The sequence below is a fragment of the Haemaphysalis longicornis genome, unplaced genomic scaffold (genome assembly GCF_048455015.1).
Source record: "Haemaphysalis longicornis isolate Haplotype H1 unplaced genomic scaffold, Haemaphysalis longicornis Haplotype H1 scaffold_1, whole genome shotgun sequence".
In the NCBI taxonomy this organism is placed as follows: Eukaryota; Metazoa; Arthropoda; class Arachnida; order Ixodida; family Ixodidae; genus Haemaphysalis; species Haemaphysalis longicornis.
Window position 1 is genome coordinate 161,120,785 of NW_027526203.1, and position 72,089 is coordinate 161,192,873.

Here is a 72,089-nt window from a genome sequence, read left to right on the forward strand (position 1 = left end):
TCTCAAGATCGCAGACTTTTACCACTCAGCAGTGTCATAAGCTATGGGTTACCGCTACGTGATATAGAGATTTATTGCTCCCCAATGTGGTCGATTTAAGGCTTAGAAGCATGCTAAAATCTCCATTGTCCGTTAAATGTGTATCAAATACTCCCCCAGTTCACTTCGATCGTTGCAAATGTGTGACGTCGTTCAGGGAAGTTCAAACATCTGGTGGCATATTGCAATTCATGTGAACAGAAAAGCCTTGCGCTGCGTACAAACTGCGCTGCCTCGTCTACGTCACTGTTCTAGTATTTGCTTAATGCGGAAAATAAGCAAGGATCAATTGGCGACTTTGCTTGCTATTGTATTTTGCGTATCATCACATATCGCAGCGAAATTAGTACTTTTCGTGTTTTCTTCAGCAAGTCTGTTGCTAGCTTTCGTCGACGGGGGGTCATGGTTGTCAATGTCCGTATGTGTATAGTTTCACCAAAAGGTTTTTCGATAATACAATCAACCTCCAGAGAGCTCTAAAGTGTTTTTTGTAAACTTGGTGTTCATCAGTCTGAAGGTGACGTTAAAATGCCAGACTTATAGTCAAGTTGTCATTCAGCAGTGGTATTAAAGCGAAGCTTTAGTGTTTTCACTTGTGCGTCTGTAACACGAAAACGCCATGCAGAAAAGCGAACTTTCTCTGACGACGTGGATGAATGATCGTGGGTGAAGTGAAAGAACAAAACGCTTGCAGCGGCTGCAATCGCACCTGGGTCCCTTGCGTTGCCAACAAATGTTTATACAGGGTGATCAGTTAAGTCGACAGGTGTTTTTAAAATTAGACGCTTAGATGTACGTGAAGACCACCGCTACAGTGAGGTTATGCGCCAGGGGGAACACACAGTGAGGTGGTAACTATTGATGTCGGTGGCTTAATTGACTAAAATTGATGAGTTAACTTTTTAGCGGCTGCAGTAAGCAGGCATGTTTGTATTGAAAAGTTAGAGGCAATCGTGTTTCCACGCAGTTCCATTTGGCCGAATTCTTCTTGCGCATTTGACTCCAAGATATCTAAGTGCGAAGTTTAATTGTCGTTCGCATGATTGCGCATGCAAGACAATGAAGACCGGAGCAAAGCTCCTCCCTTTTGTGACGCGCCTGCTGTCTACGTTGTTTAGTACGACAACGAGGTGGAGGCATAAGAAAAAGTGATAACTGGCACCCTTTCAGTCTTGGCTGGCGTCATCACAATCTGCAGTACTCAGAACCGCAACTGTCTAGCATGCGTGATCATGCGAATGGCAATTAAACTTCGCAGTTCGATATCTCGGAGTACGGATGCGCTAGAAGAATTATGTCAAATGAAACTGCATGGAAAAACGATTGCCTCTAACTTCTTAATACAAACATGCCAGCTTACTGCAGCCACAAAAAAAATTAATTATTCAATTTTAGTTAATTAAAAATTATACTGCGAATGTCACGGACGTCGCCGTAAAATGAGTCCGCAATAGGACGTGTAGAAACCATCAACCTGCACTGAGCTGATTGGAGATGCCACGTGCAACGATCTTTGGAGACAGAAAAAGACGGATAAGGTTAGTTTTCCTGAAGAAAAACGGGTATGCCAGGATCACCAGAAAATGAACCGAACAACTCACTCAAAACGACGCACACAGTTAGTCGTGCCAACTAAAAGTTGAATATATTTCTTGAAGGGCTTGCCCAACTGCGCTACGAGGCGCTCAGAGCGTAGGGCTCCAGATTGATTTCGACAACAAGGGCGGCGTTTCTCTACCACGACCGCTGGATGAGAGCAGTGCGCCTTTTATCCAGCGGCCGTGTCTCGACACACAGGAGTTGCAGTTTTCTCCTTCCGTCAGAAAAATGCCGCATCAGCCAGGAATCCAACCGCGTCCTTGGGCTCCGCAGTGCAACGCCTTACCCACTGAGCCACCACGGCGCGTTTACATTACGCGCCTAGCCAAGGGTAGAGCAGGGACGAGACAAGAAACCGTATGACTCGTGCAGTCACTGATCATGAGCCGAATATTTCGGACCGACGACCGCACGCCTTAATACAAACTTACACGCACGGAAGAAAATAAATTGAAGGCCATCATCAGGACAGCATATAAGGCAGCCCTCAACGTCGCAATTTTCACCGCGAGAAGAAGCGAAAACCGGTGGGCCACCAGGGTAATCGAATGGACAGACGCGTCGAGGAGAAAGGGAAGGCATTTCCCTCAAGGAGAAAGAAAATAAGAAAATCTGCCGGCAAAAAATGCACTCGGGAAGCGCAGCCCCGGGGCGGATGAAGGTCAGTAAGAAATTTCGTCCTGCAGTGGACCTAACTTGGTTTTGGATGACGGTGATCCCGAATAGGTCCTCCAATTGTGTTTTAAAACGCTTTGGAAGAAATCAGAAAAACTGCTCTCCTGGCACCAAGGGTGTGGCTCAGAAAACAAAATGGGGATGGGTCATTGTACCAAAGACCCCCCCCCCCCCCCCCCCCCCCCCAGAAAAGTATCGATTGCACGCCATCACGGACATGTCTCAGATACAGAGACTCCGCGCGAAAACTCTCTACCAGAAACATGCATCCAAACCTACACAAGGACAGGCGATATTGCAGGATCAAATTCATTCGAGGAAAATTCCAGTACCATGAGGACACAGTATACACAACGTACGAAAGTAGGTAGCTGGAAGTGTCGTAGATGGCCACTATGGCAATCTCAGTGACTACACGACCCTCTACACGACATGACAGGAACGAAGAACCGGGAATTGTAGCCACCCTTTTAGTAATCCAATTAGCGGGAGTATCGAATAGAAGCTTAAACACCATACAGACTCTGAATGTGGGTTAGACTGTTAGCTGCAGGGGAATACTTAAACGCTTCGGTAAGACACTCCCATCCACAATGAAGAAAGTTAACAGCGTCACCTGGACACCCTTGCATAAGCGTATGGACGAGAACAAGACACCGACCAAGAGGGACTTTAAATCACGTGCCGTGCGCATTGCCTCCATGACCACTGCACTCTCCTCGAAAAACGTTAAGAACGTCTCCTCATCCGACGCCTAGGAACGCGATCATTCCCCGTGCTAAATGTCGAAGAATTGCAACCTCTAGGGAGGATAAACCAACAGAAGTATCTGCAAATAAATGGGGGTGAAGATTTTTTTTTATTGCGGTAGTATACCCGATCACATAAACACTACATTACAGAGATAACTCCAGTTTCGCGAAGAAACGCAAGGAGGGAGCGGTGGTGTGGCCCCCGTATACACCTACGGTGATCAGGTGGTCTGCCAGGGTGGAGGCCTATGCCTCGAAGGTGTCGTGTTTTGTCCGCTTCCAATGACGAACACGTCCACAGCAGGTGTTCTGTGCCCGTATCTTCGGTAGGAGCAGTGCAGAAGGGGCAGTTCTGTGCGAACGGGACATGGTAGCGTGGTGGCCACTCTTGGGTCACAGCGGTAGAGCGGGGTACACCAGCACGAAGTCTTCGCAGCACGACCTCCTCCCAGCGAGCTAGTACTCGGGAGATCCGTTGCACACGGTGGAATCAGAGCTCGTGTGGCGTGCCGAAGATCTTCTTTCTGTTGGCGAAATCGTCCTGGTGCATCTATTGTCAGTAATGGCAATGGTCGTTGAACGAATGCAGGGTGGCAGGCATCATCCGCCGCAATGTGAGCGGGGAGCGTATTTCGCCGGACCCACGAGAGCCGAAGAGGGCAGGGGTACGTTTCCAGTATATCATGAACGTCCCTAGGGATAGCTGAGTTGTTATTTACTCTACGTAAATTACGTATGGCCGCCGTGGAGTCTGTATAGATTTGTAGAGTAGTACCTCCAAGGGCTTGAAGAAGAGCAAAAGGTAGTGCTTGTAAGCCGTCCCGGATGGCGAAGATGGTCGGTGGGAACAGCATACATCATCATACATCCGCTCTCTTCCACGCAACTGGGCCATGTTCAAGGGTATGCTGTGGGGACCGCAATTCAAACATTACATATTACGCTTCTATAGAAATACGAAAGGGAGCGTTGACCAGCTCATTATCTCAAGATCAGCACGATCTGATTGAGAGGGCAAGGAAAGAAGCTGCTGCATCTGGGGCCCTAGATTTCAGGTTCCACCCTTGAGCTCTCTACAACCTATTTACCCCCTTTTCCTTAACTCCAATTTCCTCTCTCTCTCTCTCTCTCTTGGCAAAAAGACAAAAACAGTCAGTCCGGCATAGACCTTACATAAGGAACACTTTGAAGCACTTATACCCGTGTGCACGTACACGAAAAATGACATCAGTGCTTGATGCATTAACTTTTAATGCCATTAATTCGCTGCTACATGCAAAAATCTAATGCCATTCTCTCAAATGTAATTTCAGTTTAAGGAGTTCAGCACAAGTCATTCGCCTTAAGGTACGCCTTAAATCTGCCTACTCTCGAACGCGATGAGCACCAAATGAAACCAACGAAACTCTTTGCACCAGAGTGTTGAGGCAGAAACGTAGCTGAACTTCGAAATCAGACGATTTTTTGTGCACTCTTGGTGGCGAAGTTATGAAGAAGACGAATCTCGCTAAAACAGTGGCAAAAGGTAAAACACCGTGTTACTCATCGCTAGGGATTTTTCGGATTTGGCTACCACTGGCAGGCGCCGGCAGCTGCTGAATCCACTTTTAGAAACGGCTCGCGCCATTTTTTAAAAAGCACTGTTTCTCATAACGTTTTCTTTCCCAACAAACATTTTTAGCCCTTGTAAGACGTTTTTCTTTACGTTAAAAGCTTCGACAATATTAGAGTATTTCTCTTTTTGCTCATGATCACCATCATGCCTAACACATTTATAGCCTTTCCGTTTTCGGTTGCAGCACGGCCCGCCCAACTAATGTCATTCGGTATCTTAAGGGCTCAAACACTTAATGTCATTTTTCGTGTACGTGTGGCACGGATATTACACTGTAACATTCTCGCTCGAACTGACCAATACCCGCAGCCGCAACCTTTCACGCTCACTTCTAAAGCCCCAAAAGCACAGAGAGCCTCTGTCTCTTCTGGCACGCGGCGATTAAACACATATGGTGCTAGTCTTCCTCTCTTCGCTTACCTTCAGTCCTCATGAAACATAGATCATAAATGCAGCAATTCCTTTGGCCAACGCTCCCTGAGAGTTGATGGAACGCCATCGCGTCGTGCACCTTAAGTTAAGACCTCAACTTAGATGTCACCTGCAAGTTTTCTTTTTTTATTTCGTTGTTTTCGCCACAACAATTAAGGACGCTCACACTAACGCGTAAGACTTGAAGGTAGCAAAGCTGTATGCAACCTTCACGACGATCACGAAGGTTAATTCAAGTCGACGATTGGAGCCGATTTGCTTCTTCGCTGCTGCAGCGACCGTTAATTCATCATTGTTGCTAAAAGGGCGAGCGCACTTCATTTTTTTTTTTTTGAAGTGATAATCGACATCACCTTGGAGGGGCTTAACGCGATTACAATAAATGTTTTTTCCAATCCAATCCAATCTCGTTCCGAGCAAGTTTTGCCACGATTATGGCAAACGCTGCAATTTTTTTTTTTTTGGTCAATCTCCCGAAGTGGGTATGCTTGTCTTGGCAAAGTACGTCCGCAGGGGACGCTGGGCGGTCGTCGCGAGGCTCGCGCTCACGTGCGCGCGCTCGGCAATTGCTTGGTATTTTTAACAGCGTACACAAAAAATTACGATTTGCTAAACAGCTTTGCTGCTAACGAAAAATTACGATTTGCTGAACAGCTTTGATGTTCATAAACTATCCTTCTTACCTCATTATGTTAACCACACCACTACGGCATGGTGCGAGCTTGTTAAGGGGCTTAGTGGTAGACGTTTAACCCCCTTTAATACTTCAATATACTGTTACAAGTTTATATAGTTCAATCATCTTAAGGCAACCCATCCCACACGTTTTAACAGAAGCGCAACAAGATTTCATGTGGATCAGACACTTTTTAAGACGGCTATTGGAAACAACAATCTTGCTTGCTTCATGCCTTGCTTATTTATCTAGAAAACAGCAAAGTAAAGCGGGCCAGCCGCTCATTCCACTTATCCCTTTTATATTATTTCATTTAGACTGAGCTAACCGAACATTTTACCGCTCCCTCGTTCCACTTACGAAAGCTGTCTTCGCACCACCGACTGCAGCGTCATCGAGGCGTGAAGCAAACTCGCAGCGGAGCGATTGCGACCATAGGAGGCAAAGCGCGCGCAGTCTGCGAAAAAAAAAAAAAAAAAAACTTTTGTGTATGCTGCTGACGCGCTCCTAAATAACTATATTGTTCGTTGTGCAAGTGCTACCTATGCACCTTGCGACGTCAGCATGTTTCGTCCTTCTATGGAGCGCAAACGTTGCTGTTCTCTCTTTTATAACCGTGACGGCAGTTTCCTCTGTTTACGAATAAATTCGTAATGGATGAAACACCTTTTCGCGCTGTTTACGCCGTGTTCTTTACTTCACGCTAGCTCGGCCCGCTTTTCGTTAGTGCACGCTTGCAGGTGGCATGCTTGTTTAGTAATAAGCAATGTACCGACATGCCGGATTCCACGTTTTGTTCTGCCCCGGTGCGTGTTGCGTTTGCGCACATTTGTGCGTGGCAGGGTTTTTGAGGAATGAGGGGTGTAAGGAGCGTTCACAGCCGATTTTTTTGCCTGTTGGCGTCAAATAAGTAAGATAACGTTATGTGTTACTGCAAGCATGTCATATGAAACATTCCGGGCTCTTCCTCGGGGCAAGGCTTTTAAAAGGGAGCGCGCAACTTCGTTCTTTTCGCATGACTTTCCGACCTGTGCAGTGATGGCAGAAAATATTAGCTGCAGTTTGTCGCAAATGCATATAACATCTTTCTCTCGTACGAGTGAGTGAGTAAATAAACTTTATTTTTCTCACTCACTCCTACGAGAGAAAGTGGTTATATGCATTTGCGACACACTGCAGCTAGTATATTTTATAGCATAAATAACTTACTTGAAGCATTTTAGCTACACGCTATGAAATCGTCGCAGGTGAGCTTCACCGCAATGCTCCAGAACGACCAATCTGCGGGACCAAATGTGCGAACTTGGCAAATGGCGAGGCCGAGCATGCGATTAAAGTGAAAATAAAATCTGGGTCTATGTGCAGCTGGGTCTAGTGCAGCTGCTATTGCTGCGTCCGGGTGTGTTTCAGATAAAGCGAGAAAGAGAGAGACAGAGAGAGAGAGAGAGAGAGAAAGAGAGATAGAGAGTGTGTGGCGTGTGTGTGTGTGTGTGTGTGTGTGTGTGTGTGTGTGTGTGTGTGTGTGTGTGTGTGTGTGTGTGTGTGTGTGTGTGTGTGTGTGTGTGTGTGTGTGTGTGTGTGTGTGTGTGTGTGTGTGTGTGTGTGCGCGCGTGCGTGTGCGTGTGCGTGTGTGTGTGTTGGTGCGCGCCTATAAACCGCTAGTATTGCGGTTGGCGCCGGCAGCTGGTATTGCTACAAGTGAGTCGTAGGAGCTCTGCCTGCTTGTCGCTAACGCAGCTTTGCCGAGTAACACTCCCAAGCAAAGAAAACTCGAATGGGTATTTCGATGTCAACACCGTATTATGTCAGACGAGCTGCTGACAAGCAGGCTTTCCCGCCAGTACAAGAGTTAGCGGGAATCCGCCGCTCCGTCCCTAGAGAATCGGGATCGGTTGCATCGGATGGTAACAGCGCAACCCTCCGCACCCGGACGGCCGGTTGCCAGTCGCCGCCGCCATGGACAGCGAGAACGGACCAGCTGAACCGCCCGGTGGGGCCTGCAATCAAGGTAGCACCAGGCGCAGTGTGCTCAGCTGCAGCCAGTTGCTGCCCCGGCCCTCACGGCCCACCGCCCTTCGGGGCAACCCACTCAGCCGTACGGGAGGACCAGCCGCCAAAGCATCCACGGATCCCAGGCGGCGGAGGGAACCGCCCTTCGAGAGAAAGCGGCGTCGCATCAGCAAGTGATCTCCGCATTCTTCGGCTGCGGCTGCCGGCTACTCCTGGACTTGCCAACCTGCTGTGCTTCGCAACCGTGAGAGACTCGAACCAGTGCAACGCGTGTATGGGCTTATCAGGCGAGCTTCGCGGGTATACGGCAACATATGGCGAACATTTGGGGTGAACTGGAATGGGGGTGACGTTTGTTGGCCTGTTTCGTAACTGTTTCGTGTTGGCCGGTTTCGGAACGACTCTGGTACAGCGCGGCGCCGTTTGATTCGAGTGACGTGCAGTATTTAGGGAAGAGAAGTGTGGGAATTGTAGAAACCCGATATCCTGACTGGGTACGCGGTTAGCAGACGATGCGCGTGAGGCACTCCGTGACGGCGCCAGCCTTGGCTGCAATTAGAGTGGCAATTACGGCGAGCTCGCTTGCGCCCTGAAAGATGACGCCACCGCTTCGGCGCGAGCACGGTGATCGATGGATGCGCCGACGGGAGAAGAGACTTCCGTAGAGGTGCACGGCGCCGGCGCGTGGTTGCCCTGAGCGGGGACATAACGGCGTGCGGCAGCGGAGCGACCCCGCTCTTCCTTTCCAGCCTGGATAGACCATCCTCCACCTGTAGCGCCGGAGTCGAACGTGAAGAAGGTGCATATGCGCAGCGTGCATTGTTTATTCACATGCAAATACAATGAGAAGGCTTGTGCTACGCCACCGCGATCGCGCCCCAGACAACGTTGTCCAGAGGACTTGAAGGTGGCTTTTGTACTCCGAATTTCTATCGTAACCATGGTTATCATAACGAACTGAATCTCAACCCGAACAATTATGACATGATTACGGTGTTGAAGGCTTGATATACTCGCTAACGAACGCAATAAATGGTATTCGTGCATGTATTACAAGAATAGAAACCGATGAATATTTCCGAGCAGCTCTATTGTTTTCCGGCCGTTCCAGGCGTAAAAAACTATATCTTTGTCTACTTGGGATGGCGTCCTATGGATTGAACAAAATTACTCTTACCAGCCCACTAATCTACTTGACTTTAATGTTAAATAAAGTTTTCTCCTCCTCTTGAGTGCAGTTTTCCTATAACGCATATCTGAATATTGGGAAGATATGGCTGTGGGAAATGCACCGAAATATATATCCCCCCAGGTCTGAACGAACATGGTATTACTGCATTTTTACCGTAGACTTGGCTCGTTTTGCTTAATAAACCTCCATACTGGTTAGAAGCCCGGTATAAAACCAGCACGTGCCTGTACATGCAGCAGGTTATTTGGAACTCAAACTAATTTTTTGTGGCCCATAGTGTATGCTGGCATACTTTTATGCCATGACAACTTAAAGTGATGTGATACAATACTTTCGCACGTTCGGCAAGGTTACAAAACCTGTCTTACCATCTCCTTATATACTATTACCTGGAATCGTAATGCCTTCTGCCAAAGCCAACAGACAGCCCCAAAGGCCTGGGCCCGTTTGCTCGAACGCGATAAGTGTGGGAATAAGTTCTCAACTACGACTTTAGCGATGTCTAGGTAATAAGTCGTTTGCCCGAAATTGATATAAACGCTCGGCTAAGGTAGCGTTTCCGTCGGGTTTTTTTCCAACCGGCTTATTTGCCAGGGCCGACTTTAACTTATTGGCGTCTTATTCGTAAGCGGGAACTTAATCGAGAACTTATGCGTACGGGCAAACGGGCCCTGGAATTGGTTTTGTCTTGTATTTTCGCTGTTGTCGGTTACTAGCAGCTGGCTGTTCCCTTTGTTCGAAAGATTGCTTAATACAGAAGCTGACGCCTAGCTCCGACTCTTGGCGCTCCGCACAGGACCGGCTTCGCAAGGAATTGGGCAACGCCGTCAATGTTTCTTCTGTAACGGTATCCAAAACTATACTTTATCTCCCGCCTTGCGCTAGTGTATGTGATTTTAGGTCTATTATTATGATAAAAAGTTACGCACACGCAAAATCTGGCGCCGACAAGCATCAGACGCCAACGGAGCGCGAAGAAACAGCAGGGAGAACGAGCCCGAGTGAAGCAGACGACAAATGCGAGAATCCCTATCCCGGCGTCACGGAGGCGCGCTTCGCAGCGCCGCCCGTGGTCGCGCTCACCGCCAATAGTGCTTCATACACTCAGCAGTGCGGAGTAAACTTTAGACTGCTGGAGGATTTACCTAAACATACACCCAATGAAACTCCCCATCCGGATTGTTTTCCATTATTGCATGTACATCGTCACGCTGACCTCCTTCACCGCCCATTGGCTGTTTATCCAGAGAAGACGCTCACCTTTGCCCATCAGCATTGCTTTTTTATTAAAACAGCAGAAGAGTGGAATAATCTTCTCGCCGGCGCCGTGGTCCACTCCATCTCCAAATATTTCCATCGAACAAAATCTGTACTGACATTCAGCCACTGTGTTATCGGTGAGTGCCCACCCTCATGTAAAACGGCTGAGCAGTCGTTCGAGGTGTAATAAACAAATAAATAAATAAATAAATACATACATAAATAAGGAAAAAAATAAATAAATAAATAAATAAATAAATAAATAATCAGGGCGTCGGCTTTCATATCTAGCAATCTTTCAAAGAAAGAGAACAAACAATCTTCTAATAACCGAGAACGGAGAAAGTGCAAAAGCAAAAAATTGCAGCCCTTTTTTTCCCGGATTGGGGGCTTTGCCGGCACGTATTACGATCCTCGGTATCCGTTTCAAAGCAGAGTGTATAAGAGTTTTTTGTAACCTCGCAGAGTTCTCGAAAGTACGCATTGCAGCCCTCATGTGACTTTACACTGCCATGGCATGCACTGCATAGGTGGAGTCTCAAAAATGTAGGTTGAGTTCAATATAGCTTTCCCTTTCTATAGGCGCCTGCAGATTTTACACCAGGCTTCTAACCGGCATGGATGTTTATTCAGGCAAAGGTTAGCGCTTGAGCACGATTCCAATAGCGTGGGCGGTTGAAACTCCGAGGCTGTGCGCGTATGGGTAACGGACGTCATACCCTCCTCGTTTACAAAACAATTGTGGTTTCAACCTCGTCCAATATTTCTACGTCTAAAGGCCAGAATACATGGAGCGAATATGCGACGGAAACACGACGAACACCGCCCGGCGGCGCGCGCCCGACGCGCGGCGGCGGCATAAACGTCGTCCGCCGCCGATCTACCAGTATGGTGGCTACCATACTACCAGGGACCGAAAAGCTCGTCGGCGGCGGGGCGGCGGTGAGCGGCAAACCGAAGGAACCAATCAGGTCTTCCGATTTCCCCTCCATGGCGTATGGCGTGTACAGGCCGCTGCAGACGGCCGCTTTGGAAGAGATTGATAGACGTGCGCTTGTCCCGCGCCTACACGAGCTAAAAAAACGGATGGTAAATCTGAGATCGATTCGCAAAATGGTGTTGCAAGAAGTGTACTCCGCGCTTTTCTGATGGCTCAAGCCGCCAGCGCAACACGGTCCCGACCCAACTACAGTGGCTTGTGTCGTCGAGATAGGCATGTAAGATAGCTTTTATTAGGTTAAATAAAGGCGATCCGGCTAATAACTTGTATTACCAGCAACATGGGGCCTGTCTGCAAGATCGGCGTGTGGGGAACAGGCGATATCACTGCGAGGGCCTCTCAAATACAACAAAATACTAGGAGCAGGCAGCCGTATGGATTCAGAGCCTGGCTTGACTAGCACAATGATGATGATTAGAGGCCCTTCATTGGTATCGGGACACGTAGGTTGTTGCCAACCGCCTTTCCTGTGTTGTTCTACTTATTTGCCCTACCCTTAACTAACCTATTGAGTTAGCCCCCCCCCCCCCCCCCCCCCCTGTTTTAAACTCCCACCGCTTCCCCCCTTCCTGCCCTTGCACACCGGTTTACCCCCCCGCCACCAACACACACACCACTCTTCTAAATTCTAATTCGGTATATTACTCTTCCTACGTCCCACTCTCTTCCCTACTTTTCTTCCACCACCACTCCAGCCGCCTCTTCGTCCCCTCTATGGCCCTGAAGTTGAGGCTCCCCCTCCCACCAAATCCCAAAGCCTCCGTTGCTCGATGATGATGATGCTTAGCGGCTTCCCCTTTGCAGCGGGGTGGTGTTGCACAGCGACCTTAGTCGTAACGCCACTGTACAATCACGTCGCCAAAAAAAGACATTTATGAAATTTTTGGTCTAGTCTGACTTCTTTGTTCGCCTGTCTTCCCAGATTGTTCTCTGCTCCTTTCCCACCAACATTCTAACCTCCTTTTACTAACCTCTACTGCTGTCCAATTCACTTTTCCGTTAACCTTAAAGCAAAAGGGTTCCGGCAGTTGGGTGGCTCCCTCACTGAGGACTGGACGGATACCTTTGCACTACGTTACAATATGTCGGATGGTTTCTGGCTCCCTGCCGCAGCCTGCTCACAGTTCTTCCTGTACCGGCTCGCGGATAAGCGTTTTTGCCCGCAAGCAACCCGCCCGAGCTTTGAAAAGCAATGCACTCCCTTTGGTATTATCGAAGACTTTTTCTCTTTTGATCTGCTGTTTCCCGATCCTGTACATCTACGGACGTTTTCGCGTCCATCCTATTTTTCCACGTCGTTGTCCCCGCTCCTTTCACTTCATTTTTTAAAGCATTGGTCGTTTCCCCTGCAGTTCCAGGTTTCATATACACTGTCCTGAGCCTTCTGGTTCTTTTCCTCCACTGTGTGTCCACACTTTTCATGTAAAGATACCGTAGCACTTTGGCCGCCAATCTCTGGTCATCAATATTTCGAAGTCGTTCTTCAAAACATATTTTGCTTTGTACTTCTCTCACTTCAAAGGAGGCCCATCCCATGTCTCCCTGCACTGCCTCATTTGTTGTTTTACTGTGTGCTCCTAATGCCAATCGACCTACCGCTATCTGATTTACTTCTAGCCCTGATGGAATCTCTGGTTTGACACACACTACTGCGTTTGAAAATGTGAGTGGTAGTACCATTACACCCTTCCAGATTCATCTCACTACTTCATATCTGTTATATCTCCACAGTGCTCTGTGCTTTATGATAGAGGCGTTTCTTTTGCATTTCATTCTTAAATGCTCCTCATGAGTTTTTATATACGCCTGACCTTCGTTTATCCATATGCCCAGATATTTGTATTTCGTTAACCACGGTATTGTTGCTTGTTGAACGAATGCCGATTCGTTACTGGCGTCGTCATTAAAAATTACTCCCACCTCCCCTCGCGGGAACCCCTGTGTAGATGCGACGCATAGGGGGTTCCGTTGTTGTTTCCGTTAGGTTGATTCTCCCATCGCGTGAAACGTGCCGTGAACCCCCTGCCGCGGCTATGACGCAACGTGGTGCGGCTATGAGGCAACACAATCCAACACAATCCACTTTAATCCAATCGAATCCAAATCCAATCCAATCCCATCCAAGCCAATCCAATCCAATCCATCCAAGCCAAGCCAAGCCAAGCCAAGCCAATCCAATCTAATCCAATCCAATGTCCCTCGCGAGAGAGTGTTCGCTATCGGAGAGGAGAGGGGGTGAGCGGCGGAGAGCGCAGCTCGCGCGGCGAGGAGAATGGGGGAGGGGCGTGTACGGACAACGACAACGCGGTATGGAGGGACAAGGCGAGTGAATGAGATGCCGTCGCATCTAAAACCAGAACTATCGACTTTGCTGTCCAGAACCAGAACTACCGACTCTAACCCCAGCTCAGTGGCTTCCTCCCCGCATATATCTGTGAGCTGTTGAAGACACTGTTCGCTAACTGCTAGTAGTACTATGTCATCTCTATACATATATCAGTCCCTAGATATGTTGTTCGACTTCCTGTCCTTTGCGGCTATAACATAGCATGCGGCTATAACATAGCATGCGGCTATGACATGCGGCTATTTTACTGCCTTCAAGCTTTCTTTCTAGTCTTGCCATGTACAGCATGAACAGCAATGGCGACAGAGGACAACCCTGCTTTAAACCTCTACTTGTGACTGGCCGGTTCCGTGCACTTTAGCTCCTCCCAGGTACTTTGCACCTCTCTCTCATTGTAAATTCCCTGCAACAGCTGTATAAACTCCCGGCCTAATCCATCCCGCTCAAGTATGCTCCATAGAAGTTCTCTATCTACATTGTCATAGGCTCCCTTTATTTCGAGATATGTTATCCCTAGTGGTCGCTTCTGAGCCATTGACACATGTATGCATTGGGTTAGGACAAATAAATTGTCCTCTAAGCGCCTTTCTCGTCTGAACCCATTTTGTAGTTCTCCCAATATGCCGTTCCCCTTTATGCCACTGAGGCAAGGCATATGGCTTGCATTGCCAGCCTGTATGCCACTGAGGTAACTGTATACTAGGCCTGTACAAATTGGCATCAGCCCTTTGAACTTTACTTCTATATATCATCTTCATCCTCATCTAACGCCAATTGTCCGGTACTTGCTTAGTTTTTATCACTTTTCGATTGCTCTAATCAGTTGCGCCTTGCTTTTTAGGCCTAGTAGGTTGACCAGCCGTATAGGAATTTCATCTGTCCCTGTTGCCGTATTAGCTGGAACATTTTCTTCGGCTTTTTTCCAGTTTAGATTCTCCAACTTTACCTTTCTATCTGTACGCACCTCAGTTGCCCCACTCTCTAAAGGCTGTAGTCCTCTCTCCGTTCTTTTGAACTTCTCTTGTGTCATTGAGCGTATGGGAAATGCCGCCTCTTCCCCTTTTAGTACCTGGCCTTCACCGTTTATGACTCGACGTTGTACTTCTTCTGTCTTTTTCCTTAGTTCCTTTACATGGTTCCAAGACTTTCTAGGCGGGCCTGCATCCCTTGACCGTATATTCGATATCCATCGCTCACTTTCTCGTTTAAGTTTTTGCTGTACAGGTTTTTGTACTTCTAGCTTCTTTAGGCGGTACCAATGCCACTTCAAAGTTATTTCCTCTGCTTGCGTTCCCACTCACTTGGCCTCCCTGTGCTCTCTCGATGCTTACTGTCTTTGTGTTATAGCTTCCTTGATTTTCTTGTTCCATCAGCTTCTAGGCTTTCTTTTTCCTTTCCAGTAGTTGCGTTCTTTAGCGTTCCTTATCTTTCCTTGAACGAAACCAATCAGATCGCTGTATTCCCAATCTTTTATAGGTTGTCTCTCGATTTCCGTCTCCAGGCTTTGGGAAATATTAGCCATTTGCTGATCGTTTAATTTCAAGTCGTGAACCGCCGTTTTCGGGTTTTGACCTTCAGTTTTTGCAAAAGTCAAAGTTATACGTTTATTGTCACTTCCTAAGCTGCGGGCTCCTATATCACCTCTTTCCATTTGAGTCAACCTTTCATAAACTCCTTCTGAAAGGAGGCTGTAGTCTATACTGGACTGCGTTTCCCCTCGTTCCCGAATAATTTGCCCCTCACATTTATTGTCTCTGTTTACTACAATGAGATTGTGTTCTTCACACATATCTAGTACGAGTTTGCCATTGCGGTCTGTGTATCCGTCCAAGTCCTCAATATGGGTCTTCTTGTCTCCCACTAGAATCACCTCTCCCGATTGTCTTAACTGATCAAGGTCCCGCTTAATGCAGCCTACCAGTTTATCATTCTTTTTGCACCAAAGCTCCATCTGTTGAGATGAAGTGGAGGTGGAGCGCCAGTTCCATGTTCTGGGAGTCGCTAGTTCAAGTCTACCCGGGGACGTGTTTTTTTTTCTGCTGCCTTTAGCGCTTTTGAGAACTGAAAACGCATATTGCAGCAGAAGAAACGGCCCCGAGCCGCGCAGAATCGTCAAACGACGTACAACCCAAGCGGGACGCTCCGTCATTATGGTCTGTTTACTGAACGCCGCCGTGGATTCTGGGCATGGAGGTTTAGTTAGCCACACAGAGAGCAACCCAGCGGCGGCGGGGCGGCGGACGCCGTGTATTCGCTCCATGTATAGTTCAGCCCGACGAACATACAGCGTCCTGCCGCGGCAGATTTTCCGCCGCGCAAACTTCGTAACGAAAATTCGCTCCATGTATTCTGGCCTTAAAACAACCGAAGGAAATAGACTGAGGAATTACCCACCCCCTTCTCATTATTGTTTCGTGTCTTTATAAAATGTCAGTATGGAACAGCTAGCCCTAGTCCTATTCCACCATTTCTGCCAGTGCGCCGACATAATGTATTTCCACAATGTTTCCCTGTTTTTCTTTTTATTTAACGGTGATCTTGTACGATGCAATATACGCACGCAGGCACAGATAAATTAATCACGTAAAAAGTGAGAAATACCATAAAACACCATATGTGTTCAAACCTGGAGGACTTACCGTGCATCTACAACACGCATTTATATCTGCCACATGTTTAGACAAGCGCTAAAATAAAACTCCACCTATGGGAGCAACACTAATATATTTTTCTATTCAATGGGCGTAATCTCGAGTTTGGCCACGGATTGCTATTTACTCTTGAAGAGTATGGATCGCCAGAATGGGCTCCAATAAAGCGCTTGGGCATATTCATTCATCGCTTTCATTTCCAATTATTCTGGCAACCGGCAGGTACACTGTTTCTGGAATGGTTAGCAAGTATTTCAACAACCGTTTTATTTTAAATAGCCGTTTAGTTTTGTTAACGATGACAACAGTAGACATTGGGGGCACGAAAGTCGCCTCCGAGGGCTATGGACAACGTTGTGTGCGTCGTTTCGCGGTGACGTAGTACAAACCCTCTCAATGTATTTGCACATGATTAAAGAACGCACGTTGCGAGTGACGTACCCACCCAAACATTTCTAAACCTGCCTATTTGCATGTTTGGGGACGTTTATGCTAAGAAAAGTTCATGTCTATGCAGAAAAATAAGAGTGTTGTGCTCAGAAATAACATTCACCTGATGCAAGTCAACATCAATACGAAAGATGGCCGTTTCATTTCCTGCATGCTATGCGATGCTCTTGTTGGTGACAGCATTAAAGACTGCTGAGTCCTCTGGACAGCATCTCAAAAACATTTCATGCTTATCGGGGAGAACCTCCGAGCATTGGACCTTGCAAATAAGCTAGCAAAGGCGAGTTAGTATGACGTTATGCTAATTATTTGCTGCGGTACACACCTAGACGGTATTTAGAGGCGTCAGAAGTGCAAAATAAAATGGAAGTAAGGCAAGGACGCTCTTCAATGCACTCAGGCATAGAACGGGCGAGTTTGAGCACAGAAATGTGCTGCCCCGTACAAATCGGTGTAGCAGACTACGGCGCGAGTCCCAAAGATAACGTCAGTGGCCACGGGGCGCCACTCAAACATATCACCACTAGTTGAATGCGCAGTGGTTTCTAATGTCCTGCTTACTGACTATGCAGAATGACGAAATAAGATTGGATGTTGAGAATGAGAAAAAAAATTTCTTACCGCGAATATTGCTCCATCAATGTTCACAACAACGAACGCTTACAATCACTGCCAGTGGGCCAGAAAATGCAAGTTAAATACTTTTGTGGATAATTTTATTCACACGAGGTGACAACGACATGTCATGTACAAGTTTCATTTATTATTTAGTATTCTGTATACAAGTGCCACATGAACAAATAGGTTCACCAGATGGCGCCAGTAGCCGGAGTACAGTGGCCATAAACTATACGACGTTCACAAGGTGTTCAATTCCTTCTAAATATTTTCGTGCAGATTATTTGCGAAGCAGCCGTGCAAAATAAGTCTGTTTGATTCCAAATAATCACTACTGCAGTAGTATTGCAGCGTTTCTGCAGTACCGCTTTTGCAGCACTTTTTTTCAAACAATTCATAGAACACCTACTGCTTGGTTCATGTCTAGTCTAGTGGGTGTGGATGAACGTTAAGCCCCTATTGCGTAAAGAAAACGATATCGTCATATACAGCAACAATTCACGGATAACTTAAACGAGACGCATACACACTGTGGACTAAATACTTCACATAACAAAAGACTGAACTTCGACCTATCTAACAGTCGTAAAAATATTTTTTGCGGCAGGGAATAGTTATTGCAAAGGCCGCCTTACTATCACAATACAGCTGCGTCCAGAAATCGAGCACGTATAAGAAGGATGTCTTTAGAATTCACTAGAGCGAGTGATTTAAAGGGATTCATGAATGTAGACAGGTTGTCTATGTTGAGTATTCCTGTATTTGCCGCTTAAAATCTCTGCGAACGCCATGACTACTGGCCCGGCTAAGTAAAAGCAGCACAAGAAGAGTATCAAACAGAAGCTAAAGAGCATTGCGGCCCAATTAAGCAATTAATAGTCAAGGAGCAAAAAACCAGGTGTGATTCGAATTGTCTTTTTTTTATTTTGACCGAGAACTGCATTTTATTGGAGCGAAAAAAGCGGACGCTACTTGCCTGATAACAATTTAAACTTGGTTGATTATGAGGGTTAACGCGTCCACGCTAGAGGGGGGGGGGGGGGGGGGGGGCGATGAGCCGTGCCGTAGGGGAGCGCTCCGGATTAATTCTGACCGCCTGGGGATCTTTAACGTGCGCCGAAATCTCTAACACACGGGCGTTTTCGCTTTTCGCCTCCATCAGAAAAGCGGCCGCAACGGCCGGGAACCGAACCTGCGTCCTTGGGCTCGGCAGCACGACGCCTTAGCCACTGAGTCGCCGCGGCGGGCTACAAAAATTTAAATTGTCGCGCGAGACACGCTGACGGAGAAGAGGTGAACTACAATCCTTTTTCGGATGTCCGCTGTATACAATCGATGCAGCTAATATAAATTTTAGTTTCTCCACTTGAATTTTCCGAATAATTTTTGGTGGTTCTTGATTATATTCCCGGAACTCTCTGTAACGAACCCAGATATATTCATATCCGTGTATGACCAGCTATTTATATCACCACTGAATCTATGCCTCTCCGAATTCTCTCTGTGTTATTTGATTTAACTTCTTTTGTAAATAGTAATCAAGCGAAATATGTTAGTGACACTTAGTTTATCCAGATGACTTTCCCGCAACGCCCACATACTACTGTAACAGTAAACACACGAATAAACCTAGCACTAACATTAACTAAACGCGCCTTTTACACTCTTTCATAGACCTTAATTCTAAATTCGGCGTATTTTGTCTTCTGGTAGACTCCAAACTTCACCTTTTTATCAGGCGAAACTGACAGAAACTTGGGTTATTACTTACTAGGCAATGGATGGAACGAACAGGCGGTGTTTCGACAGTGTGAGGTGACAATTTGTGCAAGCAAGCAAGCTAGCTGTGGGCCACATCAAATCATTGAAACAGTGATTAAGGTACAAGCATCGTTATGCTGTTCGCGGTGGAGACAAGACAAGGACAGCGGGCGCTCAGGTTGGCACAAAGGCTTTCAGGAAATGCTGCTTCTCGTCTCCGGTCCTTTCGATACGCTTCTGGATGAGGTGCTTAGGCGTTGTCTTGAGGTCGTACGCTTGCCCAATATAGGCCATCAGGTCGATGAAGATGGTAGCCGGGTTGAGCAGGGGCCCGAACTCGCTGCTCTTGTAGTCCTGCGCCAAATTCGCAAAGGATCAAAATTAGCCCACCTACACTGAATTCAATTCGCAAACGCTGATGTTAACAGCAAAGCTGCCTGCAGTTCCCGAAACGCACGGCTAGTCTTCATAGAACTTCTCAAGCCAGCACACCGATTCCCGTTCGCGCCAATTAATTTTTGCCGTGTCCCACTGCTCGCGCCATCTACTGGAACCTTTTGTTACTTTTGAACTTGCAACACTGCCCCGATGGGCTGCAGTGAGCGCTTTTTTTTTTTTTTTCACGGCGTATTTTTTTATTTGCTGTCGCAAAATTCAAGCCTCGTTGTATTTTTAGTTCACTTATTTAACTTTGCCTTTACTTTCGTTCGCTTTTACTTTCACTTTAGTTCACTTTAGTTCACTTTTAGTTCTTATCACTTCTGAATTGACGTCTTGCCTCAAACGTGCTTAATGTTTTCTTCAACAATGTTGACAAGCATTAACATTGCGACCAGATTTAGTAGTTCCAAAAAAAGTTTGCCCCAAATAAGCGTCTCATTCAAACATTCCTTTAACTTGCTGCATGTGTGCTTGGCGCTTGCTCCAGGCTATGCCCTCTCCACATCGCTGCGACTGCGGTACCATATTTCGCCCGATGAAAACCTCGAGCAGGTACACCTTCGCTGTTAATAAACCCAAAGCGTGGTGACACCATGAATGAATGGCACTGCTAGCTTGACGAGCAATCCCGTTTTCCGGAACTACCCACCCATTCATACAAAGAACAATCATCAATTCCACTCTCTGAAGGAGGACGACCGGCGGAGCTTTCTAACGACGTAGAGGCGGCACAGAAGTATCGATGTCATTGATATGCCGACTGTTGGCGCACAATCTAACTGTCGATAAGGAGACAACACTCTATAGTACACTGCAATGAAACTCTCGCTATAAAACTATTGATAGGCGCACCCTTTTCAGCGTATTAATATTGTGTTAATCCTTTATGACTGTGGCAAAATATTAAAAAAATCGCCGCACGTGGCTTCACCGCAACGCTTCAGAATGACCAATCGGTGTGACAAAGTAAGCGAATTCGGCGAATGACGAGGCCCAGCATGCCAGTAGAGAATCTGCGCGTGAACAAAATCACAAGGCGTGAATTAGCGCTATTGTCCCTGCGCATATTATATATTGTTTTTCTTTCTTACTTAAAAACCATCTTGAGGTATTTACCGCCCTGCCAAGTGTGGCCAAATGTGATTGGTTACAAATCGGCGGCTTTAACTCAATTACAATTTTGTATCCCGTGGTTTAGCGACGTGTGTTAAATGGCGCATTAATAGGTTATTGTTCGAAAAATTGGACCTGCATGCAAACTCTCCCTGTAGCCTCAGATTTGAGACATTGCTTCACCTTCGGCTCAAATCAGTTGTTTGATGATAGAAGAGAGGTGCAGGTGGTCTCGAGGCTTTACTACGTTCAACAAACCTTAATCCACGTCTACAGCCGGACACTGTTATGTGCGAACTGCAATTTGTAGCCCCGCAGGCATGGCGCCTTGCCCCCTCTCCTGATATGCTGCCTGGTTGGAACCGCTAGCAATATTGCTCCAAGGGTTGACACAATTCGCAATTCTCGAAACACAATCATTTGCATTTGTGTGGTGTTACTTTTTTTTTTGTCTTTTTTATGTCTTTTTATGTCTTTTTTATGTTTTTTTAGGTCTTTTATGTCTTACTTTGTGCAAAACTTCGAGGAGAGAGAGAGAGAGAGAGAGAGAGAGAGAGAGAGAGAGAGAGAGAGAGAGAGAGAGAGAGAGAGAGAGAGATTTTGAATGACAGTCGACTACCCGAGTATAAACGATTGCAGGCCACCCCTGCTAGAGGGGACGTGGAGTAGGAGGCCGGCCAGTGCCTTTGGAAAAGGCGGGCCTACAAATTACAGACACATAGTGATGGAGAGATAAGGGGATGCGAAAGCAAAAAAAGAAATAGAAGGGACTTTGCTACAGCCGATGTATCGCTTAACGTTTTCCTGGGGCACCAATGTCAATCAAATCAGACAACATTGCTGCTCGTCTCCACAGTTTAGTACTTGTCGCAATAAGGGCCGGAGGTGAGGTCAGTATGGAAGGGATGCCCGAACGCGAGTGCGGTGTTGACGGGAATGCGATTTCAATTTAGGGAATGGGGTGCACCACTTTCTGGTGTTTTGGCACCATCATAACCAATAAAGTTTAAAAAGAGATATCTACTCTCTGGATGGCTCCTGAGTCGTTACTGTTAACATGTTACGAAGTCCTTCACTAAAGTCGAAGCATCGCGTTTTAAGAAACACTTTCGCGTCATTCTGATGCCAATGCCTATTACGCACCACCTCATCCGCTTGCTCATTTCTCCAAATGCAGCAGTGCTGGCGAAGCCACTGAGAAGTCATCCGATGTCCTACGGCATAAGTCAAATGATTGATGGATGTAAACAACAACGTAGAGGGCAGCATGTTGGCGAATGGGGGGCTACGGGCTGGCATTTTTTTTTTTTGTCCTGAAGGGCAACTCATCCGAGAGTTACCCGTTGAGCTTGTGGCTGGCGGTTAGCACATTTCGGATGGCTGCTTTGATCACATACAGCTCGGCTGTCGCTGAAGCGGCTGCCCACCCTTGACGAAACGAGTACGCTTGCCCCGTGGACGCCACAGACATACCGGCAGCAGTACTTTGGGAGGAAACGGAGCCGTCATTAAATCTTACTATTTTTTGTGTGTCATATTGGGAACTTTGCAGCGCTCTTTTATAAGCAGATGGCAGTATTATCTTGTCACCCTTTTAAAGGTGTTGCGCGTTTTCTGTTTATGTCGCGGTCTGATGCTCTGTTAGGGCATTACGTTCCAGATAATTACTTACCCACTCCCACGGAAAAAAAAAATTATAACCACTCCTCTCCACAAACAGGTGAGCACGCGAAGCTTGACCTCAGTGAAAACGAAAACGACCAAAATCGAAAGGCAATGACCGCAAAACGAAAATGAAAACCCTTCTGCCAAAATCAAAACCAAATGGCCGAAATGAAAAAGCAAAACCATCGATGGACAAAAACGAAACCCTTTCATTTCACTGAGCTTTACGCGAACTCAAATGTTTGATATACGGGGTTGCAGATTGTTCTTCTACGATCATCGGAAACGTCTGCGTTCTTCAATGGCTTCCCGCTGTTCCGGGGACCGAACACGTGCGGCCTACCCATGCCGCGCTAGAAGGTGAACTGCCCGACGAGAGCGAGCGACCGCACCTGCGATGTGGCGGGATGCGAACAACGACGCTGATTGGCTCCCATTGTGGCGTGATATAATACTTGTGCGCTAGCCTGCGCCGCTGCGAACGGAGAGCGAGAGCTGCGCCCGGGAAGGGGAATCCCGGGAGGGTTTCAATCTATAATGCAATCTAATAGCTCCAACAGGCAGAGTCAACACTTCATCCCTGTCCAATCCCCTCGAGTGGGTTCTCGCGCAATACTTCATGGGCATCACAAACATCGTCATCATTTGAGCACATGGATAAAGTTGGCTTTGACGCAAGGCGGTTCGGCGCACGCCACCACCGACGGCCGAAGTCAGCCAATACAAGCTTCTCCTAAAAAAAACTGATTTGAGAATCCCTGCTCAGGTCTGAAACCTGGTGCTAGGCGTCAATTTCAACTACAATGTCCCTAACAGTTTCCAAAATATTACGCGGGCGTATATCCGCATCTACCCCCTACGCTGATTCTTCTGTCTTCATAGCAGGCTTTATTTACGTCTTAGGATTACCAAGCTGGGCATTATTCCGGTAAAACTGCCCGGGTTGGTTTCCCTTACTTTTGCAACCCTTACTATGAGTTCTCGAAGTGAACCAAAAAAAACCTCGCGCTCTTTTGCGTAAGCAGCTCCATTCCCGTCCCACATTCAAGAACAGCCACGCTCCCCGTGAAAAGAGCCGCGGGCGGCTCAGCAGCGAGATTCAGCAGCGCGGTGTACGTGGTGCCATCTAGATTTCCGGACAAGAATTCTTCCTTGCTGAGGCCTCCCGCGGCGCCGTAACAATTTATCCGCACCCGCAAGGTTGGCTCGCGGCCGGGACTTGCGAAGCTGGGCCGGGAGACCTCAGCGGCGCTTCAGTAATCACCGGCAGGATTCCCATTTGACGCCTGTATTGCAATGTAGTTTGGCTGAGTTATGCTTGTTTGTGGCTTATAAAAATTATGAAGCCTCTTTTGAGAGCCAAATTACGCAGAACATGAGCAATATTTTCTCCCGTCCTTTACCCCCGCCCTTTCTCTGTCCTGTTTTCCAGAAGGTGTTACGGACGGTGTGTTGTACTTTAAAATAAGTTTGGTCGGCCAACGCTACCGTATGGTCCTTGCTAAGCATAGCCCACAGTCTTCGAGGTTACAGGCAGTGTGCCGAATTCACTTTTTGTATAACTTGTATTGGACACCGCAAGGCCGTTTCTACTGGATGAGCAGAGCAAGCCAGGAGGTTTTGCCCGCCGCGAATGGTTGAGCATTTTCGATATCCGAATCCTCTATTGATTCTTACGGGACATTTCATCGTATTTAAAAACTCAGCATGATGTAGCTCAGACCTCGCACACGTGTTTACTATGATGTCCATTTAATCGAATCGCCCATTTAATCGGCGACCTTGCGCCAAGAGCGATGCTGACTACCCATCTCCGAAAGGGCACATCTCCCCGAGTGTCCTCTTGCGCCGCCATTTTTAGGGCGATTTCTAGAGGACGTAACATAGCTTGCGAGACTGCGGGCTTCAAACTTGTTATCCAGTGCACGGACAAATAGGTGCAAGGCTACGGTATAACCAGTGCTCGGGCTACACCTTGCAAAATAACGCGTCAAGTGGAAAAAATTCATGGACCAAACTACCCACTTTCTTTTTCGTCAATCTTCGTTAACCTGCACGAATCTCATTTCTTGAGAAGAAATGTCAGCGAAAAATTTCTATTTTTAATGAATGGAAAAGTGTGAGCATAACTTGTTTTTTAGTCTTTACAAATTGATCTCAAGGCGCATTCGACTGATTACCAGCATAATTGTAGTACGAGGATGGTGTCTTTACTTAGGAAAAAGTGGACAGGGGAGTTTTATTAAAATATTTACACGAGTATTTATTACCCAAGGGAGCAAACTATGGCGATTTTGTCTGGTGCGATTTTCGTACACTTCACAAATTTTTATTTCTCGGGTTGTGCTAGCGGCGCTATCGGTTGGCTCGGTAAGAGGGTTGAGTGTGATATTTAGACAACGTTCTTTTGCCTCATATTACAGTGGCGAACCTCCACTGAAACATAGTGGCGGAAAAACCCCAAATACTGATACATATATGAGAATCAGGAATTGTGCAATTTAATCAACTCGGTTCATATTTTCTTGATCATCATTTATTATTGCAGTAGCCGTCGCTGCGTTATCCACAGTGGCCCCGTTTACTTTAACAGCGGAGCTGTTTAGGCCGAGCACTTTCCGTCCGTCGCCCCGAAATTCTTCGAGGTGTGATGGAAAGTGGCGAGAAGGCAAGGAGCCCTCGAGCAAGTGTTGGGAGCGCGCGCCGCATGAAAAAAAAAAAAAAAAACATGTGGTTTGGGAGGTCCCTGGCATCGAACCCGGGACCTTTACGCCATGCAACCGGCCACCTAACCACTGGGACACCCCAAAGCCCCGAGGGGCATGGGGTTAGCAGCGGCGGGGAACAGTAACAATTCAAAAAAAAAAAAAAAAAAAGAAAAGAAACGCTTCCCGTGGTCGGAATCGAACGCGGGTCCCTCGCCTTATGAAACCGGAGACTATCGAATTGAGCTATCATCTTTTTTTTTCCTTTATTTAATTGAGCCATTATCGCATTCCGTCAGTCGTGGAGAACTTTCAGCGGAAAGTTCGGAAATGATTGTGAGGTGCGGCCCCTCTCCGACGAAGGGAGAGGGGCCGCCAGCTTCCCAGCCTTGTACCACTAGTGCTAGCTGCGCCAATGTTTTAAATCTTTGTTTTTACCCACGAGGGGGTTTAAGATAATCCGTAGCCCTCCACCCAGCATATTTCATCGTCCAGGTGTAGCTTGGATGCGTGAAACTCGAATTTAAACTTTTATTTGCTTCATAATACCTGTTAGGTAAACAAGGCGGAGATGACGGAATGAAGCGCTCTTTCTTCTCTACAGTATGCTATTTCTAGTTGTATTTTCTTTATTAGCATCCTCCCCCTCACCCCTGAAGGAAGGTCTGAACGAGTGGTGACCCACCTGCGGGAAGGCGTGGTGGAAGTTGTGGAAGCCCTCGCCGAACAGGCCGAACGCCATGGCCGGGTTCTCGGTGGGGGCGATGTGCTTGTCGTAGGGCCGGTAGCCCCAGGTGTGCGCCGCGCTGTTCACCAGCCAGGTCATGTGCAGGCTGACGGTGTAGCGAAGCAGGCCGTTCACCAAGTGTGCGTTCCAGAAGGTCTCGCCCACGAGCCACATGGGCACCAGCGTGGGAAGGACGAAGCAGAAGAACGTCACCAGGGGCACGTAGTACCTGCGGCCGGAAGCGTGGCAGGGAACGGGGAGGGAGCAGTGAGCAAGGATTCAGACGCAAGCAGGACGAAATGAACGGCAACGCACAGATTACAATTAAGTATTTTCAGAGGTTTTAATAACGGCACTGTTTTCTGGCCGTGCTAAGCCATATCCCTCTGTAACTGCAGCGTTATTCGCGGCATTTGCTATATATTTATGAAGATATCCTGCAGCGTTCGCGCACTCAATCGGTATTGGCGCGTTCATGTTTAACTGCATCTCGATGGCCCTTTGTATAAGGCAATGATTTCAGACCCAATGCATAAAGCTGCGCATTCACTCTGCCGCATCTTGTCTTAAGAAAATAGGCGGATGGTGGAAATTTTGAGACGCCAATTTAAAAACCAATTTGTGAGTGAGTGAGTGAGTGAGTGAGTGAGTGAGTGAGTGAGTGAGTGAGTGAGTGAGTGAGTGAGTGAGTGAGTGAGTGAGTGAGTGAGTGAGTGAGTGAGTTAGCGAGTGAGTTAGCGAGTGAGTGAGTGAGTGAGTGAGTGAGTGAGTGAGTGAGTGAGTGAGTGAGTGAGTGAGTGAGTGAGTGAGTGAGTGAGTGAGTGAGTGAGTGAGTGAGTGAGTGAGTGAGTGAGTGAGTGAGTGAGTGAGTGAGCGAGCTGTCCGTCGCGTATTTTCTTGAATGAGTCACCAATCGTTCGCGCTAGTATATAAATCACTCTCAAAAGGCGGCCCAGAGCCAGTTGCCCGGCTGCCTGACTACTCACTTCCTCTGGAAGGCGACCACGGGGTCAGCGAGCACGTCGGAGCAGTCGATGGTTGCGCCCTTGCGGAACACTTCCGGGTGCTTCTTGCACATGAGCCAGCCCATGTGCGCGAAGAAGAAGCCGCGGTTGATGTTGTGCGGGTCAGCATTCGTGTCAGAGTATTTGTGGTGCAGCCGATGGTCACGCGTCCACTCGTAGATGTCATTCTGCACTCGCCGGGAAAGACAAGGGCAAACAAAAAACGGTGAACCGGAATATTGGCCCGCCAACAAAGCTTCTGTCGCTAGATGGGTAGCCTTCTAACACGACGCCCCAGTGAACACACCTGAAGGTTTCCTGCAACACACCCGATAAACTCTCTCACTTTTTCCTTCGTACCTGGAAGCACTTCGAAAGCTACAGTCAGTACGAGCAGAAGAGCGACACAGCGTGATTTGCTTGCAGCAACAGATACTTCAAGTCTCGCCTTTCTTGCTGCAACGGAAAGGAAGCCGGCCAACAGCAGCGATACAGCTTTAGCTTCGACGTTTAAAGCTGCTCTAATATGCCCAAAAATTTGTCTTGGATGGTCAGAAAATAGAGTTAATTTTGCCCGACGTACGCACCACAGAGTTCCTTAATTTGTGCTTTGAAGTTGGACGCAATGCCTGCACTTACCTCTGCGCGTGATTTCAAAAGATTCTAACCCCTCAGGCTTGTAGGTTCTCTCGAGCTGCTGTCATGCACTCACATGAATACCATGCCTTTCGAGGTAAAATAATTTTGAAGGACTCAACAATTTCATGAGCTACATTTAAGAACTCTGAGAAACTAAATATATATTCGGATACATATGTCCATTGAATGTTTCACAATACATTTAAAATGTTCAGTGTATTTTTATCGCACTTTGTAGTTTTTTTTTTCATTGCGTTGTCCATTTCCACTGCCTCATTGCATTTGTTTCATTATGCATTGTATACAAAATAAAAATAAATAAAATTTACAAAGAAGGAAGTGCTTTTTAATTCGGTTTTTGGGCAAGTATTTGAAACTGGAGCCTGAATTTGAGTGCTCTCACGTCATGGGCGAGGCTTGTTTCTTACGATATTTCAAATAAACAGACACCTTTAACAGCGGAAGGCTAACCTTGAAGGCCACAGCATTATGATAGTTATCGGCGAAAAACAGTAATATCTGTGATAATTCTTTTTCTTTTCCCGCCATTCTGACCATACCAGAACTGAGTGCAGCGCTCATTGTTGATTGAGCCCTTGAAACATTTTTAGTCCGTGATTTTCCTGTGTTGTTGTTTCATTCGTTACAGGTTAGTTTGAAAAATCAACTGGAGTCTCATGCGAGTTATACCTTTCGAGTTCTGTTTTTTGTCTATATCGCTATGTTGTTTACCTGCATTTTCTTTACCCCACACATGGAGAAATGAAAAAAGTGGTTCCGCTTTGATGACAAAAGAAAATGTACAATATTTTCCTATGCACAAACTTTCTAGTCTTACAAGTACCCTGAAATAGTGGCGTTGCTCTCTTTCTTTAGTGACTGGAAGCACTACGAAAGCTTCAGTTATAGACACCACAGAGCGGCACTCAGTGATTTGCTCTCTTTCGTATTGTTGCGCGATCTTTTTAAAGAAGCACTCCAGTTTTTGTTACGGCCAATAGTGAAATATTATTCGTGCGACATCCCATAAACAGTTTAAGAATGTCCGGATTGTGAAGAACGCAGGGAAAGGAGACTACATCTTTCCAGCGGGTTCTTAAGTTACCTGATGCGCGTATAGGGGAGTAATATTCGGCTGGGGTTTACAAACTCTCGTCAGGCGTTCGAAAAAAAAAGTTGACAGAACGTTGGGAAAGGTGCTGCAGTGCCATTACGCTGAATTTTTTGTGTTTGTTCCGCAGGTTTTTTTTTTATCATTTTTGTTTCTGTTTTTTTTAGCTACACCACAGTTCATTATGCGGCTGTCCCTCAAGAGTTTATTTCTTCTGATAATGCATTTTTTGTAGTTGTGAACGCCACTCTTCAAATGCATGAATCTCCAATACAGTCATAGATGGGGCGTTTGAAGCAAACCTTCTCGCATGCTCTTCCGCGCGAGTTCCGGCAAATACGTAGGATTCCTGCGTTTTTCGGGCACTCCTCATAATCTGAATGGTGCCTTTGAAAATGCTTGTCGGTGCCGTTGTTGTTAAAAGTCTCGAAATAGTTATAGGGAAGCTCTTCATAAAGAAATAACAAGCATCTTAATTTATCGGAATGAGCCTCAATTGATGACAGACTAAACCATTTGAATGAAAGATAAATGAACCTAAACTAATTTCTAAGATTCAGTTCATCGCACGTGTACAGCTGGAGGCAGTCGTACTTAAAGAATTCAGAATGCACTTAAGATACAGAAAACCCGTACAAGCGGACAATGCATAGACAAGCTTCCTGCGGTTTTATCGGGTGTAGAGTTGGTTCATTCCTCCATCGAGATAGATGTGTCATGTCATTTTTTGCAATTTCAGAACGATGCGTTTAGGTAAATGCACACGGCAAAATTACTATAGCTTTGAAGTGGGATTAAGGAAGCGAAATTATATGGGAATGAGGATTTCTCCGTTAGCGCTCCAGTTTCACTAAAGTGCCTAAGGAGTGCCGATGAGATTCTCCATAGTGTGATGCCGCTAACATCCCCCCGCTTTCCATCGCACAGTCTAGGCTCACCTGCAGAGCGAAGCAGTTGGCGACCATGAGTAGTATCCGAAGTGGGAGCTTCGCCTTGAACGTGCGATGACACCAAAGGCGATGAGCCGCAACTGAAGAGCCGACACCCGAGATGCCGAGACCAATGAAAGCTGCGCACACGGAGCGAACAAGACTTGCTTACTTCCTGCCCACTTTCAGTGCGCATGTGATTTTAGAGGCTTGAACTGAAGTGGGTGACAAACCGCAAATGGGAAAGGTCCAGTGCGGAAACTCCTGAATTTTCTATATATCCAGTCTTACCTGAAAGCAATTCTCCTGCAATGATTGCAAACAACATTCACAAGGGAAGAATATTACAGAAAGTTTTAACGTGAAACTCTCTTAGACTACTTAGCCACCATCTAGTAATTGGGTGGTTGCTTCGTTTGTCCGCACTTTATCCAGCCTTACATCATCATCATCATACGAACAATTGGAAGAACTTCCTCGTGTGTGGCGCGCAAATTAATGACGTATTCAGGGATGTAATAAAAATTCGTCTCATAAGACAGGAATAGCCCTCCGTCCACGCCCAACCTTGCCCTATGGAAAAATTCGCACCCCTTCAACTCTGTGAAGAGGGAAGTCCAGCGAAGCTGGCGCTCTGATTTACTATGTTAGAGTTTAGCTATATTGGGAATTCGCTATGTTGAATTACAAGTAAAGTGGTGCGATATCTACGCTAGACACCGAGTACACACACGAATGGTGAGTAGAAACAACGACGTTTTACTCCAGCGCGGCTACAACAATCATGGCGCACTCTAGTGCGCAGCACAGGTGGCCGCCGAAGAGAGCGCGGCATCGCGCAGTCTCAGGGGGGAGAGAGACGCCGCGCGTGGCGAGGAGCATACACGACTCGGGAAAGAGGCGGCTGAGGTGGAGAGGGGTATAAAGGGGGGCTGCCACCGCACTCCCCCCGTATATGCTCTTGCTTCACTGTGCAGCACGCAATGTGGGAAAGCCAACTTACACAAACAAAGCTCACACCGATCTTTTTAAAGTCGGCTTCACCTCTAAACACAAATGCATTGCTGGGCAGACTTTCTTCGGGGGGAAATATAAGCAGGCGTATATAAAAATTTGGAGGCCTTAAACCTGGCATTATTTTTCGGTGATTTTTTCCATGCGCTGAGCTCTGTCGGTCACCGGAGGCCGTCTGCTGGATCTAGCCATATACAGATTCGCTGTACAAATTGTTCTGCTTCCTCCGGTTGGCGTCAAACCACCTAACGCCAACTTGCAAGCCCGCTATCCGCAGGATGCTGTCTGCAAGCATCGTTGGAGGCGACGGTTGCATTGCTGTGCATGCCGTGGTGGCCTGGATGCACTACAGACGGGTGGATTAGCGCGTAATCGCTCTGATTAAACGGGCGCGATGCTGGTGTCGTTGTTTGGCGAAGTCTTCCCGCCGTGCATTGCTGTGGACACCCCGGTTGGTAGGTCGCCCCGCATGCTGGGACATGAACACGTAATATGCTTTGATGGAATTTAGTAGCAATGGAGTACCTCCGACAAGCATCGGTTTGACAAAGCATTACGCAAATAGCGTTGCGAATGGCGAACGCTTAACTCGTACAACGCAATTGCTTAGTATTTTGACATTTTTTTTTATTTCAGCCTATATTTATTCAAATCGACGTTCTATCTTTATTAATAAATGCATCTGGTAAAGCCGCCTATCTGTAGTTCAGAGTCCACACATCCGCTTTAGTGAAGCATTTTTTTAGAATGAACGCAAATAAATTAGCGCGTTTGATAAGCAACTCCCTGTAGCCAAGCGAAGAAGGATAAATATGCAATGGCAATGAACAGGAAGACGATGATAATTGTTTTTTTTTAATCTGACTCGATGGAAGCGATTCACTGTAAATAAAAATGGCCAATTTTACGGAGAAAGCTGCTGGTAAAATGTTGCCGGACCCATTTTTGTAATTTAGACAACGGAAAGAATTTTAAGAACGGACATTCCGTAGTACGGAAAGGCCGTAACAAAACACACTCCGTTTCAAAAAGCACGTCTTTCCGTAATTAATAGAACCTTCAGAAAAGAAAAAAAAAAACACTTCGACGAGGAATCGAACCCGCGACGTTGATCGAATGGTCACGACGCTCGAGACCACTGCATCACCGTACGAACGCTGCACTTGTGCCGAACAACCTGTACGGATGCCCACCCTGCGTGTGCCATACATCGGTGTTTACTAGCTGGCTTACACATTTCCTGGCTGATAAAGTGCGATTTCTTAAATAGCGCTTGCGCAGTAAGGTTCCGCGAAGCCCCCACAATAGTTGACCGCCATCAACTCCGCTGTTTCGAGAAAGCGCTCGCAAAAATGTGTGACTGGCTGCGACTGCGATTTCGCACTGCATGAATAGTGCTTGCTGTGCTTTGGGTTTAAGCTTTAGGCTAAACACTTCGGCATATATTGATTCCTTAAGAACTACATTACCTTCCGCAACTTTGCTTCTGCACGCAAATGACCTTATATTTTTTACAAGCGTGCCGGTCACACACGCGGGTGCAGTTTGCAGGTCTGGGGCAGCGACGTCGCCGGAGCGTCGTAAAGACAAGATACAGTGCTCGTGTTAAGCGGTATGGGCCTCATGGTCCTTGCTAAGTTTAAGTGTACGACAATTTAGACACTAACGAAACAGAGCCGCATTCATTACGCCACGAATGTTGTCGGGGCGCAGTTTTCGCTCCTCGATCGATTCCCGACGATCGACACGACAATATATTTCGTGCAGTTATTAATAAACTGATCTGTTTCTGTTCTGCATCATACAGAGGAAACGCCCGTATTTTGCAAAGCAGAAAAAGATTCCGTTTGACGTGTAACGGAGAGAGCATCCGTATACTGAGGGACGGAGCGCACTTCTTTTAAATTACGGGTGTTTTCTTTTTTTTTTTGTTCTGCATCAAACGGAACACGCCTCTGTTTTATTATGGCCATCTGGTCCGTAATTTGTCCGTAAAATTACGGATTGTTTTTACAGTGTTGCTTAAACTATGAAAGCCACTCCGTCTTGTCCTGAACTTAGGGCTGCTAGCATAAACGATGGTTAAGTCGTTTATGATTTTGGAGATGAATTCTTTGATTCTCCTCCGCTGTTCTACCCTCCTTTTTGCCACTTTGACGGCTAACCAGTTCCTACTCACTACCCTTGATTCGAACTAGCTTTGTCTGCGCAGGCATCCGCTGCGGTTGGATTTCGGGTGAATTATAATAAAAGACAAAACTTTCTTAGAGGTTGTTTGCCCAGATCACACAGTGCACGTCGTCCTGCGTGTACTTCTTGTCTGCATTTGCTTGCTCTCCACCGAAAGCTCGCTTGTCCGCGGAGTGAGGTCGTCGCCGCTGTAAGGGTGCAAGGAAGACCTTACCCAGGAGGCTGGTCTGCCACTTGGCCGTGAAGAGGGCGCAGTACAGGCCACAGGCAGCGCCGGCGTGGAGGAAAACAAACAGCCACACGTTGCGCCACACGATCTCGGTCTTTACGGGAGCCTGGGAGACGGTCTTGCTCTCGCCGAGGTCGCCGTCGTCGCTAGGTGGCGGCTGCTCGCGGTCATCCCCGTCCTGTCTTTTCCTCTCCGTCACTGAGGTGCTGGTTACGGTGGTCTGCGAGACAGCCGCGCCGCACAATGGCGGGTATATGCTCTGGCCGGAATAAGGTGGCCAAATTGCCCGTTTGTTCACGAAGGGTGGCACGGACCCACTCGCGTGCATTCAGCGGGGCCCCGGTCAGGCGACGCGGCGAAGAGACAAGGGCGGCGAGGAATGGCGAGGAAAGTCTTGTAATCAGCAAAAACGGCCAATACGCAGAGCATGACCTACCTGTATAATTGTGCACCAGATACCCTGGACAAAGCGGGCGTTCGCAATTAGGGGTAGTGTTGAGTCGGGCCTCTTACAGCTTTGGAAGCGGAAACTAGCGCTGTGGGGGCGTACTGCTGAATGACACAGACAAACGCGAACACGCCACGTGGAAGTGGGACCACTTGCTCATAGGGTGGCTTATCTAGAGGCTCTATAGTTGGCACGCATGTGTGCTTTCACGCTGAGGAATTGGCGACAGCGGCGCGTTGTGCCTAACAACAATGGTGGTATGAGCTGTCGTCGTAACTTCCGAGTCAGGCAATCATAACTCGGCGTTTTAGCTGTCCCCGGTGATATTTTTTTCACACAACCGTCTGCTGCTCCTTTTGGCGTATTGCTTGAGACAAAGGAAAAGGCATTGCCAGAGGCACGTGAGTGAAGGCGGAAAAACACACATGCTCTAGCTCGGTCTAAATTAGCCGTGAATTGTTTAAGTACGTAATTAAGCAAATGTCTCCGGCTGATCGCGCAAGGGCTTGTTATTGTTGGACTCGTAGAGCTCTGTTTAAGCCTTGCCTTTTAGTAGATTACTTTGTCGAGGGGAACAAAAAGCTTTTGAGTTAATGTATCACCTATTTGCTGTTAAGCCCTGCAGCCGAGCTCCTCCTGTGTTATCTAAGGACCGTGAAATCGGCAGAATAGTCTGAACATTTATAAAGCCTGAAAGAAGCGACCAGCTCTAGGGGGCTCCATAAAATTAAAGGGGAAAAGCAAATGTACGGATTGCGAGCTTATGGAAGTAAAATAAACTAAAACCGACTCCCCGATCTTGGTGGTTATTTATTATCAGTGGTAACAAAAGAGTAAAATAATTGAATTTACCTTAATTCGAAACAAAACAAAAATCGGGAAGATTGTTTGTTTTTTGATGAGAAAGCCGTCAGATCATGAAATTCAAAAATAAATCCGCGAGTGAGAAATTCGGAAAGCCAGTATATCGTATCAGCACCGGATAGTATATCAGCGCGCCTGCTAGTATATCGTATCAGGTTCGCTTTTGGCAAGCCGGTCCTTCGTATCAGGCATCTCGATGGTCACTCGCTTCTTGTGATGTGCTTTCGATATTCGCGACAGCCGTAGTGGCGCCGTGCGGTCATCGCCACAGGCCTGCTCACAAATGGTGCAACAAAACACGTATAGCTCGCGGCCGCCTTTTACGCGGGGAACAATATTGTATGAATATATGTTACCTAGGAAGTGATATAGTGGTCGCGAATTACACTAATTACAGCGGAGCCGTTATAGGCTAAGATCTGAAAAAAAAAAAAAAAAACTGTGCATCGACAAGGTGTGTTGCGGCAAAGCCAACTTCCTGGTGAATGCTCTGTAGCTCTTAATCTCATGTAAGTATCTTGAAAAAAAAAAAAAAAAAACACCCTAAAAATGCCCGCTAGGCCGACTGTGTAATTACGGCGATAGAATTTCCTTTACTTTTTGTAATTACGTAGTTCACAAGGTAGTTATAAATATTGCGGAATTTCCGTCTACTGTCAATAAATGGGCTTTTATGGGAAGAAAACGCATGGCGCCATGCTCGTACGCTAGAATAAAACTCTACTCCATCCTAATTTCATTCGGATAATTGACTAGGAAGCAAGCTCAATCGCAATTTACAAACGTGATTGTTTCGTGCACTTGTACTGAGCCCCGCTCCGCTGGTCACCCTTCTTAACAGAGCGATAGGGCCCTCATTTTTCCCCTTTCTTTTCAAAGTAGATCAAGTGTGTCTTCACGATTGACAATCGGTGCGCCTTGTCAGCACAAGAAAAACCTTCCGGGTGAACTGGCATATCTTCTGTGCACGTGACAGTTACGAGTTTCCCTTCAGTTGTGCGGAAGCTCGTAAAAGTGGTCTTAAGGCACTTGAGTCTGTAATTTATTGCCATTTCGTCGTCCTAGCGGCCTATTTCCGAATGACTTTTGTCAAGATACCCACATTAGATTGAGAGCTACAGAGCATTAACAATAAAGTTGGCTTTGCCGCAACACACCTTGTCGACGGACGCACTTTTCTTCATATCGTACCCTCTAACAGCTCCTCTGTAATTACTTATAACCTGTTATACGGGTTATAAAGGTATGTCATTATTTTATGACATGTTACACAAATTATAAACGATATACCTGTGTCTCCCTTCGGTTGACAGCAGGAGGTCGCCCTCCAGTCTCTGGCTCTGGGACCTTCTTCTGTAACCTTGTATGGTCAACGCTATTGTTTAACGCGAAATGGAAATAAAAAAATTCAAATTCAGATGTTCCACCAGAGAATCACTTTGTAGATAGCATATAATGCGGCAAAGTAGATCCCCGCGCCAAAGGCAGCGGCGAGCTACGTGTTTGGTGCACCAATCGCGAGCATACCCGCGGCGAGTGGGGTGCTTCAAGTCACGCGCGTCCGCAATACAGGGTGGAGACACGTATACGTTTTCGCTGCCATTTTAAATAACTCTCTTGCCGCCACAGCTAGTCACTGTAGAAGACCGCGCTATAATTTTCGTCGCAACACGGTTTACTCACAACGTTTGAATCATCCTATGTAATTCGCGTTGCTGAGTATCGCTGGAAACGAAAACAACTATGCGTTGAGCACTTTGGGGTTGTAGAGTGCAGGGTGTCGCTGCAGTCTGCTAATATACCGCGGTAGACCGATGCGCACGCCTAAACCAGCAGGCGCGTACCCTCTCAGCGATGTGTCGCGCGTCCTTTTATTCCATGAGCGAATAATTTCTCAGACTTCAACCAAACGTAATGGCGAGATGCGTCATGCCATTGTGTCCTCCTTCATCACCTGAAATAATAAGTTACTAGAATACTCGCGAGACGTGCATGACGTCTGTGGCTTGCGTGAAATTCGGCGCCGCTTCACCGGCACATGTGCCGCTAACTACCGCTCTCCGCCCATTGTTCTGGCGCGCTGGAGTGAAGGGATCGGGCACGCACACGGGAGACTCAAGGTGCGCTTGCTTTCGCGGGAATTAATCTCATTCGAAAGCAGAATGAGTTCCTCGTGAGAATACCTTGATTTCTATTTCAAGGCGCGAAAGTAAACCCATATGCGCGCTCGCTTGATACATTTCAAAGTCACCCCTGCAATGTAGCTAAAATTATTTTTATTTCCAACCTACACAGGCTATATATACATTACCAGGGACTGGACTTGATATTGATGTACATCAAAATGGCGGTTACTTTCCACGAAGTCATGACATCCCCTGTTAGTTACTATTAAGTTCAAAGGGGGGGGGGGGGGGGGGGGGATCGAGGACATTGTATTGAGTATAAAGCGCCTAGGTGTGTTAAACTGCGAGCGGGCTTTGAAGTTGCCGTCGAAAAACTAGGACTACTTCAATACGTAATTATTCGATCATATATAATGCGACAAGTCAGCGCAGCCGCACAATCATCCAACGGCATTGCTGCGAGATATTTTTCACATGGTGAGCAGCGCCGGACAGGAGAGGTTGGAGGTCAATGGGAGAAGTCTTCGTCCTGCAGTGGACCTGAGCAGGATGATGATGATGAGGAGGAGGAGGAGAAGGAGGAGGAGGACGACGACGACGACAATGACGACGACGTCGACGATGAAGAAGAAGAAGAAGAAGAAGAAGAAGAAGAAGAAGAAGAAGAAGAAGAAGAAGAAGAAGAAGAAGAAGAAGAAGAAAAAAGAAGAAACTCGAATGACATAACATCAGTATCTTGAAGATGTAAAGTGTCATCGTCGCCATGTTATTACGTTTTATTTGTATTACAGTCACAAAACTTAAAATAATATTATGTTGTATGGCGGTGGTAGTGCTTTTTCGAGGCTTTTATACATGAGCATCATTACGGAGCTGCTGTAAAGATTGGATGACAATGCCGTAATGTAACATCGCATCACACGCATTGCCGATCACTTCGAGTGCGGCTTTCCATCATTCTCCTCCTCATCATCACCAGCCTTTCTACGGCCGCTGCATGGCAAAGGCCTCTCCAATAGATCTCCAATTATCCCGGTCCTGTGCTAACTGCTACCAAATTATCCCTGCAAACTCCTTGATCTCACCTTCCCACCTAACTTTCTGCCTCCCCCTGCAACGCTTGCCTTCACTCTCTTACCATTAATGGCCAACGGTTATCTTTCCTTCCCCTTACATGCCCTGCCCACGCCCACTTATTCTTCTTAACTTCTACTAACATGTCCTTAACACGCGTTTGTTCCCTGACCCACATCGCTCTCTCCTTGTCCCTTAACGTTACACCTATCACCCTCCGTTCCATTGCTCGCTCAGTCGTCCTCAATTTAAATTGAAACCTCTCAGTGAGCCTCCAAGTTTCTGCACCGAAGGTGAGTACCGGTAAAATGGAGCTGTTTTACACTTTAAGGCGAAACCACATGCAACGCTTTGGTCGCGTCTTGCGGCCGTCTGCGGCGCCTGGCGCCGACGCGGAACGGGCGTTGGAGAGGGCGAGCAACCACAAGAGACGCGCGAAGAGCGCTTCTCCGATCCAAGTTGCCAGACTTACTTTGGTAAAGGCAGTATCGTTCTGTTTAAGTCATTCCTAATAAACTTAAGAATAATCAAAACCTCAACAAACAAAACACGTTAAATTGATGTTCTATTAAATAAAGTGCTAAAGAGCCGCCAAATAAAGAGCCGCCATGTTGCGTGCGGAGGGAGACCGGAAATTGAGGATAGCAACATCCGGCGCAGACGCCGAAAACGGACCGAAAATCTGGGATGCGCAGACACCGGCGCTCCGAGCGCGCTGCTGTGTATTTGGTGGCGCGCGCTGAACGCGCGTCGCCGCGGACGGTCTCCAAACGCGACCAAAACGTCGCATGTGGTTGCGCCTTTACTCTTCAGGGGCCATTCTAACGGTCGTTAAGTGAGCCATAGAGCTCCCACAGAGAGGATATGTCCACGCTTCTCGCGCCTCTCCCTCAGTACTCTGTTTCAGTGGCTCCTCCATTGACAGGTATTGGGAAGCGAAGCCGCTGGCAAGTTGGCCCGCGAAGGGATATCAACACCCGCTTGTCGCCCCTGTGTCCAACGTGCGGTGTACCAGGTGACGTCAGACATGTTTTCATGGACTTCCCAGAACATGTGATAGAGCGGTCAGCGCCTAGTCCTCCCGTTGTTGAAGGGCACAATCTTTTGTGACTCCTAATTACTTGCCGCGAATCATTAAAAAATTAAACGCCATTGCTAACCGCCTTAACCCCCCCCCCCTCCCAATTTCACAACACTCTCCTTCTTTGCTTTCTCTTTCACTCATTGGCACAGGCCATCGTTCCCTCGGTTACGCTGACAACCGGCTCAGCCCAGAGACGGCCGCCGAAGGGCTGCGCACTAAAAAGAAGGCCCTGTTAAGTTCGGGCTCCTATTTAATTAATGAAAGCCGCCGGGGGCTCATGTATCCGCGTCGCCTCCGCTGGTAGCTGCTATCCCGTGTCCCTTTCATGTAGCCGCACGGACGCCAAGTTCGGAGACGCGGAGAGCGTGTTTTGTGCCCGTCCTTTTGTGTGTCAAAAGACGGGGGCGATTAGCCTGAGTATATCTGTCGCGTCGGAGGTGGCTGGGTCATTCGGCATGACAAGCTGACGGGAAGCTGAATGACGGTGTGTCTCTTAGTGTCGAAAAGGCGCGCGGTGTAAGTTTTTGAGAATTTGCGAGGCCGGCGCCTGGCGCTCTTCGTCGACGGGTCGTTCGCCTCGACGACGGTCGCCTGGGTTGGCAGCGTCTCTTCCCGTGGGCTGTTCAGGCGGGCGGCGGCGCCCCTTTAGTCTGGGAGGGGATTAGCAACGACTCCCTCTTTGTCCCGGCGCGCGCGCAGACAAGGCGCCAAGGCGAGGACGCGGGAGGAGGTTAGCCGCGCGAAGACCGCTCCAAGCCGTCGGCTTGGCTTTTGGGCAGATGCCGCCCGCTGAACGTAATGGTGTGTCCACTTTAGGACGCAGACGTCCTGTATTTGCTCGTCAGGTGTAATAGCGTGCGTGGGAAACGCACTATGAGTGCATAAGAGAGAGTATTGGGTCACGTGACCGCAGGTGGGGACATGTGTGTGATTGGCTGGTTCCTGTGGCCAATCAATGATTTGTATTAATTGTTTTGAAAGATTTTTCTCTCTTTCTTGAACGCCCCCTTTTTGGAGGCGGGGTTTTTGGTATCAAAACCGGAGTGTTGGGTTTTGTCGAGGGTCGGTCGAGAGGGGATCTAGTTCAGTATAGATCTCGGCCGAACAGGCTGCTGAGGGCAGATGGACAATGTAACCGTCACTCTGTCCTGATGTAGATACTTGGAGTAATGTATATAGTGTAAATAAATCTAATATCCAGCAAGGAAGGCAGTCCTCATCCCTCACCCGCTCCAAGCATCGGTCGTCGGTCATCGGAGCGAGTCGAGATCGTCCTCTCGGCTCGCGCATCAAAAGAACATCACTATTTCGTCTCCATCAGTTCGCCAAGAAGATGGGGAGGCGAAATTTAACTGGCCCCTTCACCCCGACTTGCTGGAACGGCGCTGGTACCACTCGCAAGCGTATACACTGCAGTAAAAGACCATAAATGCCCCGGAAAGTGGAGGAGAATACAGCAGCGTCGGTTGCTGGGTAGTCGAAGCATCAGACGCGTAACCAGAAGGTTGGGGGTTCGAATGCCACCCGACGCGCATGCTAATTCCTCCACTTTCTTTCCTAAAATACAGCAATTACCATCTTCATCAACAAAACAGTCAAACTCTTCCCCTGTCCCTCCTTGGTATGCATATGAGCATATGTATACTCACGCGTGCATGGGTTTGAGCGTTATTTAAAGCCCGAGTGTAGTTTCAGTGCGTAAATAAACAAAATGGGCGTGTGATTCAAATTCATTGGAAAGAGCAATAACCATACATAGTTTTATTTTGCCCAGGTAACCGTGATACCTTGGGCAGCAGACAGCCGCTGAAGTGTTTTAATTATGGTGGGTTATGAGTAGGTGCGTAGAGTGAATAAAATTTCAAACAAATATTAATCAATACAAAGGTCCTCCCCTTTCCAACGACAGCATAGTCACCTTTCGGAAAAGACTTAACAGGTAGGATATCAGACGTAGCCTGCCGTGAGGTGGATTTCATTTCGTTATTCTTGATCTGGACCAGTTCTAACTCACCAACCAGCTTTCCCTGTGACGGCGGTGTTTCTATGTAGGCCGAATACTAAAACTCACGTTAAAGATTCAAAGCTGGTCAAAATTAATTGGCAGCGCCTCCTTAACGGACGCCTCGTAGATTAGCTGGACGCATTTAGCTCTAAATTTAAGTTTCCGTCACTTGCTTACCACCTTCTGTCAACAGAATCTCTTGTTTCGATTGGGTTCAGCAAGTTGCATTTGCTAAGCACAAGCCCGTTGTCAGTGTGCAGGTGAAAACGAACTTCACAAACTTGTGATTAGTATCCTTATGACGACGCCACCGCCACGTAAACTGCAAGAAACGGGGAAGCGTTTTCGACAGTGTAGGCAAGTCTCATAAATTGGAGAGTTTAATTTCGCAAGGCTATCTGGAAAGACAGCTCGGTGGCTGGCGCGGGTATTTTTTCCCTCATTAACGTGGCGCAGTCCTAACTGCCGGGGTAAACATTGTTTCACACGGCGAGAGGTGTGCGTGTTCCTTGCGTTCGCCTAGGGGAAAACAGATTAGTCACGCAAAATGGCCCTGGCTGTGAGTGGCCGTGTTCCTTAAGCAGCGACCTCGGTTTGTTGCTTAGAGGCCGTGTGGAACAATGGGATAACGGTGCACTATATAGAGAGGCTTCAAGAACACTCATAACAATGCGTGTGTGCAGCTTAGTCACGCCTAACACAACAAAGCCAAGCGTGAAAAGGCTTAACGAGGTTTCATCTAGTTCCGTTTCGTTTTTTTTTTAATGGTAAGTAAAACCGTCAAAAATAAAATTACCCAGAGCATAACTAGCCGGAATAAATTCAAAACTTTTTTTTTTCCTAATTTCAGAGGTTTAGAGCCCCGGTGCTACACCTGGGTTATGAGGCACACCTAGGCGGAGCACTCCGTAGTCTCTGGACACCCTAGAGATTTTTAACGTGCTCCGAAGTCTCGACAGACGGAAGTTTTTGTTTGTTTATTTTTTTTCTCCATCGCAATTTCTGAATTGGACATTTTGATGTGATCTTGGTTTCATCGGGTTTCAATTTTGTCACGCACTTGCGGTTGAGAAGTGCATTAATAAGCACGGGGATGGCTTGGTGGGCTAGTTGGTGTAGCATCATAAAGGGTTTACAGCGCACAAACACTTCGACACACAAGGAAGAGAAGACAGCGCTTGTCCTGTCTTCTCTTCCTTGTGTGTCGTCGTGTTTGTGCGCTGTAAACCCTTTATGATTAATAAGCAGGCAATTCAAATTTTTGTGAGCTCGTTGGTATGTGTGAATTCGCAAATTTAGCATTTCTGGACGTTTTTATTCTCCTTTTTATCTACCTACGTTTTATGAAAAAAAGTCTGACATTAAAAAGAAAACTGGCTGAAATGCCCCGAACACAGTGGTGGCTGTGGGGTTTGCTATCCTACAAAGAAGCATGTGGGCCACGCCAAAAGGTAAACGCACACTCTGAGATTGGATGAAAAGTCGTGACCTATTTCAAACTTTTGTGAGGAAGGATTACGGTCCACCTTAGCTACTTCCACTTGTACGAAGCTAATCTATTCTTACATCTGAGAGAGCAAGATCATTGTCCAAAACGAATTCGCCTTGTTTTTGCTGTCATCCGCAGTTTCGCACGAGGTGCCGTGTATGTTTTTCTTAGCTAAAAATAATCATAATTCGAATAGGATTAAGCAACACCACGGTAACGAGTAGTGATAAAAAGCTGGTTTAAACACACTGCATCCGTCTGCACTCTTGTTAGCAAGCCGTGAGTCACGTGTTGGAAAACGAGAGAAAAATGACGGAATAAAGTTTGGGGTGGTGCCAACACTGCAAACAAAAATATTTGGTATCAAGAATTAGCATCTACCTTGCATGTTGAGACACAATTGATCTGACTTCGAACATCAATAGCGTCGCGCAATGTGCGAGAGTCATGTGAGCATATATAATGTCGGATAGAGCATGCTCAGTGTTTGTTGTTCAGGAGCTTCTACGGTCATGTCCTTACCATCCTTCGTTCCAGTTCCTCCACTGAAAGGTGGTGTAACCTGTATATTATGCTACACAGCTGACTCGCCGCAGCAAATTCTTGCGGAACTGCAGAAAGCTGATTCAGTAACTCAGATGTAGTGATAGCTGCCTGCGATCTCCCGGCAACCGACATGAGGGTGCATCTTTTGTACGCCCAACATTTAGCGGGGAAACACCGCATTCTCCTCACTAGAGCCCCCCATACTGCTCTCGTCCACCATGGACGCGACCGTGGACGCGATGGAAGGGCTGTGCCCCGCACATGTGTCTCACCCATTCGATGAGGCGCGATCGCGGTCTTGGGCCGTACGTGACGCTGTCCCTGCAATGTGCCGCGCGGGTGCTATGGAGATTATACACTCACACCCGACTCGACAGGCCGCTTTTTGATTCAGCGGCCGCAGTAAGACGAAGCTTTTCACTGGCAGCACCGCCTCACAAAAACGATTGAAACAGATGACAGCGTAATGATGGTGGTCGCCATGAAGTTCATAATGAAACTATTGTTCTCGTGTGACGATTGGAGAAGATCACTGGAAATGATAGACAATGCTGTTCCTGAAAACAAATAAAAAAATCGAAAGATCGCGTGATGTCCTCGAATTCGAAACACCATGTTCGTGCCCATTTACCGAACTCTACTTACAGTCCACATTTACCGTGCACATTTCGAACTCCAATTCAAGCTACAAAAATGCGTTTATAAGCTTTTATTTCGATTGATTGATTGATTGATTGATTGATTGATTGATTGATTGATTGATTGATTGATTGATTGATTGATTGATTGATTGATTGATTGATTGATTGTAGGGTTTAACGCGCCGACGCAACGCAGGCGGTGAGGCGCGCCGTAGTGCAGGGCTCAAGATTAATTTTGACCTCCTGGGGATCTTTAACATGCGCCTAAATCTCGTACACGCGGGCGTTATTGCTTTACGCCTCCATCAGAAAAGCGGCCGCCGCGACCAGGAATCGAACCCGCGACCTCGGAAGCTTTTATTTCCATCTTTAACATAAGTCTCATGTTTGGTTTTAGAATTCCTAGCAGCGCCTTTCGCAAATATTCTGCACAAAGTTAGGTAGCTCCGAAGTAATTTTTAAGCTACACGCCAAGATACACGCTGATTTGTTAGAGCTCTGCGTTTCGCAAGCCGATGTTTTGCGTTTCGCCTACATGAAGCGGAATGGAGAGTTTTCAGCCAATTCTGGATTGATCGAATAGAAATTACAGGGAGTAAACGTTTTCAATTCTTAGTTTGGAGGAGGGCAAAATATTTTAGCCAAATATTACTTCCCCAGGCCCATTAGATAGCTAGAAACAAGCTCTCTGCAGCGTCATTTCTAACAGGAAGTTTTCCGCAACAGCTGTGAGTGACGCTGTGTACGAGTACGATATAAATGATACCCTACATCTACGAGAGTGTGTGCCAGAGAATGCACGGGCCCTTTCTCTGTCCTCGACCGCGCACACTACACGTAATTTGGTGCGTCATTCAGAATCGGAGGGCGATTAATCGTGAGTGTTCGCACCGGGCAATCGGCATGAGAGTGCTGTGGCAGGGATATATGTTAAGAGTAAAGAAGTGCACTTGTGTTCTTGGCTCAAAGTCAGACGGGGAGGGCTGCCCCTACTATCGTCCGCACATGCGAATGAGCAGTTGCTCAGTGATTTCAGCATATGTATATCTGCAACATTTTGTGCCTAGTGACGGGCAACTTTACAAATTCTTGAATATGATTCCCAAGACTGGTGTGCCTAAGCCACAAACTGGCATGCTGCAGCAGCTGAGGACTCTGCTTTCACCCACATCGAGCAACACAGCATGCCACAGCCAAATGCAAAGTGACGACACAATCTGGTTGGGCACCCCAGAGACACTGACCGAGACCGAGACCGAGACCGAGTGGTTGAGTGCGCAGGTGCATGTTACGAATAAAATAACTTTTAGTATTCATTTAGTATTAATTTAGACACTGTTACCCAAAATATCGTCATTGATACCATGTGGAGGCGTTGGTTTACCGAACGGCTTATGTTAATGTAGTTTCGGGGAGTAGTGGGACATCGAAAAATCGGTCCCTGCTTGGAGCCCACTGCATAAAATCAGATTAACACCCAATAGATGTCAAATACCGGCCTTAATTATTTATATTACACAGAAATGCAGTCACCTTGACGTACACCACAACGAACCTGAGTGACCGACAATTTCGATGAAGGGGGAAAACGATTTGAATAAAAGAATGTGGACTCCGCCGGGACATTTCGCAATTGGAACGTTACGTATTGCGTTGCGTGATATAGCAGCGCAGGACCAATTTTTAACTGAATCATAAGCGTGGCATCGTTATTCGTCAATATTGCAGGCGTCGACGATTTAGTTGGTTCTTGCCACCCGAAAAAAAAAAAAAAAGGTCCATGTACCTGCTTGTTTCGCTGCAACCAAGTCGAAAGACGATGACGTTTCTGTCGCTGTCAGGTGCGACCCCTATTCTTTAATTCGGCTGCCCAGTTTGTATTTTGCAGCCTATCTAAGAATTGGGATGTAGTTTCAACTTTAGCCGTATACAGCACCCGCTGTGTGGCACAAATAGCACGGCGAAGTTTTCACCCAAGAGCCAGGGTGCGATGTGTACATCTCATGTACCGCTCTGCCTCGGTGACCACTGCACCTTCGTATTAAATAGCACTGCATTCGGCCGCGTCTCGGGTGACGCCAGCGCCTACGTCACGATGTCACTCCGCACAAACTGATTTGTCTTTCCTACGAACGTCATACAGTCATCTGGAATACGTGGCTCAATCGGCGGTGCGTCTATTTTCCCCCTTTGAGGCTTGGAGTCCAATCCCACCAGTGAAGGTTAACGATGGAATTTTTTTTAATTCTGGGTTTTTCACGCTCTGAATCCATACCTGGGCCCCGAAGCACACCGTATCGGTAGGTTCCGGGTTCATTTTACCACCTGGACATTCTTAACGTGCGCCGAAATTTCGACACACGAGCGCTCTTGTTTTTCACTTACACAAGCAAAACTGGCTCCATGGACTGGATCGAACCCGGGCCCTTGGGCTCAGCCGCACAATGCCTTAGCCACGAGTGAATGTTCAATTCATTTTCTTTGTGCGGGTAATTCAGGCGACGGACAGAGGGACATAAATTTCAGCGTTTAGCTAGCCCAAGAAGGAACGCCTAGCTCGACTCCCAAAACAAGGGTAATGAGATTTGCGCGTTCACGCTTACGGTATTCCACTGGCGTTTCCTTTGTTCTCGACAGCCTAGGTGCGGTCACTTTTCCCGCTGCATAGGTCAAGAACTTCGGTTGCGACCAAGTCGAAGTTTCCGCTCCTTCTTCCCTCCCGTTATCTCCCCCATAAACAATGCAGCGCAATCCATTTGCAGTCTAGGCATGCGGAGGAAGTTCGAACGAAAGTCTGCGCTCTGCAGCCGTTTGAGGAATACGCCGGGAGCTCAGCGGACTGCGTATACGGCAGTCACGTTGGCTCATCATTTTTAGTTGCCGCATTGTGTGACACCCACGGCTGTGGCGAAACGGGGGCGGCAAAGCCGACAGCGCTCCGGAGCTGTGAATAATGTAAGTTCACTAGGTGACCGTTACAGCAGCGTAGGGAGCTGGTGACCTATATGAGTTTGGAATAATCAAGCTTTGCTTTCAAAGCACATGTGCTCACGAAGTCCCAATGCCTTTGCAGGATCCTGGGATGTTTTAAATTATTCACTGGACCTCATCCATGGCGTGAGGCCAAGTGGCTTTTGAGGTGGTTTATACCACGAATTCTTCATTCGAACAAGCCCGTTGCAAGTTAAACTAGAGAAGTCGCTAAGTACCGAGGTTGTTAAAAAATAGCGGAATGTAAAGTACGAATTAAATATACTGTATCGGCTCCTATACAACTTTTCGATTGCATGCGGCACCATTTATGGGGAGGCGGGGAGAATGTCTTTCCATCGATTGTACGTCAAGTTCAGAAGGAATCCTGTTGGTGCCTTAAGGCCGGGCATTTTTACAAGGCCGTATATCTGTTTCACAGGTTCACACGCGTGTCTGTACTTTTTCATCTGCTCCGCATTTACTTTTTACATCAATATTCTGTTTATCTTCTTCAGTGAGAGCTTTATATTTACTCAGTCAAGGTTGAGACCACAGGATGTGTTGACGGATGTAAAAGTAGTGAGTTGGGACGCCCTCATTTTTAGGCTCTTCAAATTTTGAACGTTAATTTACTCTTTCACCCATCCATTTCGAGCTGACGCGCCCCTTAGCCGTGCCAATTATTACATTTTAATTGCACATTTGCAACAACCAAGTGTTTCCAAGAATTAGAGTTCCATTCATGGGTGAGTTGTCGGTTTAGCTCAATCCAGTGGTAAACGCTGTAGATTTATGCGTAAAACGCATTATTGTGGGCCTCGGTGCCGAAGGGGGCTAGGAATTATATCGTCCTCGATTCCCGTTCAAGTAGGCCCACGCACGCCCCTCCCCTCGAGAGGTAAAAGCAAGTATGCAACAGTGCTCGTATGTGCGTTTCTACGTTCATCTAGCCCCGTTCACCATCGCGAAGCACTCGAAAAAAATACTCCCACTGGCCTGCGTTGCACAACGCTCCCTTAATGGTCACTCGTTGCTACCAAAGAGAGAATGGGACGAACGGCAAAGCGCACTCTGAAACAACCCCGTCATTCAGATTCATCCAAACAAACTCGATCGACCAATCCACGCAACCAACAATAAAATTTTGGCGAATGACGGTGTCGAGCATGCGATTCGACTCAAATGTTCGGTCTGCGCGTTGGCATCACGCGACGCAAACACGGCGTTCTGGATTGCGCAGTGCCGCAGCGCCGATAACAGTTTTGAGCCAAATTGTATGTACGTTGCTATCATTCGCCGAATTCGCTTTGTTGACAGCATGGATTGGTCCCTCGAGTGCATGGTGGCAATGCTGAATCACGGCATGGCCTTAGAGCGGGACAGCTGTGTTCTGCTCTGTGGCATTCCGCCACGTGAGCATTCGACTCTGCCGCGGGGAAGCATGTCAAAGCTCACAGGCTGGCGCTTGATATGACGTGCAATATAAAATAAACACGTTTTACTCCCTCCTTCTTAGAGGTGTGCACGGGCTCGGGCTTACCCGAAAGCCCGGGCCCGGCCCGGCCCGCGGGCCGGGCTCGGGCCACCCGACTTACTTTTCACCCGGGCCCGGGCCGGACTCGGGCCGAAATGTAAATTCTTCGGACGGGCCGGGCCGTCCTGACGGCCCGGGCTGGCCCGGCACAGTGAAGCAATACTAAGGTTTTCTATGATATCACAGAAACTACATGTTGCTGACGCGGTAAAAGCAGGAATCAGGACTTGTTATGTTTAATTGGGGTTGTTTTGCCCGTTTAATGTTGGTTTTGCCTGCTATCATTTCCCTTACGATGCATTTTAGCGCCTTGAGGTAGTTTTCGCTTCCAAACGTGCCCCAGTCAGGCTCGGGCCCCTACGGTATTTGGGTTGGAAACACGCAGCCGGTCCGGGCCGGGCCGGGCTGGGACCGGGCCATAAGGTTAAGGTGGTCTCGGGCCGGCCCGGGCCGGCCCGTCGGCCTTCTTCGTCGGGTCGGGCCGGGCCTACTGCGATAAGCACCGGGCCCAGGCTGGGCTCGGGCCCAAATTTCTGGCCCGTGAACAGCTCTCCTCCTTCTATCGCTTACCTGCAGCTCATAAGAGATGCGGAGCCACAATAAAAATGACCCGCAGCTCGCACTTGATTTCTAGTCCATCTAAGCGATTTCAAGTAAACCTCATTATGATATGTTCAGACTACCCACGAAAAAGCCACATCGTGATCTATTGACGTAAAAAAACGGTGTGTCACGCAGTTAGGTTGGCTGAGACGTGAAATGACGTCATTTGCTAAAGTTACAGTTGCGGCAACAGACTGAACCCGGCCTTATGCGCGCTTGAAGTCTGATGTATTGAAATGGCAGCTATGTAGCAATGGCGGCGGTAAGAGTAGTTTCAATGTAACCAAATCAATTTCTAGCCTCAAGTTGGAGATCGAGAAGTTTGTGTTCGCCTGAAGCGACTAGTCAAAGGACAGCTCACCATCACAAACACAAGTTCTAACTGTAGTGAGCCGTCCTTTCTCGATTAGGTTCGAACGGAAGCATATTCCTCTCCGACACCTTTTCTTTAGAATCAGTCAGCATTGAAAACACAATTCCAGGTACGTAATGCGCTCGATCGCTTGAAATAACACCCAATCGTTACGTTTGTCAGACATCCATCCCTTTGTCCGGGGCTTACTATATTTACTCGATTCTAAGCACCCCCTTTTTCCACGACCGCGATGCCCAAAGTAAGGGGGGTGCTTAGATTCGAAAAACCAATCAATCCCCCCCTCCCCCCCCGGCACTTTTTCGCGGCCGTATCTCGAGGAGACGGGCGCAAGGAATAAAGTGTTATTTAGCAAGCATTCGAAAGAAAAATAGGCACAGACAGTGAACAGACCGTTTGCGTCTCATCATCAACAACCCTCACTACCATTCGAGTCCGATGTGCCACTTGGGCCGCCGCTCTCAGTAGCCCCAACAGGTCGCCTTCTGTTCCGTTGAGGTGGTCCGTAATAGAAAACTTCATAAATGATTTCGCCCCCGCGGTCAACTCGGGCCCGCTTCCACGCGTCTCAAGTCCGCCTTGCGATAGTTGCTTGGAAAAGAAGGTGCTTAGATTCGCATGCAAACTTTTTTTCCAAGTTTTTTTTCCCCAAAAGTCCGAGAGGGTGCTTAGAATTGAGGGGGCCTTAGAATCGCGAAAATACGGCAAATTCTTACCGTTGTCATTCTGCAGAGACGAGGCGTGTAAGTTTCCAGAGGAAGGGCCGAATTGAGCGGGCTGTCGTCCGTGCGTGAAGTCCTCTCGGAGGTGCTGTGCGCGTAGCGCAAAGTGTGACTACCAATGTGCGCGGGTCCGCCACGTTATAACCTTTATTCTGTAAGTCACCTTCCCACACCTCCTCTCCCCCACTTGCTTTCTGTCTACGTCGCCGTTTTTGAGTAAACCACGCCGAGGGGTGGTTTTTCATTGTCTTCGGGAGCGGTGACGTCGGCGCGTGAAATCAGCCATTGTCTCCACACTCTCGTACTGCCGCCACTTTCGTTTGCATTTTTCTGCGACTCCGTTGATTAATGTCTACGGAGTACTGTATGGCGTCGCTTTTTGCATTCCCGTTAACGACGTGAGAAACAAAACAAACGCTGACAGGGTTCAACGCCGTTGTCTAGTCCGGGTTTTACGCGATCACTTCCCGCGGTTGCTTTTCTTTGTTCCCCCTTTAAAATCTTATGCGTGTGTGACACGCGCTTTACTGGCGTGCTCTCGTGATGCTCGTGACCTGTAATCGTCAACCTTGGGGGAAGCTCGCTTCACTCCAACCTTCGTCTTCTTTTGCCCTCTCTTTTTTCTCTTCTTTCCCCGTTTCCTCTCGGAGGTGAGCTTTCTTTCCGAGCTTTGTCCGTCAGTCCTGTGGCAGACAAAGGAGCACCCTAAACGTAGTCACGCATGCAGACATGTAAAGCGAGACTCAATGTCCAGCAGGAGGCCACAGATTCGTTCTTTCTCTTCTTCCCTGTCGGGCACCTTGCCGAAAAGGGCAACGATTAGGGTGAATCGTCGTCATCCCGAGCACCGTTGCGTTCATATTAAACGATAGCAAAAGCCCAGAAAGCTGCTTAAGTACAGAAGGTGAGACGGTAATAAATAAGGGGACGTAATCGAATAATAGTACTTTCGTTTCTGGGCAGAGTATAACGCACACATCACGAAGAAAGTTCGCATTCTACGTACAGCGATGATCTTTAAGAATGGACAGCGAGAGCGGAACGACGTTCCAGCAATGCGGCCTATATGCACGAAGTGCTTTCGCAATGGGGATCGAACTGGTTCGGTACAGTAAATTACCACCGTTTTTAAATCGCGATTCGGCGCATTTTCGAGCGGGCGCGCCAGCGGCGCTGATGTTGTCCTGTTGTCCAATGTGGAGAAGGCTAGTGTGATGCCGTGCCTTATCCGACTTCGAAATAACCGCAATGCAGTCCGTCAAAAGCCAGCCGCACGCCGTACACGCCTCTCCGCTGTCTTTTATTCTTCCTGTTGTGAAATCCAAGAATATGTAGGGATAGATCAGTTGCAGACATTTGTTCGACGCTCTTTATCGTGAGATTTTTTTCTCGCTACAATAAAAAATGTCATGGAATTTCTATCGCCATTGTACGTATATCCGTCTCTTCAATCAATGGATGACTTTTGAAATGGCGGTCCCCCCCCCCCGCCCCTGAGGGTCTGTCGCTACACTTATTAGTTCCGGGTTATAGTTGGAGCATCCGAGAGTATTATTCCTGTTGGGTTCCATAGTCAGTCCGCATGGACGGGCGTCTTCAATAGTGCAGTCTAGAGAGAAATTAAGGCAGGGAAAAGAGCAGGTGTTCGCAAGGGGGCCATATTTCGTGATTTTGACGGTGCAAGTCCGGTGTTTCTCGCGTGATGCAGAACATTAATTAAACGTAGGCTGCGCCCCGCACCTAGACTGACCTAAAACATACCGAACCACCGTTATTTACAAAAGCAATGGGTGCAGTTAATCTAACACCCCATTTTAGGATAAAAAAATTACGCAACTTGGCGCTCAGAACCAGCAACGAAACGAGCAAGCGCGTACTCAGTCTGGCCACCGAACGCGCGGAACGCGAAATGCTAAAGCTATCAAAATGTATACACGACACGTTCAGTTCATTGAAATTCGGAGGACGGAGGAAGGATGAATTTAAGCTTCCAGCTAGATCGCATCCAGCTGGATCGCAGCGGCAGGCTGTCAGGAAAAGTCAGTTGCATGGAATAACCACGCAAAATATAAACGCGAATGCTTAAAAGCACTTCTAAAATGCTATGAGCGCTTCTGCGAAAAAACATTACTCTGGAAAACCGATGACTATTTTCGAAAATGGAATAAGTAGAAAAGTCGCTTTAACCAGCTGGAATAGTATCCGCACGTAAACAACACAGAAATCAAAGAACTTCCTCTTACGCCAAACGAGGGCTGCAAGCATCTTGCACAAACCATGCGGAAGATTTCATGTGCTGCCAGCTACACATATTCGTACCTCGTGTGCACAAGCGCAGCACTGCGGATACAAATCCTCGGGTATGTTTTGCTTCCCGACAGGATTGAAAATTGTTTCAACTGGATGAAACAAAAAAAAAAAAAAAAAACACGCCAGTTCACGGATAATGCCAGGGTTTTGTGAGGAAAGGGTGCCTAAATGACAATCGGCTTAAGCAAGCAGGACTCTTCTGGTCGAGTTAATAAGCTGAAAGGAAGAAAAAACAACGAGAAAGGGAGATTTCATTGATTGTGGGGTTTAACACGCCGATGCTTTACATGCGATGAGGCGCGTCGTAGTGGAGGGCTCCGGATTAATTTTGACCACCTGGGGATCTTTAACGTGCACCGAAGCCTCGTACACATGGGAGTTTTTGCTTTTCCCCTCCATCAGAAAAGCGGCCGCCGCAGCCGGGAATTGAACCCGCGACCTCGTGCTCGGCAGCACAACGCTTTATCCACTGAGCCACCGCGGCGGGTGAGAAAGGGAGCATTGCAAAAACAAACTGATGACCGTACGAAGGGTAAAGTGGATCACGGGCGTATCACTTTAGCTTGCCGTTGACATTTTTTCGACGTACCTGATGTTCTAGGAATTCAATCGTACAGCTGTTACGAAACGCGCTTTGTTGGGATGAGACTTTAACGCATGAACCTTAAGGGAAAACGTGAGACCTATTTCGAACTTCCTTAGTCATGGGGAAAAGTTTATTTATTTATTTATTTATTTATTTATTTGTTTATTTATTTATTTATTCATTTATTTATTTATTTATTTATTTATTTATTTATCAAAATACCCCTAAAGGCCCTCACGCAGGAGAGTATTACATTTGCGGGTGGCCAACAAAGTGGAAAAAAGGACATCCACAGGGAAAAAGGAAAACACGGAAAAAACAGCGCATGCGCGCATACAAATATAACAAGGTAATTCAACCTAGAAATAACACGTAAGAATAAACAGTAAAGAAACAACAACAAAAAAAACGCGGTATAAACACAAATAGCACTATGCGTCAAACAGAAAATCAAAATAAAAAAGTGTAAGGAAATAAAATACAAGTAAATTAAAGCTTGGAAGGACTAGAGTTTACAAACATGGGGGTGCACTCGTTTCCCTCTTGCGTCGTAGGCATCCTACCGTCTGTTTAACACCCCAACCCAAACCGCACTGCCACGGAGGACAGCATGCAGTCTGGTCGCGTTGGGCCTCCCGCGTTGAAATATCCCACCAGCACAAGGGACATGTCATCGGTGAGCACATGAAGCCTGGCTGCGCGTGCGCGCACCTTCCGCCCGACCCCTCCACCACCACCCAGTGCGCGCACAAAGGGGCAACTGGTGATGTGCGCGTGTTGCACGGGAAAGGCATCGCTCAAAACGTCACTCCAGGAGCCGTTGAAGACGAAAACTAGCTCTTGGGTGCGAAAAATTTCCGTTCTACGCCGATTGGTCACGCAGGCGATTATGGAAACCGAGGCACATACAGCTTCGCTGCAAATACATACACCATTTAAATCGAAATCGCTATTAGATGAACATATCACCGGAATGAAATTAAAAGCGAGACAGAAAACCCTACATAAACAAATGAAAAACTGTCCCGATCCACGCCCTGAATGTGATTGGTGACGCTATAGCGTCCATGTAATCCTACTTTTTAGGATTACATGGGCGGCATCTTATTCACTCGCCTTGTCCCTCCATACGGCGTTGTCGTTGTCCGTCCACACCCCTCCCCCATTCTCCTCGCCGCGCGAGCTGCGCTATCCGCCGCTCACCCCCTCTCCTCTTCGATAGCGAACACTCTCGCGAGGGGCATTGGATTGGATTCGATTGGCTTGGCTTGGCTTGGCTTGGCTTGGCTCGGATTGGCTTGGCTTGGCTTGGCTTGACTTGGATTGGATTGGATTTTGTTTGGATTTGGTTTGGATTTGGATTGGATTGGATTAAAGTGGATTGTGTTGGATTGTGTTACGCCATAGCCACGCCACGTTGCGTCATAGCCACGGCAGGGGGTTCACGGCACGTTTCACGCGATGGGAGAATCAACTTAACGGAAACAACGGAACCCCCTATGCGTCGCATCTACACAGGGGTTCCCGCGAGGGGAGGTGGGAGTAATTTTTCCCCCCACCTGGTCACAGATCGTCTTGGTCCATTGTGATCACTCTGGTACGCAGTGAAGTGTGGCGTTGTTGTTTTATCAAACTTCTTTAGCGAGAGTCAAACAACCGTGACTAAACTACACGGTCAGGAACATCCTCTTCAATTTGGAATTAGCCCCGGTGAAACTGGGAGGAGGCGGAAACTCACGTTTCTAGCGCTTGTGCAGAGCCTCGGACGACCGCGCTTCGGACGACCGGCCTCACGTGCACAGTGTTCATCGGTACCCTGGGCAGAACCTTGCCGAGCACATGCGCGGTTGTGATGCCGATGCCTCTCCCCGTATTTAGCTGGTTCCGCGGGCGTGCTTACAATACGTCTTCCTCCCATTTTGCATTGTTGCAATTGTCTTCTGTCTACACTGCACTTGCGTCGATGGTTACCCCTCGCTACTGCCGACTTTAAGATCGCTCTTTGGAACGCCGCCTGCTATGAAACTTCCTCTCCGCGCCCTGTCTTCCTACCTCGGCACCGACATGACCCGGTTCTATCTAATCTAATAAAGTTTCAGAGCGGATATGAACTCATGTTGGAAAGTCAACCATGTTTTCAATGTCTTGTGCCAGCATCATTTAATGTTTTATTGCGCAGTTAAAACATCTCTCATAACAAATGATATTAAGTGCGCTGAATATAACTTCTTGCCTTTTATTGATGTTTGAAAACGGTAAAAATGATTAAACCCGAGATAGAAAATTGCGTCTGTATTCCCATGAGGTGGGCGATACAGCAGAGGTGTCGCGATAGGCCATCAAAAGCTCTCGTCCAGCTAGCCTCAGACGCCGTCTGTTCTCGAGGGCTAAGGGCTGCCGTCTAAAAAGGAGTAGGCGTTACCGGGATCTCCCACTCCTTGTGCTCCATTCCATAAGTTTTTTGGACCAAATAAAGTTGCTTACCATCATCCTAGATTATACCAATAAATGCCGCATGATTATGGAAACCGGTCTACTTGACGAATGTTTCATTTTGAGGGCCACTTTTTAAATTTAGAGGTACTCCACCACCAAGCTTGTTTCGTCTTAATATGGATATGTTCACGTAACCACGAAATGCAGCAACAATGGCATCAGAGGTGTACCCTGTTTCGGTAAATCCAATTATGTCAAACAGATGCCGATCTTGCTGTAGGTCGGCCTCGATTTCTTCTGCTTTATTTATGAGGCATTGTCGATTTAGGAGGTAGGTAAAAGGAAGAAGTACTTCGAGGTCAAAGCTGTCAAAGGAATCACCTGAATCATAATTAGCTCTGTTTGCTCAGTTGCGAGGGCGGAATTACAAAGCACTGCGACTTCACGCCACCTTTTAACGGTTTTCTTTTGAGGCAATCTTATGGCGCGAGCACCATGTTCTTTTTTAACGAGCACTTTTTCCTCGGGGAGCCATGTGAAGCGGTAATTCGACTCACGCGCTTTGAGGCTGGCTAGCCAGAGCCCATTCTTACTTACGGCGGTCGAGTTGTGAAAGACAATGTTCACTACCAGTGCCTCTTGGGTTATTTCATTTCGCGAGACAAGCTGCCTTCACGGTTGGCCGTGAAAACACTATCGAGGGGTGGTCGTCGGCACTTTATTACGGCGCGCAGGGAGACGATGGTGACTATCAATGTCGCTATCCGAAATCACCAGTACGTTGAGCTGCTCGGCGAGATCATAGATTTTGCGAAGCATCTTATGCATACCATCTTATAATATTTACAATTTTGCGGATTACGGCTACACTCACCGCTACAGCCTAACGTGCGGTTTGCAGTTCGCAGCTTCCAGGTAAAGCGAACATGCATGCACACTCGAATTCGTCCGCTACATGGTGGTACAACCTCCACTAAACTAACACAGCCCTCCCCAGTTCTCTCCTGGTGATGTTGTAGGGTATCCGCTTCCCATACGCCCCTCTCCCCCTCACTTCCACCTCCCCCCCCCTCCCCCTCCCCGGGAGGTCAGGCTGACTCCGACATTTACAGGGCAATGTATGTCCAGCTGTTCAGCGAAATTCAAACAGTGCATTGCGCTGGCAGCTGTTTCGCAAACCTTGACCTGCCTTTTTCCTCCCCTAACCAAAGAAAAAAAAGATAGATCCACAATTCACTGGAGCATGGCCAGCCGAACTAGCACAATTTGCAAACAATGACACTTCTGAAATTGATTGGAAGTTGTGGCACAACTTTCAGACTTGTATGCTATATTACAGGGTGTTACATCAATAAATGGAACACTTTAAAAATTTTGTCTGAGCGAACCGCTGCTCTGTTCGCGCTCAGACTTTACACGAAGGTCTCATTTTGTGTTATAGTTTGTTTGACACCTCGAAAAACGACGGTACTTACCTGTTTATTGTGAAAATAAATAAAAACGAATTTCGCCTATGGGAAAATGGCGACCGATCCGGACGCTCAAGCTGATGTTGGAACGACGGCGCCCCCTGGGATATACAAAACCAAACACGCGATGGCGATTCACGGTAGGAAGGAGCCAAATGACGTAGCAGACGATCAGAAAACTTGCTTTGTCGAAAGTTTGCGATGGCCACAAATAGTTGCATAGGATCTTATACGAGTCATTATTCCCGTGGTTCATCGTTGTCAATACCAGTAATCTGGTTTCAGATCATCTGTCGTCTGCTGTGCCAGGTTACCCCGTTTTCCGTAATAAGGCTCACGATTCTTTGTTCAGGTTTCTTGCTTTGCTCCCGTTTTACTTTTATTATTCTCTGCGTGCGTGTGTGTCCTTTGTGAATGGTGTCATGACATCATTCAGTGCAGACGAAAGGCAGCCTTCTTGTCTGGAGTTAGTGATATCGCGACGCCACGTCAAGCACAGACACGTCTTCCTCTTCAGTATGCACTGTGAGAACTCGTGCCTGCCACTCCATGTGCGCGTAATGCAATTGCGGTCTCATGTTCACGGATACTCGAACTGCTTCGCGCCATGCGAACGAGCCTCGAGTCACTCGAGTCACGTACGCCAAGGCCTCCCCCTTCTCCCCCCCTACCCTTTAAATTGAGCAGCTCCTGTGGCCGGGGGGCTCACAATGGCTCCGATGAGAGAAGACGTGTAACTTGCTTCAACAAGTATTAAACGCTTTATCTAACCCTCAGCCATGGACCTGCTCCCATATGGCGCAGTCGCCCAACGTTACCTGCTGCAGCTTTAAGCGACACGACTGACGAGAAGAGCCTGCTTCATGCTTCAAGCAGTAAGCCCAGCCTCAGCCCCACAAGCCCAGCCTCAGCCCAAGCCGAAGAGCACCGGAGCAGCTCAACTCGCTCAGCAATCAGCCGTCGCTTCCGCCACTCTCAAACATCTTCGCCTGCAGTCTTTACGAATCTGCCCGAGATGCCGTTCATCAATTGGAGCAACGCAACCGCCGATGACATCGCACAAATCACAATGCCGCTCATAAAACAAGAACTTGAACGCCGACAGCTTGGTCATTTTGGCTAGGGTGGGATGTGAGAAGTCGCGCCTGCATCTCCGTGTACAGTGATGTGCGAACTCGTGACTACCACTCCATGTGTGTGATACAACGCAGTCACATATTTCTGTGCCTCAGAACACTCGCGGTCATCACTACGTGCATCGAGTCACGTAGGCCAGACAGGTGTGAAGTGTATGTGTCCGTGTAGTGATGTGAGAACTCGTGCCTGCCACTCCATGTGCGCGTAATGCAATTGCGGTCTCATGTTCACGGATACTCGAACTGCTTCGCGCCATGCGAACGAGCCTCGAGTCACGTACGCCAAGGCCTCCCCCTTCTCCCCCCCTACCCTTTAAATTGAGCAGCTCCTGTGGCCGGGGGATCACAATGGCTCCGATGAGAGAAGACGTGTAACTTGCTTCAAGTAGTAGTAGTAGTAGTAGTAGACTTTATTGGAGCCCGAAAAGACGGCGGCACCTTTAAGTGCCGGACGGGGCGGTTCCCTGTTCACGGGACCCGTATGTGGCCAGCAGCTCCTGGCCCCTGGCCGCTAGCACAAGTTGAGTCTGCAGGGCGGGGCTGGCCAGCAAGGTCTCCCATCGCTCGTGGAGTGGGGGTCGGGGGTTGGGGAGGGGGGTGGGGGGTAGGGGTGACTGGGGTTTAGTGCACTCTGCGATTATGTGTGCAAGAGTGCCAGTGCTGTTGTTGCAAAATGGACACGTGTCCTCTTCTTTCTCGGGATACATTCTATGTAACAGGACGGGGTGCGTGAGCGACCCTGCCTGTAGTCTCCTGAGTATTGTTTGCTGGTCCCTCGTCAGGGTGCGGTGTGGCTCAGGGAGGGTGCACCGCTCTTCTCGATATGATCTCGTTATATCTCTGTACGTGAGCACTGGGGTTGGGGTGTCTGCGTCGTGCCCTGCCCGGATGGTCATTGCTCGGGCGTGGTAGTCGGCGATGGTGTTGCCGGCTACCTTTGAGTGGGCGGGCACCCACGTGAGCTCTATGGCTCTCCCCGGTGCTCGTTTCTTGGAGATGATTGCAGCCGCCACTGAGGAGATCGTCCCCCTCCGGTAGTTGCCGTACGCTCTTTTGGAGTCTGTGACCACTACCTCTGCCCCCGGTTGAACGAGTGCTAGGGCTATGGCCACTTCCTCCGCCGTCGTTGGGTCTTTGGTCTTTATTGCGGCGCTGGTAACAAGCCGCTCCCTGTCAGTCACGACTGCTGCCGCGCGGTCGCTGCCTTTCTGTAGTGAGGCGTCGGTGTAGAGGACTCCTGGGTGTCCGTCTAGTTGCTTGGAAACGGTTAGTGATCTTGCTTCCCTCCTGCCATCGTCCTTCCCAGGGGTCATGTTACGGGGAAGGGGCTTTGTGTGTATGACCTCTTTCCATTTCTCGGTCAGGGGCGTTGTTGTAGGCATTGGCTCTATGCGCCATCCTATTTTGGTGAGTATTACGCGTCCGTGGGCCGTTTGGCTTAGTCGGACGCGCTGACTAGAGAGATGGGCCTCTGTCAACTCATCGACCGTGTTATGTAAGCCCATGGCTTGCAACCGGTTGGTTGACGAATAAATAGGTATGCCTAGGGCCTGTTTCGTTGCCTTGCGGATAATCGTGTCTATAGTATTCTTCTGCGTTTTGGTGAGACTGAGGTAGGGGACCGAATATGTAATTCTCGAGATTATGAAGGCTTGTACCAGTCGGATGGCGTCGTCCTCCTTCAGGCCTCTGTTCCTGTTAGCCACCCGACGGAGCATGGATAGAATTTTGTCTGCGCTGTTCTTAATTTTGCCTACTGCAGCATGCGCCTTGCCGTTGTTTTGCAGGAGGAGACCGAGGATCCGGCATTGCTCTGTTGGTTTGATCACCGTACCATCTATTGTGACTGAAATGGTTGGTGGCGGGGTCTTTTTGGGTTTCCCTGGCAGGACCACCAGGAGCTCAGACTTCTGTGGTGCACAGCTCAGACCGCATGACTTGGCATAGTCGTGGACTGTAGACGCTGCCAGCTGGAGGGTTTCTTCAATCCACCCGTCCGATCCGGCTCGCTCAGTCCATATCGTGATGTCGTCTGCATAGAAGGCATGTCCTATGCCTTCTATCTGCTCGAGCATGCGGGGCAACGGTAGGAGCGCCAAATTAAAGAGCAGGGGTGATAGAACTGCCCCCTGCGGGGTGCCCCGCTCCCCAAGCTTAATAGGGTCCGACCTTTCGCTGCCAACCGCGATGCTAGCCGTTCTTGCGGCGAGAAAGTTCTTGACATAACCGTAGGCCCGTTGTCCGCACCTCGTCTTGTTCAGGTTTGTAAGTATGCTGGCGTGGGTGACGTGGTCGAATGCCCATTTCAGGTCGAGGGCTAGGATTGCCCTTGGGCTGTTTCGGGTAGCCTTCTTGATGACCAATTCCTGTAGTTGGAGCATGACATCTTGCGTGGAAAAGTGCTTCCGAAAGCCGAACCGTGGTTCCAGGCATTTGTCCCGTTTCCTCCAAGTGGGCTTGTAGTCTGCGCAGGACCATCCTCTCCATCACTTTTCCAACGCAAGAGGTGAGCGAGATTGGGCGCATGTTTTCTATGGAAGGGGCCTTGCCGGGCTTGGGGATAAAGCGGACTTCCGCCTCCTTCCATTCCGGCGGTAGCTGCGAGCTCTCCCATGCGTTGTTAATATGCTCTAGGAGAGTCTGCGCCGTATTACCGCTCATGTTGGTCAGGAGTTTGTATGTTATAGCGTCCTTTCCTGGGGCGCTCTTCTTATTGCTCTCGTCGATAGCTAGCCAGAGCTCCGAGATGGTGAATGGTCTGTCCAGGTCTTCATTTTCGGGTCCTTCATATCCCTCCGGGGTTGGGTACTGTACTTTTTCCGTTTGGAGATATTTGTCTGCTAAAGCCTTGAGTAGTCTGCTGCCATCACCATCGTACGTGTTTAGCACCTTCGTCAACGTACGGTTGGTTGCTGTTTTATTTCCTGTAGGGTCGATGAGGTATCTTAACAGCCTCCATGTCTTCCCCACTGAGAGTTGGCCTTGAAGACTGTCGCATAGTTTCAGCCAATTTTCTTTGCTAAGCTTTGCTGCATATTCGGATATTTGCGTGTTTAGTAGGGCTATGCGGCGGGCTAGCTTTCTGTTGCGCTTCTGCCGCTTCCACCTTTTGGTTAACGAGTGTCGGGCTGCCCACATGTGAATGAGTCTGGTGTCGACAAAAGGCGTCTGCGTTGTGTCGTGATTGTTTGCGTGAACTTCTCAAGTGCCTGCTTCTGTTTGTCGGCCCACTCCTTGTATGACTGTCCTTCTGCTATTCCGTCGTCGGGTTCCTCCTCGACATCCTCTTGCTGGGTGTATTTTCGCATCTTGTCCCAATCAGTGATTCGTACTTTTCCTAACTTGGCTTGGAAGTTGGGTCCCCGTATCGTGATGGTGATGATGCTGTGGTCTGATCCCAGGTCTTCGTCCTCGCACTTCCATGTGACGTCGAGCGACCCACTCAGCCACGACAGGTCGGGTGTAGTGTCTCTTGCTACGCTGTTCCCTCTTCGCGTTGGAATCCCTGGTTTGTTCAATAGGGCCACATCTTGGTCCTCCATTGTTTTGACGAGAGCTTTGCCTCTCTTTGATTGAAATTTATACCCCCATAGCGTGTGCGGGGCGTTGAAGTCGCCGAGGATCAGGAGCGGCCTGGTCCCCGCCAACCTTTTCGCCTCTTGCACAACGCGGTCGAAATCATATTGCTTCTGAGACGGTCTGCAGTAAACGCTCATTATGAATACGTTACTCTTGCTTCCAATTTCTCTTGCATGTACTTCGATGAGTGTGTGCTCACATCCTGCCTGAGCCGTGACGTGTTGGGTTGCGCCACGTGATTCTCTACGAGGATTGCAGTGCCCATTCCTGTGGGGTCGGTGTATGTAACATACCCCGGGATTTTCGGTCTTCCGTTGGTTTCCTGTAGTGCTATGATGGCAGGTTGATTTTCTAGTGTGTTCATATATAACATAAGCTCCGTATCTTTGTTTCGGATGCCTCTGCAATTCCATTGAAATATCGCTGTGGGCTCCCTGGTTCCCCCTCGCTTACTGTTCCTGTTTATTTTCTGCTTCATCCTTGTTGATCATATCGAGCCGGCCACGTCGTTTTGCTATGGCCTCTTTAATCCTTTCCGTCCGGTCGCGTTTCAGCGATGCGGATTTCATCCTAACTTCAATCGCGGCAACTCGCGATACCTGTCTTTCGTGTTTCGCTTCTAGTGTGTTAAGGCGGTCTTCTATCCGTCCTAATGCCGTCAGGATCGCAGACTCCCCTTGGGTAAGTTGCGTTTGTTCCGCGGCTTTTGGCGGTTGTGCAATTTGCTTGTTGGCTGGGGCTTCTTCGGCCTCCATTGCCTCCTGCTTCTGGTCTGGCTGCTCTGGCGTCTTGTCGTTAGTCGGAGGGGGTGACCTCCTGCGCGGTATTTTGCGTGGTCCTTCAGCTACAGCTGCTGTCCCTTCCTGACCATTTGTAGTAGCCTGCCCTGACTTGGCGACCAGCTGCTCTATCTTGTTCATAAGATTTCTGATTTGAGCGTTCTGCTCTTGTATTTGGGCATTTTGGCGAGTAATAATTTGCTTTAGTTCTTCGATTTCTGCATTTTCCTTGGGGGTTGTCTGGGTGGGGGTGGTAGGGGAAGTGAGGGGGGGAAACTCATTATCGAACGTGCGAGTTTTGGGAGACCCGCTAGCCCGGCCCACCTTCGTGTCGGCTGGTCCGCGTTGGTCTCCGGGTCCTCCTCGGGATCTCGACCGCTCCGTCCTGCTCGGCACCTCCTCGTTCCCGGGCCCGTTCCGCCGTCTCGAGACCCTCAGCGTGATTGGCTCCGCTCGTTCCGCCGTCTCCCATCGGCGGCTGCTGCCCTTCGTTGACTTCGACCTGGAGCGTCCTTGACGGCCACCTGCGCCGCCCCGCAGCCGATACTTTGAACGGGAGCGGCTGCGCTGGCGACCGTCAGCGCTCCTAGCGGGGGTCTTGGATCTTGATCTGCCGCTGCGTTGGGGTCCGCCTGCAGGACCTCTACAGTCCCGGCTGCGTCCTCGTTGTTGCTGGTCCTGATGTCTTCGTTGCCATCTTCTCTGGCGGACGATGTAAGGAGTCTTGTATTTAGCTTTACACACTCGGTCGGCTGTGAGATGGTTTCCGCCGCACAGTCCGCAATTGGGTTCGCAGGTGTGGTCTTCCGCCGGCCTGGCTACTCCACATCCCCTACAGATCTTGTTTTTGGGGTCGGGGCACACATCCATACGGTGCCCCAGTCTGCCGCACGCATGGCAGGCCTCGATTTGTTTGCGGTATAATGTGCACTCCATCAGAAGGTTGCCATATCGTATGTATCTTGGCACCTTTCGCCCCGCAAAAGCGATGACCACAGACCGAGACCTACCGATGCGGTTGGCCTGGAGTGCCGTCGGGTTGTAGTCTTGAACGACCTGTTCTTGGATATCCTGGGCGGTATCTTCCAGTGGAATGTCCCGAATGACCCCCTTCACCGTGCCGTGGGGGGCCGCCTCGTAGGCGCAGACTTCGTGCGTAGTTCCGCGGACGTCAATTCGTTCCACCGATGTGTAGCGGTCCGCATTCTCCCGTCTTGGTGTGCTGATTACAAGGATGTTCTGGTGGCTGTTCGGACACACCACGTCTTCTCTTGAATCTTCTGCTGCGATCTGCGCCGCCGCCGTCAGAGCCCTGCACAGCTCTACTCGAGTCACGTCGCCGACCCGGAGTCCTCCACGCGGCCGCACGATTATCTTCATATCGCCGCGCGGGAGCTCCGGCATCCGTGCTCTCTTCAACAGCTTGCCTTTGTTAATGGGCGGGCGGCAAGGCGTGGCCTTGGCGCGCTCGCTGTTGTTGCCGGGCGCCGGCGGTAGGCCTACCGCGTCGCCGCCCGTCTTCTTGATTCTTTCTCCTGCCGTCCTCCATCCATTCGATCTTGTGCATGTTTGTGGATCAATCTCCACGCCGTCTACTTCCACACGCATGGCCGTGGCCATCTTTCTGAGTGGGCGTTGTCCTAGCGCCGCTCCGATAAGGGGACCCGCCGATGTCGGGCCGCGCCCGGCCCCGCTCCGGCGTGGCCGAAAGCGAGGTTAGGGTTAGCGTGGCGGCTCCCGTCGATGTTCGAAAAAGCTTCACGAAATCTCTAAAAATGGTCGCCCACCTGTGATTTTTAGTTCCACATGGTCGGGTGACCTTCCCGGATCTTGCGATGATGAGTTCTTGTCACGTTGGGTCAAAATATCGCCGAATTTGGAGTCCAAAGGCGGAGCGACGTGTACATGCGTCGGCACTCCTCGCCCCCTGGCGGCGACCTCCTCTGGACAACCTTATCGTTGCGTCAATCCGGGCGGGTCCGGCGTCGCGCGCAGGTGGTACTCCGCTTCTCCGCAAAGGTGTGCGCTTCAGAGAAAAGCGCGCGCCAGCTGTTTACGAGACGTTGGAGATCTGCTGTAGCTCATGGCGAAGCGGGGAATAAAAAAGGACGTCCAGCCTGTAAATTCTGCGCGCACGATCCTTCGCTGTCCTGCGGTGGGCGACGTGTTCGCGCGGAAACAGAAACTACGAAAGCGTGCGGGCGCGTACCAAGTATTAAACGCTTTATCTAACCCTCAGCCATGGACCTGCTCACAGCACCTTCCCAAAATAGCCACACTGGGCACTTCTATTAGTACGCCGGTTCAAAATTTGAGTATATGCGGTTAAAATCAAGTATTTGGCAGCGGTACAAGGTTTTACGGCACAAGCAGTACAAACTCGCGGCAAAACGTTGAATCCGAACTAGCGCATGTGCTGCTGCGTCGGGATATTTTATTGTTAGGGCAGTGCGTACTTTCGCCACCAATATATTAAGCTGACCACTACTGGATAAGGCAAACATCGTTGGGCCCGGAAAATTGTAACGTCAAAATCCGGCATCCAGAGCAGCTTAAACGAGAAACAATTGTTTCTCGTTTAAGCTGCTGAGGACGCATGAGGACGATGCCACCATATCGTCAATTAATCGAACGAAACGCCTGCCAACTTGGTGTGGAGTTATGTTAATCACCTTGCATTGCGTATTCATCCAAGAACAAAGACGATCTTTGCTGCGAATGTACCATTTTGCCCCAGCGTCAACCAGTGATTTAGTAAAGCTTACCGTGCATGCTTTTACAAACTGTAATAGAATGCGTGAAAAACGCAGGGAACATACGAAGAAACGGGCTCTAAGAAGACACTGGGGCTGCGCAGGAGTTGAGGGCATCACGGCTGATGAACAGCTTTCTCTGATTCACCAGCTGAGCGAAAATCTCCACGTCGTAGGGAAAATCCGTTACGTAGTTCCCCCTACGCTCGTATTACGCATTTCACAGTATACCCTCCCCTTACGCAGAAACAAGTCCCGTAATGGTGTGTTCAGCGAACTCCTCGGCAGGTGCATATAAAAGCTAACGTGCGGATGTGGAACTGTCTTATATCCGCCCCTGGAAATGCCGGATAGGCACGAGCCCGAATTCAACGAGAGAAAATGTGCACCTGGGGCTTTTAGCCATTTCGCGATTGCTGATCAAAATGCAGATTTTGGCACAACAGAAGACTTGTCCCCTGGCAACAGTACCTGTGGTTCGTACACTCTTAGGCAAAAAGGACTAAAATAGGGACTAAAATACAGCCGTTAGTCTTCGCGGGCGACCGTTCATCTTCAAAGGGAGTATCTGCGGCAGAGTACGTGCCGTGTGCATAAATTCGGACTAACTGTTCGTCCCCGCCGATCTATAAGGAGTAACGGGAAGACGAAACGCATGCAGTTAGTCTCTTTGCTGCGTCGTTAATCCCCTAATGGCGTCGTCGTTGCCCTTTCGCGCATATGTCTGCGAACAGTTTTATATTTCCAAAACACAAGGCATTGCAGCCACTGGGTGCTTTAGATGGTGCCACGGGAGAAAATATTGATGTTAGTTATAAGAAAATCGCCTAGGGTTAGTAGAGCGGCGGGTAATGGCAAGGAGCGGCGAAGCGCGATTGTCATACGCTTCTCGGCGAGGTTATGTTGATACGCTGTGTTGCATACGATTCGTGCGAGGTAATAACGGCCAATGAAAGCTTTCAAGCGCCTTAACAGTAACTCAAAAATTAGTGACAGTAGCAAAAGTGGATTCCTGAGCGTAATGAATATGCATATGTTTAACAGACTAGAAAAAACGCGTGTTGCTGATGACAACTGCAAAACAAAAATGCTCGCTACAGGTAAGCGTCTCGAAGTTATCTTTTACACGCGGTACATAATTGCCTTGGGCACCAAAGCTATGACAATGCTGCAACTGCTGTAAAACCCGCTTGCATTTCGCAGTCGCAATCGTCTAGCGACGCGAATATGAAGAATTCAGGCTAATCAACACCAAATTCGCTTTCGCCGATGCAGGAAAATATGGCATGTTTCCTTATTCTGACACTCACACAACGACACCTTTCACATACGTTACATAGAGCACTTAACATATGTATCGAACACTAAGAAAGCACTTAGCTTGCGCTAATTTGTGCGGAAACAAATGATTCGTCCGATCGCCCAGCTACCTATCTCAACTAGGCGACGACGAGTTGATTGTTATTTATGAAAAAACTATGGTTGTGAGGCTCTACTTCGAATCGAACTGAGCAATAGTCCCTAAACCTAGCAAAGCGCTAAGCGCAAGGCGCAAAACGCGGTCACGTTCGCTTGCACAGATATAGAAATTCGGGCACCAGTTGCAATGGATCTGTTGCGTTATGCACAGAACTACACCCTGTACACTTGAATATTATCTGCTGCAGAAACCGTCCGGCGGCGTGGTCTAGCGGATCGTCGGGTTCCTTGTGCATAATTCCGGGCGTCAGGGGTTCGATCCCTGCCGGTGCTGGCGTTTTTTTCTTTTTTCTGCACTCTACGCAGTTCGTCCTTGGGGAGTATCGGAACGGACCATCCGGGTGGGGGACTAACCGTTCGTCCCCTCGCAGTTAGTCCCCAAAGGGACTAATGATTGTGGCAGAGGCCGTTAGTCCCCGAAAGGACGAACTTTTAGTCCTTTTTGCCTAAGAGTGTAGGGCTGGAGGAACTGAAGCCCACCTGGATTATATATACCCCGGTAATTCTGAACATTGGGAAGAACAGCGCCAAGAATGCAGCTGTGCTTAAGTGTGCCTTGTGCTACCGAGTGTGTTTTGTTGTTCAAATGTGGGCTAAAAGCATCCACGAATGCGCACACTGACGCACGTACGCTGAACAAAATCGCTTCACCTCGCGTTACCAGCGGAGACAGGTGTGATGGCATAAGCCGATGGAGCTCTCTATAAACGCACCAGCTGTGGGCTACCGTTATTGCGGTAAGCGCAAATATCAATGAACAGCGGGCACACATTACGTGCGGAAGCTGTCAAGGTTTGTTTGGACAAACCGCTACCAGTAACGCGACTCAAACGAAGCGCGCATTGCAATGCCCAGCGCTACGGTCCCTCCTAAGGTATCGAGAAGATTCGAATAGAGCCATGGGGGGCGCGATGGCTGCCTCCATGCATGAATTACCTGAGCAGATTTCTGTAGTTCTGTGTACTCTGCAGATTGTTTTAAAAATTCTCCTTTGGACAGGCGAGACAAAGTGGGCATGCAGTGGGCATGATTTCGTCGTTTAGGACTCATGAGATCATCGCGTAATTGAATGACCATATTATTTTGCGCAAATTTTACGGCCTAAAGCGGCGATGCAACCATGGCGACACCTCGGCAGCATGCTGTCGTGCGAGCGTGCCCGAGTAATTCAAGCGCGGGGCCAGCGTGCCGGCGTGCAGTGCGCCGTTAATTTAGGCGCGGTGACAGCTGATCAGCGTGCCAGCGTGCCATTGGGGATACATTACGCCAAAGGAACTCCAAAAATTGCCACAAAGTGGGAAACCCAGTCCCTTCAAAATGTAGAGATTAACGAAAAATGGTATAAACCACACGGTGCGCATGACCAGTATTCTCGTCATGCACTCTGGAAAATTCTCCCCGACGCTGTTTCCCCGCGACGGTCGTGATGAACCAGTCGTATAGCGGTAAAAGGGATGAAGCAGGTAAATGACGGAGCAAAGCATGTAATATCACCCGACAAGATGGACTGCGGTGTGCGGAATGTAATAATTTAGTTTTGAACTGCTTGATGCTCGAGCGTATACATGCCGTTTGTAAGGCCTCATAATTTGCCACGTTCGCTCCTTTCAAGGCAGCGATTGGGCGCTGGTGAGTATATTGCGACTGACGAGATCCACGGGCATAAGGTTATTTGCGGTGATGTATGCTCGTCGTAAGCAAGATGGACAACGCGTTTGAAATTCTTTCCTCTCGCCCATTGGCCTGTGTTGTTTGTTGTTGCTTGGAAAGTGCATGGCTTGGCGGGGCAGCTGAAACAGCGTGATTTGGTTAGGAGGAGAAATGTAGGGGCTTTTCCTCCACCACCCCCCCTTCCCACAGACACGCACAGACACACACACATGCTCGCACGCACGCGCACAAACTCTGGTTTTGCCCGTATCCTGTACCGCGTCATTTAATGGTCGTTAAAACGCTAAAACGCTTTTGTATGACCACGACCGAAATTGTGACGCAAATGTCAGGGAGAGCTCTTACTGGTCCCCATCCAACTTCCATCGACAAAGTGCTTCACCGTAATGAAACGGCACTTGAAGGTTATTAAGAGACCGGTAACCGCTAATCTCAACCGAGAATGCGACGATGCACGAGGAAAGTATACTCGGGAAACAAAAGCGTCATAAGGCATATAAATCAGCCGCTATGGCAGCCTACTTCAGACACTGCATGTACCATCCCCACCTCGGTGGCTCTTACCAGGCACGCTGGCGACACCAGCGGCAAGCGGCTCCGGCGAGGGAGTTCCCAGCGCATTCATCGCGTAGTTATGCCGCTTAATAGTGTGTTTTAATTTAAAGAAACCTTAACTTTAACGTTCACTATCTTGCTCACTTAGCCTCCCGGTTCACCAAGATAAAAAGAAATACTCTCGGGAAACTTTAGTGTGCTTCCGTGTTTTGGAAGCGAAAGCATTTTTGGCTACTCCTAGCTATACTCATCAAAGACTTCTATTGCTGATGTATCGGGTTTTGCGCATCTTTCTTCGCTATCGGCGCGAATTACTTCGACAGGCAGACTGGCGACGCCAAAGCTTCCCAAATATTCGGGGCTGAAAGTCGGTTTGTTCTGCTTGCCTGCCATTACGTTCACCTTTCACGCAATATCGGCCGTCAGCGCCGCACGCACTGTAGGCTAACTTCAGTTCAACCGCTGGAAACGCGGTGAGCTCGCGGGGTGATAACACACTCGGCTCCTGTAGTGGTGGCCCAGGTTCAATTCCTTAACGAACTCAAATGTATGGTTGTTTACTTTTACAGCGGCGGCTTCTTCTATAACGGACAACAAGGTTTTTCGCACATTGGGACGCTTAACTTAGGCTTTCGCCTGTAAAAGCTACCACGTACCCTGTACCCGACCACAAGCCTGAAAAGTTTATTGATATAAAAAAAGTGTAGCGTACGAATGAATAAAATAAAACTAAATCAGTCTAGCGGAGCCTATTTTTACATCTTTAACAATTTAGCTGAAAAAGTAATTTTTAGAAAGTTGGCGCAGCTTGCACCAGTGGTGCAAGGCTGGAGAAACAGCAGAGCTGGCGGCCGTTCGCCATTCGTCGGAGACCCGGCTGTTACACCTCACATTTATTTCTTAACTTGCCGCTGAATGTTCTCCATTGCTGGCAGGCCAGTATCTTTTCGTCCGCAGGCTTTCACATCTCTCCAAAGTGGACCGCGTTAGCACGCCCTAGAACCCGCGGCCAAGTCCAAAGCCAACGCCCGCGCTACGAACCCAAAGTAAACGCTGTGCGCCCGGAATGCGATGATGGCTCAGTCGGATAGACGCCGGTTTCATAACGCGAGGGACCCTGGTTCGATTCCGACCACGGGAGTAGTAGTAGAAGAAAAGGTTTATTGGAGCAAACGCAAAAGGGAAAAGGGTGGTGGTGAAGCGTCCCTATAGTCCGGGATGCCTCTTGACGTGGCCGACTCTATGGTCTTCACTGTCTAGCACGAGTAATCGTGCAAACGGAAATTAGACTTCGCTGTTCGATTTCTCGGAGTACGAATGCGCTAGAAGAATTCTACCGAATTAAACTGCGTAGAAACAAGATTGCGTCTAACTCTTCAATACAAACATGGCTGCTTACTGCAGCCGGTAAAAAGTTAATTATTCAAACTTAGGTAATTAAGCCACCCTACATCAATAGTTACCGCCTAATTCTGTGTCCCTCTGGATGCATAACCTCACTGTAGAGGTGGGCGTCGTGTAAAGCTAAGCCCCTAATTTCAAAAAAATCTGTCGACGTCACTTTGATCACCCTGTATACAGCAAACACGGAAACGAAAACATCCTGTGGGCATGAAAGGTACAGTAAACTACTGCGGGTAAACTCACAATGGGGAACTGAAAGCTCTTAAGCTAAAACATTCTTTATGTCACTAGAGGGCAAACAGAAAATTCTAGGACGCGATGCAGTGAATGCGACAACATTACCGTTGAACTGTGAAAAGTATATGCCGGTATCGTGTGCGCCGCCTCGTTTCGCAGCTGCTGTGAATCTAGAGCGTTCAGAGTCCATCGCCATGTACACCGCAGGGATGAAATTCGCAAAGCAACTGTGTCAGGTAGAAGGCAGCTCTTTCCTTGTATGCGCGTTAAGGGCGTGGTGCCTACAGTTGCACGTGTTAATTGGACCGCATGTATCCTCTCCCTATCATCATAGTCATTTTACTGAGCGGCTTGGCCAATCGTCCTTGTTAGCCTTCTACACTAGTTGCGGTAACGTGCTGTGCTATTCCCCTAATCTCTAATTGTATAATTACCAAGCTTGTATAATTTTCCCCTGTAGCCTATTGAGTAGATGTCGTGAGCACACGTTTCCAAATCGGAGGTGACAACCCATTCACTAGGTGTACCTTTATTAAGCTAGTAAGATCGGGCTGTGATGGTCCTTCGGAGCTTCGTGCTTGTCACACACGCCGGGGTACCCTCGTTCCGATCTTACCCGGCGCAAAACTATCCACCTTTATTTTCAACTCAAGTCATTTCTTTCCTTGTAGGATTGTCACTTAGGGCAGTCGCCTGCTATTATCCTTTGAGCAGTCGGCACTTTCGTGTGCCGTCCCCCGGATATTTTGTGTGCCATGGACGCCAGATTTTCTACTAACACAGGGAACTAATGCCTCCACTTACACATAAAAAAAGCTTTGAAATGCATCCAGACGGTCATAGTCGGGGCATCATAAGAAGGTTGTATCGTGATAATGAGCGGTAGTCGAATAGCAATAGTTAATAAATTATTATTATTATTATTACAGCGGAGAAGTTTTAGAATAACTCTCCCCCCCCCCCCTTTTTTTTTTGCGGCGCTTCATATTTTGATTTAAAGGGGCGTGTAATGACCCTGGAAAATAGGTCTTTCCAGCGATGCATTTGCGTATGGAAGTGAAGCCGACTTTAAGAAGATCGGTGTAAGCTTTGTTTTTGTAAGCTGTCTTTCCCACAATGGGCGTCGCACACTGAAGCCTACTCGTGAAGGAAACAAAAGTGAACGCTGCGAAAGGAGACCGCCGACGCAGATCGGGCCGCGGTCACCCGTCGGGACACCGAATGCGGCGATGAAGAAAACGCAAGACTTCGACATGGCACAACTCCGCTGAAAGCTTCGCGGGCGCGACGGTGCGGTTGGAGCGGGAGTTTGTGGCCAACCAGCGACCCAGAAACATTTTCACAGAGTGGAATTGCGCCGAATTTTTACTATTATTATAACTTCTCTTCCCGCTTCCTTGAAGTTGTTTTAACGAAGCCTGATTGTGCCTTGACATCATTTTCATGTTATTGTAATTTCTGCTTTTTCCCAAGTTATCAGATTTTGCGACGTGACCGTGAGAGGCTGCGGTGTCCTTACTGCGCCTCACAATTCTTTAAAATGTGTTCCGTAACCTTGGCTAGAATGGGGCAGAGAATCGTCGTTTATAGAGGTGTGTTGCTCCCGTGGCGAACGCCTGTAATTGTGTGGGCGCATTCTGCTTTCTGCGAGGCTCCTGCCGCTATTATCCGCAGTGGTTCGGCTGATCTACCCGTACCTATTCAAATCGCTTCGGGACATAACCCAGGATTCGCGTCGGGGCTGCTCTTACCCCAGCTGTCGCCCACACCTGGCCCCCGGATCGACGGGCTCGTTTGGCCGGACATGTCCATTTTTCTCCACTTCGGCATCGACCGCAGACATACGCCATCTTCTGTGGACTTGCCGTGGTCTCCAGCGTTCCCGACAGCAACTACTAAATAGTGTGGGACTCAACCTAGGCCGGCCGCCCGACTACAGACGCTGGCTCTTTGGGCCGTATCACCGGAACCTTTTAGACTTTGTCAGTGTGAAATTTCCTGTTTGCGTACATTTATACCCACTCGCCTTCACCGTTTTATGCTGCAGAGCAAACTTTCGCAGTTAAAAAAAATCTGCGCCTAAGTACATTGTGATATAACACTATGGTGGGGAGTGTCGTATCTCAGTTTAGGGCACTGTTGCGATGTGTCGGAACTCAGATGCGGGTAACTTGGCGAACCTCTTGATGCAGGCGCAGTGCCTCGTTGAGCAAAGACAACGGCAAACTTGGAAAGTAGGAAAAACTATGCTAAATAGTTGGATACAGCGCATGGCGCGACATAAAACCCAAAAGTACAAAACATGGATCTTTTCTATCACTTTTTATTGCAGAAAAAGTTGGTCGCTTATATGCGGCTTTTTCATTTGC

The 72,089-nt window shown here is 48.3% G+C and overlaps 1 protein-coding gene across 1 annotated transcript; it reads right to left on the minus strand.

Annotated features, from left to right (window-relative positions):
- Positions 1–17,397: 17,397 nt before the first annotated feature.
- Positions 17,398–49,478, minus strand: LOC144138671 (stearoyl-CoA desaturase 5-like). The gene is made up of 6 exons (XM_077671063.1): positions 49,321–49,478; positions 32,830–33,064; positions 29,421–29,551; positions 26,715–26,920; positions 25,687–25,957; positions 17,398–19,431 (listed from the first exon to the last, which is right to left on the minus strand). The coding sequence occupies exons 1-6, from the start codon at positions 49,327–49,329 to the stop codon at positions 19,252–19,254; spliced, it is 1,032 nt and encodes a 343-aa protein (XP_077527189.1). The 5' UTR covers positions 49,330–49,478; the 3' UTR covers positions 17,398–19,251.
- Between the last annotated feature and the right edge of the window lie 22,611 nt (positions 49,479–72,089).

Coding starts and splice junctions, on each gene's coding strand:
- LOC144138671 (XM_077671063.1), bottom strand. Junction 29,552..32,829: donor GTGGCAGACCAGCCTCCTGG/GTAAGGTCTTCC, acceptor CCGTGTGCGCAG/CTTTCATTGGTCTCGGCATC. Junction 26,921..29,420: donor CCAACTGCTTCGCTCTGCAG/GTGAGCCTAGAC, acceptor CGGCGAGTGCAG/AATGACATCTACGAGTGGAC.